The 55,362-nt window shown below is 46.4% G+C and overlaps 1 protein-coding gene across 1 annotated transcript; it reads left to right on the plus strand.

The window, feature by feature from the left end:
* Positions 1 to 3,749: 3,749 nt before the first annotated feature.
* On the plus strand, positions 3,750 to 46,235 carry PSMF1 (proteasome inhibitor subunit 1). The gene is made up of 8 exons (XM_019458924.2): positions 3,750 to 3,832; positions 3,940 to 4,083; positions 10,403 to 10,555; positions 11,954 to 12,036; positions 23,264 to 23,449; positions 43,923 to 43,976; positions 45,119 to 45,277; positions 45,808 to 46,235. Exons 2-8 carry the CDS (start codon positions 3,955 to 3,957, stop codon positions 45,857 to 45,859), a joined length of 816 nt encoding a protein of 271 aa, XP_019314469.1. The 5' UTR covers positions 3,750 to 3,832; positions 3,940 to 3,954; the 3' UTR covers positions 45,860 to 46,235.
* Positions 46,236 to 55,362: the final 9,127 nt, after the last annotated feature.

The following is a 55,362-nucleotide window of genomic DNA, read 5'->3' on the forward strand; positions in this document are numbered from 1 at the left end:
GCCGTGGTATCCAACTCACTCCTTAGCAGTCACCTCTAAGCACCAAAGGCTACTTCCTCTAAACTCTGCAGTTCTCTACCTGAAGGCTTTTCATGCCCCCAGAAGCAGCCCTCAACCGCAGGGAGTGAGTGAAAAAAAATCAACTTAATTCTCTCACCCTCCGTTGGGACAAGTCTAGGATGTGTGTCTCCCAGAGTGGCTGGACGGGACGGAGCTCAGGTGCCCAGAGGTAAAGGGCTCCAACACCTAACACCTCCTGGCCACTTCCCAGTCTCTTGTCCCCACCCTTTTGCTGCTATTTCCTGGAAGCAGCTCCCAAATAAGCCATTCAAATCCCTGTCTCAGGTTGGCTTCTGAGGGAACCCAGACTGGCACAGGGAGGATGATTTATTACAGGGAAACAAAGTTCTGCAAAACTCGCGTTATACCTAATTGTATGCAAAGCAGTGGCCGACCCAAGGGATGGGTAGGGGAGCTGTCTGCCCGGGTACAAGCAATGAGGGGGGCTGTTGTCTGTAAAAAAGTTAAAAGCAGTAATTTAGCTGACCAAACGCCTGTCTGCTTTTTATTATCACTATAAACCGGCCATTATAATAAGCTTCAATGATAAAATTCTCCTCCCCCGTGAGACTGATGGCTCTTGCTGTCCCATGTTCCCTCCTTGGCACCCCACTGATGCCAACTGCACTGAGGACAGAGAAATTGATTGTGGGCAGAGGAGATGGGGGAAGGCCTCATGCAGGAGGCAGCATCGATGCCCTAAACACACAGCACTACCTGCATTTCACACCTCCACGCTTTGCATATGCTATTCCCTTTTACTGGGACGCCTTTTGTGCCTCAGTTCTCTCCCAATCGTCCATTATGATGCAGTGCAGTTGGGTATCTCCTCCTCCAAGAAGCCCTCCCTGACCCCCAGCCTGAATTAGATTGCCTCCTCTGGGCTTGCACAGACCTCCAAGTGCCCCTATGTCATGGCAGTCTTCACACTGGGTTACCTTTGTGACTTTCTTGTTTGTTTTTTTTTTTTTAATCACCAGACCGTGGGCTCCAAAGTGTCAGGAACTACAGCCTGTTCATCTGGGGCCTGGCTCACAGTTGACACTTAGGAATGGGTCTGCCCCTGGGGCACCTCTGTGCAGTCCGCGGTCTGTACCCCCATCCATGGCAACACAGCCTATGGAGGTTTAGTGAACGAATGAATGGGTGCATGGGTGGAATTTTCAATAACCGGGGAAGACATTTATTTATTTTTTTTTTTATTTAAAAAAAATTTTTTTAACGTTTATTTATTTTTGAGACAGAGAGAGACACAGCATGAACGGGGGAGGGGCAGAGAGAGAGGGAGACACAGAATCGGAAGCAGGTTCCAGGCTCTGAGCCATCAGCCCAGAGCCCGACGCGGGGCTCGAACTCGCGGACCGCGAGATCGTGACCTGAGCTGAAGTCGGACGCTTAACCGACTGAGCCACCCAGGCGCCCCCTGGGGAAGACATTTAAAGCAGAAGAGACAGAGCAAGTAAAAGCAGGGAGGCTTGAAAAGTGCAGAGCTTCTCAGTGGAAGGGGTAAACGGTTTTAGGCCGCAGGCAGCATAGCTCAGGAGTCCATCAGCTTTAGCACCACCCACGGTGCGGTCAACATACCTGCAATCTACCTCAGACACTTAGCTGGAATCTCTGCCGATGGGGTTCGAGAATCTGGGTGTCCCTGAGAAATCCTGGGAACAAAAACATGTGGAGTGGCATGGGGCCAGCTAACAAAGTGAGGGGTGAACTGCAAAAAGGTGAGACCGGCCCGATTAAGTTGAGCCCACACCAGTAATTCATTCACGTAGCATTCATTCATGCATTCATTCATTCAATTCGTGTGTATTGAGCCAGGAAGGCACTCAGATATACCTGTGCACAAGACAGATATGATCTCTGCTCCCTTTTCACGGTCTAGTGGGAGCAGAGTCATGAAATTAACAAGCAAGCAAATAAATACCTGATATAAGGTCAGGTTATGATTAACGCTTTGCAGGAAAGAAAGCAGGGTAAGGAAGGGATTAAAGAACAGAAGACATGGGGTGCCTGGGTGGTTCAGTCTGTGAAGTGTCTGACTCTAGATTTTGGCTCAGGTCATGATCTCATGGTTCGTGGGATTGAGCCCTGCGTGGGGCCCGGCACGGACAATGCGCAGCCTGCTTGGGGTTCTCTGTCTCCCTCTCTCTCTGCCCCTCCCTCACTCGCACACACACGTGCACCCTCCTGCTGTCTCTCTCAAAATAAATAAACAAACATAAAAAAAAAAAAATAGAAGAGGTTATCTTGGATGTAGCGTCAGGGAAGCCAGGGAAGTGAGAGAAAGAGTCACTTAAAATGAAGGAGCAAACCACGCAGATGTTTGAGGAAAGAACATTCCGGGCAGAGAGAGCAGCACATGCAAAGACCTGGAGAACAGAACGTGTGGGAGAGGAAACCTTGGTTAGGTAGCTACTGCAGTAGTCCAAGTATGGGATGCTAGATGATCAGATCGGGGTGGAGACCGTGGAGGCGGTAGGAAGTGGTCAGATTCAGAATACATTTTGAGGGTAAAGTTGACTAGCTTTGCATTTGAATCAGATGTGGGTGTGAGAGGATGGAAGTCAACGTTATTGCAGCCAAGGGTGCAGGGGATGAGAAGAGGGTTGGAGGGGATGATGTCAGAGAGAGGTAAGGGGTGTGGGGGGCGGGGCGCAGACCATATGCAGGTTTCCAGAGACCATAAGGAGGACATGACTCTCCCTGAGTGTGTTAGGAGCCCTGGGAGAGTTTTAAGCAGAGGAGGAATGTGACTTGGCGTGTGTCCTAACAGAATCTCCAGCTGCAGAGTATAGAACAGACTTTGGGAGGCAAGAGATGAACTCGGGCAGTTCAGAGGTTGGTGCAGACATCCAAGTCAGAGGTGATGGTGGCTTGCTATAGGGTGCTGACTGGAATGGGAAAACTGAATTTACTTGAGCAAAAACAGTAAGCGGATTTCGAGAATCTTGTTGAAGAAATAGCAGGTGGCAAAAATCATAGAGGCGCAACTGCATCTTCTTGGAGGAAGCGGCTTCAATTCTCTGGGCTGGTTTTGTCATCTGCAAAACGGGGACGATAATGGAACACACCTCGCAGAGTTGTCGATAGGGTGATGTAGAGGTTTGGGCACAGGATCCAGCACACAATAAACATTTAATAAACTTTATCCTGGGAGCCAGACTGCTGGGTTCCGGTACCATCTCTGCCCCTCATTGTCTGGCTGAGTCATCTCGGGTCAAAATCACCCCTCTGTAAAACGGGGCTACCGTTAACGCTAACTGTATAGGGTTGGGTCGTGACGCTTAAATTAATGAATACACGTAAGGCATTTAGAATAATGGGGCATGGAGCAAGCATTGCATAAGTGCCAACTATTATTATTAATATATTTTAGTCATATTTCATAAACTCTTCCTCCACCAGCATATGCCCACCCTATTCTGAGGATGGGAAGTCTGTGGCTCAGAGCAAGGTAGCCTCTCCTCGAGGACCTAACCTAGGATCCCGCGTGTGTGGCGATCTCTCCAACTCCCTGGAAAAAGGAGATTCCTGTTTTAAAGGGCCCCGCCCCGCCCCGCCCCGCCCCGCCCCGCCCCGCCCCGCCCCGCCCCGCCCCGCCCCGCCCCGCCCCGCCCCGCCCCGCCCCGCCCCGCCTGCGAGCTGCGTGGCGGAACGTTTAAGCGCTGCGCTCGGGTTTCCAGTCGGCGCGCTGGCGCAACGGGTCAGGCGCTTGGAGCTACTTCCGGCGGCCGTGTTCGGCCCTCGGGCGTCTCCATTTTGGCCGCAGGTGGGGCTAGGCCTGGGCGGGCGGAGCAGCGGAGCGGAGCCCTCCGCGCTCTCAGGGCCGAGTCGTCTCACAGCACTCCCTCCCTTCCTTCCTCCCTCCGCCTGCAGAAACCGGGGGAGCGCATGGCGGGCTTGGAGGTACTGTTCGCGTCGGCGGCGCCGGCCATCACTTGCGCGCAGGACGCTCTCGTCTGTTTCCTGCACTGGGAGGTGGTGACGCACGGCTACTACGGCTTGGGAGTCGGCGACCAGGTACTCCAGAGAGGCAGCCTGGGGTCAGGGTGGTGGTGGTATGGTGGTGGATCCAAGGTCCGGAGTACTGGTCCAGAGCGCCTGGCCCTCCCCCCGCCGGAGTCCGGGCCTTGGGGCTCCTGGAACCTTCGGTATAGACAGCGGGTCGAGGAGGTCCTCTGCTATCCCACCCCAGCGCCCCTCAACACAGCTGGGACAACATGATTTTGGAACCCAAGGACCAGAAGCTCGCTTCAGCATAGCCTGGCAGTCTCCCAGGCCAGGATCGTGTGGACCTGACGCCGAGACAGGGGCGTAGCTCCCCTGAGCACTCCTCACCTGCCTGAACTCCGCCAAGCTCCTTCCCGCATAGCGGCGGGATTGGGGGGGGGGGGTGCTGTTCCCAATATTGCACTCGAACCTCCACCAGATATCTGAGTCCGAGCACGTTTATGGGGGCCCAGAGAACATACACACCCTTATCGTTTTACTGAAGGGTCCCGTGCAGTCTGCTCACCGCTGTCATCCCCAGCTCAGGTTCTGGGAAACAGCCCCCCCACACAAGTACACACCTGCACCCTGCATGTGAGGGCCAGGTAAGGTTACCTCCTCAACAGCTGCCCTACAGGGTCAGCCCCTCCTGCTCGCAGGTCCTCTGACTGCCTCTCCGAGCTGGGGGCCTTGCCCTCACACCCAAAGAGCCCCGGGATTGCTGGGCCCAAGCTCCTGCATAATTCTTTGCTGGAGCCTTTGTTCATCTTCTCTGCCCCTGCTTTGTGGCTTTCACCCTCCACATCATCTTCCTGGTGAGAACTGGGCTTGGCCCCCTTCCTGCCCCTTCAGTTCTCTTCTACTTCGGCAGAGAAAATATCCTCCCAGCCTCACTCCCCACATACACGTAGGATTCCAAGCCTGCCCCTTCCTGTCACCGTTCTTCTCACCCTCGGAACCTGCATCAGCTCTGGGGAGCGGGGCACCTCACCCTTTGCATCTCTTAGGGTGAGATTTTTAACCTTCTTCTCATTTTTCACTGCTTCAGTTCTCAAACTCCCTAATCCTGAGTGTCTCAGGTATACACTTAGCATCTCGGGTTTTCCTGTCCTGACACAGAGCTTCAGGGATCCCTCCTTAAATGCAGTTTGCACATCCTGAGCACCGAGAGGCAGGCACTCCCTTCCACTCCCTGCTGCCCCATTCCACCGTCCTGAGCAGTGAGCCAGACCGCTGCCCCATCTCACACTTCACCAGGAGTCAGATTAGAAGTACAAGAACTGTCATGGATGTCTGGCTTTTCTTATCCTCCTAGACTTCAAGTATCCCACGGGGACCCCAGATACACACTTAGCAGCTCCATCCCTGCCCCATTCCAGGCTCACACATACTTCGTCCCTCATGTGGCATCTAGGACTGGAGATACGGCTGGAAAAGAAGGGGCAGCCTCACACACACACACTTGGAAGCAGAAACCATGTTTTCCTCCCAGGTAGTTCAGTTTTGGGGTTTTCGGTCCATCTTGCACTTCACTTCCCTTGCCTTTCAGCATTCAGGCCTTGGGACGGGGTAGAGATGGCGCCCCGAAGTGTCAGTCTCCCCCCTTCTGGTGCATAGCGGCCCCAAGAGAAGCTGTTGCCTCACTTGCCTCACGTCACCTTTCTGATCTTGAATGGCTCTTCCACTTGCCCAGTCATGTCACCTCAGCGTGGCCTGGGAAGTCCAGGCAGCTGCTGTACAGGACGGTGCCGAATGCAGTGGGATTGGAGGGAGAGCAGAGGGGGAAGAACACTTATTTGGTCTGGTCCTGTCCTTGGGGCTCCTCTGTGGGCTTTCTGTTTCCCTGACCCCTTGCCCTGTCCTTCAGCTCTAACACTTCTGCCCTACTCTCTGCCCCTCCTCATGGACCTCACCTGGTTTACCTCCCAGCTAGCTATTTCTGGGCTGACAGTCAGAATCTGTCCCCCCAGAACAGGAACTTGTTACAGAGGGCCTGAAATGGCCCTTCTCCCCATTTCACAGGGACGTATCAACACAGCAGATCTGCTCCCAGCATCGTCCCTTCACACACCCGTCCACAGCTCTGAGTTGCTTTGACAGCTTAGGGACACCAGTTCCTATAGGTCATTGCCTCCTTCAGCATCATCCCCTTGCCGAATTTTCAGGTGAACTGTGCAGAAAGAATGCGATCTCATTCTAATACTGGTTTAAAGAACAGAAAAGGTCCTTCACTGATTCCTAAAGGTCCATCTAATTCCACTGTGTTCATGGTGCCACGTGTTGAGTTCATACAGGCCAGAAAAAGCTGCCAGCCCCAGATGTCTTACAGGAGGCCAGGGAGGGTGGGGATGAAGGTTGTGAGAGGCACTGCCCACTGTCCATGTGTCCCCCTCCCCAGTGCTAAGTCGTGCGTGCCCTCTGGGGATGGGTGTTTGTATTGCACACTGGTGTGTCTGCATCTGTGCCCTTTCTCACAAGTAATGCTAAAGCTCACATTGCACTTCCCCTTCTCTAACCGCTGCTGAGTCAGCGTCCCCTGGAGCAGAAGGCCTGTAGAGAGGCATCTTTCCTATCAGTTTATTTAAAAGAGGGTTTAATTGTCAGCCTTGAAACCAGCAGACTCAGCTGAGACCAACAGTGTTTGCCATGCCTGGAGGATGTTCATGTTGCCTCTCCAGCCACCTCCTGCTCCCCACCCTTCTAAGGGTGATAAGAGAGAGGAAGGTCCCAAAAGTATGTGCCTGATCATACAGCATATTGACAGTTAAATACAAAGTTGTTGCTTTTCTCTTTGGTTTTATCTCCTCTTGTTCAGGGAAATTGCATATGTAAAACTTGGTTAGAGGAGCAGTGAGGCCATTGGCTTCAATAAAAATTGACTGAATTTGGAGCACTTCCTCGAAGTGAGTGCCGCTCCTCCTAAGAGCTTTACAGAGGTGTCAGGTGGGTCAGGTAGCAAGGGGTTAGAGATGGCCATAGGTAGAGGTCAGAGAATCTTGTTTCCTGTTGGAGGAATCTAAAGATTTTGACAAAAGAGAGAAAATGCCCAAGATGATGTTTGGGTTTCTTTGGGTGGATTTTAGCCCAGAGACCCTGGGATGAACTCATGGTCACTGAAGAATGCTTAGGATTTTGCCTAAGTGGACAACTATCTTTACTTTTTAGGGGCCAGTGTGGTGGACCTGGCTGGGAAAAATCTCCAGCCATAGACCAAGCAACCAGGAGCACTGAAGCCCAAACCCAGCTGTGCACCTGACTTACCGTGACCTTGGGCCCTTCCCAGCCCCTCTCAGCCCTTGAATTTTTCACCTGAGGGTGTTAAACTGTATAACCATATACTTTGGCTACTTTCCAGCTGCAGCTTTCTGGGGGGCCCGATACTGATGTCAGTGCCTAGAAGACAGTTGAATGCCGTGTTTGGCCTGATTATCACCAGGGCCAGTCCCTCTTGGTCCCACCTGTTTTTCCCATTATCAGGGCAGCCCTTGGGCTGGTACCATCAGTTACCCGGCAGTGAGAGACATAGGAGAGTGAGCCTCATGAATTATCTATACTCCGAGGAAGAATTCTGGTGTGTTAAACGCTGTATGTGGTGGATATAAACATAAATTCAGAGGCCTCTGACAGAACAAAAACGAGGCATGTTGTCAAATTCTTGGCTTCCAAAGTAAACCTTAAATCCACGGCACTAGATCTATTAACAGGAAATCTACCCGGTTGGATGTGGGGGATTGTTTCTCTTCATCACTTAGTGGACTGTTTTGATTGGTTTCACTTGCGGTTTTTGTCACTCTCGTTTCTTTGCTTCAGGCCTGTGAGTTTCCTTGTCATCCAGCCAGCTTTTAAACCATGCCAGTTGCAACATCTTAAATTGTATTGGGGACCACTTCCCCCTTTGGATTCCTGAGCACTAAGGGTGACCAAAGAGGAGAGGCCCACAATTCTCTGCCTTTGACCTCCCATCGTCCTTGGTGTGTGTAAGGGCTGCGGTGCCCATTTTTGTGTTTTGCTGTTGTTTTTCATCTTTGGTCCAGCTTCTCCCAACACACTCTCCTGAGTACAGAGCTTCCCAGTCAGTCCACTTGCTTGTGTTTAGCCACATAAGTAGGTATCCGTGAAAAAAGTATATAGAGTGTTTTTGTGTGTTTTAAAAATTTTTTACATGAGTGATACCTAGCTATAAATCACATTTTTTCTTAATTTTAAGAAAAGTTTAAGTTGTATTTTTGATCAATATCTGTATGATGCTACAATTTGATCTAGTCTGTTTCTTGTAACTCCTATATAGTATTCCACTGTGAGCATATCTTTTCATTTCACCTCCACTTTGGTGCTCATGACAAGGTTGTGACGAAGATCCCTTGTCATGACCCCTGTGCTTTTGTGCACAGGGTTTCTTCCAGGAAGAGAGGTTTGGGGTCATAGGGTGTCAGCTTACCTAATCGCACCAAATACTGCCAGATTGCTTTCCAGAGGGGTTGTAGGAATGTAAAGGGCCACCAGTGGTGTCTGAAGGTTCACATTCTCCCCACACCCACATGAACACCTGGCAAAAAAAAAAAAAAAAAAGAAAAATGGATAATACCCGTCTGATGGTTGTAACCTGGAATCTCATTATTTCCACCTGTCCTTCTCTGGATGCTAGTCAAGTTTTTAACAGCCCTTATGTACTGTTATCTGCCGTTATCTTTTGCTTGTTCATATCTTTTGTCAAGTTTTCAAGTGGGTTCCTAATTTTTATTGTTCATTTTCCAGGCATTCCCTTAACGTGCTAGTTACTAATCCTTTTTCATTTGTAGCCATGGCAGAGTGGCTGCCTGTTAGTGTTGCAGTGTCTGTTGTTGAGCAGAAGCTTTAAATTTGGAACAGTCTCAAAGACAGTACTTTTTCTCATTTATGGATCTCAAGAAATCTTTCCCCACCTGTAAATCACTCTATTACTGTAGAAATAGTTTAGGGGTGCCTGAGTGGCTCAGTTTGGTTAAGTGTCTGGCTTTTGATTTTGGCTCAGGTCCTGATTTCACAGTTTCTGAGATTGAGCCCCGGGTCAGGCTCTGCACTGACGGTATGGAGCCTGCTTGGGATTCTCTGTCTCTCAGCCCCTTCCCACTGCTCACCATGTGCATATGAGTGAGCACTCTCTTTCTCTCGAAATAAACTTAAGAAAAAAGAAAGCTTGGGGACACCTGGGTGGTTCAGTAGGTTAGGCATCCAACTCATGATTTCAGCTCGGGTCAAGATCTCACAACTCACAAGCTCGAGCCCCATGTTGGGCTCTGTGCTGACAGCGCAGGGCCTACTGGGGGTTCTCTGTCTCCCTCTCTCTGTCTGCCCCTCCCCTGCTTGTGCTGTCTTTGTCTCAAAAATAAATAAACTTGAAAAAAAAGAAAAACTTGATCTTTAAAAAAATAGTGTAGAAACTGCTTCTCAAACTTTAATGTGTAAAAGGAAAGTCCTAGAGTTATTTAAATAGAAAAAGAAGACATCATAACTCACAGTGATGCATTTTTACACACACCAGCTTGGCAAAAATTTTTAAATTGGACAGTGACGGGGTTGCTGACCATGTGGAATACAAGAACTCCTATGTTGTTGGTGGAAGTGTAAATCAGTACCTCTTTGGAAAACAGTTTGACTTTATGTCATGAATTAAAAGTTCTTTCCTCGTACGCACTCTATGGAAGTTCACTACGTGCGTGCCAGGACGTGTGTACACAGATGTTCATAGCAGCCTCATTTATAACAGCCAACCTGTACACAGTCCAAATATGCATCCCCACCGAATGCGTACCTTGCGGCGTGTTCATGCAGCACCACACTGTATGTAGCTGTGAACTTCACGGCAGCGGGGTGCTGTATAATGGATCGTATGTGGTTAAACACTCTGACACAGATGAATCTCAACAGTATCAAACGACCACCACAGTAGCCTGGACGAGAGTGCACTAGAATCTTTATTTTTAGGTAACGTTTTGGTGCTCCTGTTACAGATGGTCCAGGTTCTGAGCTTTGAAAACTGCTGCCTTAGAATTTCGTAGTATCCCTTCAGGAGATTGGCCTGATTCTTGGGGAGGGAGGTGGAGAGGACATTATTAGTAAACCCGAGGCTACGGATTCTGGACAGGTTCCAGTACTGTGTCACAAAGGCAGGCAGCTACAAGGCAGAAAGCTCTAGAGCAGGAGTCCAGAGATAGATCCCAGACCTCTGACTTGGGCCTTTTGTTTCTGTTGACCTCCATGTCCTTAATCTGTGAAATGAGGGAGTGGGATTAGATTATCTGTGAAGTCCTTCCTCGCTCTGTGCTCTGAGGTCGTCATCTTCCTCCTCTCAACCCTGGTGTCTTCTCAGCCGGGTCCCAATGATAAGAAATCAGAACTGCTCCCAGCCGAATGGAACAGCAATAAAGACCTGTATGTCCTCCGGTATGAGTCTAAGGATGGGTCCAGAAAGCTCCTTGTGAAGGCTGTCACCGTGGAGAACAGCGTGATCATCAATGTGCTGGTGAGTCTCGGGGACATGTTGGTATCTGCTGGTGGGAGCACACGTTGTGATCACCTTTGTGTAGCTCATTTAGCAGTACAGATCAAAGGCCTTAAATGTTTGTGAGGCCTTTATCCAAGGGATCCTACTTTTGGAACTGAGGCGAGGCAAGAATCCTCAATATAAAAAAGCTTTCTGTTCAAAGATATTCACCTTCCGGTTTTATCAAGGGAGGGACTTTTCCATCACTGGGGAATGATTATGTAAATTAGGATAAATCCTTTCACTGACAACAGAGGAGGAAAAATGCTTATTGTAGGCCCAGAGGACTACTTTTCTTTGGATAAGCCTAGCTCTCTGCTATCCTGGAGCCCTTACGTTTCTTATTTCCGGGGATGGAAAAAACTTCCCCTCCACTGTGGGCCACCTCACCCGCACCCTCCTCTCTGCCTTTAGCCCCTGCTAACTCCCTCCCGTTTTTCACTTCCTCAAAAAGTGCAGTCCTGACTACCTACTCTCACCTGCCAGAAAAATCTAAATTATGCCTCTCTACTTCATCATTTTATTTCCTTGCCTGGTACCTACCACAGTTTGTAATTAGGTATTTAGTGTTTGAATTCTGCCACTGGACTGTGCACCACAGGGGCAGCGAACTCTTGTTAAGTATGTCCTGGTTGTCTCTGCGTGCTCATAGAAAAGTACCATGCAGTCTACATACGTTCCCATGTAAAGATATACTTTATTTGTTTTAACTACGAGGTAGTGTCTAATAACCATAACGTATTTATCCCTTTCTGTTTTGATGAACATTTAGATCTTGTATCAGACAGAGTTCTTAGTAAAAAATAACAAAATTGCCTTAGGTTAGTTTAAACAGATTGGGTTTATTACAAGAGGTGAAATAGCTCACTGAATTATTGGAAAGGCTAGAGAAACAGGTTCAAGGCTGGGCTTTCAAGACAGTCCCTCAAAACCAGGCCGTAGAAACCACTGCTGCTGCTGCCGCCCCAGGCATTAGGTGCCGGCTGATGCTACAGGCCCTCGGCACCTTCTCGTGAGCCACTGGTGTCTCTGTGCCTCCCCTCTTTAGCAAGATGTCTGCCCCTGGCTTTTCCACGTTGCTGCCTCCAAGTCAGAGACGTGCATCCATTTGGTACCTCAATTACATGCCTGTGCCCAAGCTACAAAAGAGCCTGGGAAGTAGGTTTATTGGGCTCTGCCTAGAAAGGCAATATTCCTAAATCAGAGAAGCCCCCTCTGCATTGGAGGTATTTCGCGTATTACAGACATTCCTGGTATCTTTCTTTGCTCATGTATATTTCCTTAAACTGAGTATTTAATTGTTGTTCTCCACCCACCCACCCACCCATTAGCCCAGAAATCTTCCCAATCTTTTGTTTTCTGTTTTCATTTTTCTAGGAATGTGGCTCACAGCAGGTATCAGATTTGACACTGAACTTGGATGATTATGTCGATTCAGAACACCTGGGTGACTTCCACAGGTACTTCTAAGTGATGGCTTTTCCCTGGGAAAAAGAGGAGAGAAACAATGGAATAGGGCAGAGAAGTCGAGAGAGTCAAGAAAGGTTAATAGAATGGTCTTTGTCTCCTGGGCACAGTCACTTCTCAGTTCTCTTTTCTGTTTTTAATTTATTTTAAGAGAAGATTCACATGGGAAGTGCCACGTGAAGTAAAGTGATGTAATCAAGCGTCCACAAGTGCTACAGTGGCCTCAGGGGAGTGGGTCAGTCAGAAGAGGCTCCTGGAGAAAAGGTGTACCTGATTGGATCTCCGCTTCCAACTTTGTTTTCTTTTGAATGGACTTTATTTTTTAGCGCAGTTTTAGGCTCACAGTGAACGAGCGCAAAGAGTTGCCATGAACACCTCCCCCTCCAACCACCCCCACACGGCCTCCTTCACTGTCAGCGTCCTGCACCAAAGTGCTCCATTTGTTATAGTGGAAGAACCTCCATCAATACACATCCTCACCCGGACTCCATAGTTGACCTGCAGGTTCACTACGGGGAATGTTGGAGTATGTTTGCTTCTCTAAGAAACTGCCGTGCTGTCTTCCATGGTGGCAGTACCATTTCGCATTCCCACCAGCAACGTATGAGAATCCCTGTTGCTCCACAGCCTTGTAAGCGTTTGGTGGTGTCGGTTTTGCAGATTTGGCCATTCTGATAAGTGTATGGTGGTACCTTCTTGTAATTTACAGTTCCCAAGTGACACATGATGCCGAGCATCTTTCCATATGCTTTCTTGCCATCTGCACATCTTCTTTGGTGAGGTGTTCATTTGGGTCTTTGGCCCATTTTTTCATTGGTCTGTTCTCTTACTGTTGAGTTGTAGGAGTGCTTTGTATATTTGGCGTACAGTCTTTTATCATATGTGAGTTTTGCAAATATCTTCTCCCGGTCTGGCTTATTTTCTCATTCTCCTAACGTTTTATTTTGAAATTTGCTACCCCACAGAAAGGATGGTTTGTAAAAATATTACAGTGAACGCTCGCATACCTGTCATCTCTGTTGACCAGTTTTTAACGTGTTGCCACATTTGCTTAGTTTTGCTGTGTGCTGTTCTGTCCTTGAACCACCTGAGAATTATTTCCACACTTTGTGAACCTTCACCCCTAAGCTCAAGCAGTATCTCCGTATTCATCAAGGGCACCTCCTATATAACCTTAACATAGTTATCACGCTCAGGAAATGAAACGTAGATAGTCCTTTAATACACAGTCTGTTGATATTTCTGCGGTCATCCTGGCGGTATCCTTTTTAACTAGTCTTTTGGCTCTTTGGGGTTTTTTCTTACCCAACCAAACATCACATATTGCATTTATTTTCCTGGCTCTTTAATTACTTTTAATCCAGAACAGTTTCCTAGATGTTTATTTTCCATGGTTTTGGTATTTTTGAAAAAGACTTGAGGTCAGTTGTTGTGTAGGAGGTTCAGATTGTTTCCTCGTGATCAGGTTTATTAGGTTATTTCCTCCTCATTTGATTCCGGTTGAACATTTTTGCCAAGAGCACCACATAGGTGAGGCTGTGCTCTCAGGGTGTTTGCATCAGGCATAGACATCTGTCTTGTTGACTTGGTTCATTTTGATGACTTGGTTAGGACAGTGTCTGCCAGCTCTTTCTATAGTGAAGGCATCTGTTTTCCTTTGTGTTTCATAAGCGATCTGCGGGATTGTGCTAGCAGACCATACTGTTCTGCCTCCTAACGGTCTTTTACCCGGTAGTTTTGGCATCTGTGGATGATTCTCGCCTGAGTCAGTTACTACAGTGATGTTTGTAAGGCAGTAATTTTCTACTCTAATCATTCTAACTACATTTATCAGCATTTTTATAAAAAAGAGTTTTCTATTCTCCCTGTCCCCTTTATTTTTATTTCTTTTAAATACCAGTGTAGACAATGGATTCTTTTTTATTCTAAGTTATGGTCCATTTCTATCATGCTTTGGATGCTTCAGTTGTTCCAGAGTTGGCCAGTGGGAACCCTTTCAAGCTGCCTCTTTGTCCTTTTGACATGTCCCCATCATTCTTAGAGCGTTTCACACTTTCTGGCACAATAAAATATTCCCGCCTTCCCTTGTAATTTCCTTGCCCCTGCCTTGTAATCAGCCGGTTTTCTAGGGAGCCATGATGTCTGTTAGTGGGGAATCATATTTAACAACCAAAATCTGGGCCCTGAATGTGCTCATTAATACAAGGATACTATTGCTCCCATGCCCTGTAGATGAATAGAGCTTGAAAGCTTTTTCCTTAAAGTCTTTTCTTAAATTTTAAACTGATGCTTTCATTTTTAATCTAACACCAAGGGATTCTTAACTCTCTTATTCCGTATTTGTATCCTTCTGTGGCGTGGACCCTGATTTCCAACAGCATCAGCATATTTACTCATTTGTTTGATCCTGAAGTACACACAGTTTCTGAACTGCGACGTCAGTGCCAACGAAGAACAAATCAACCCAGTAAAGTTCCAAGTATAATTTCTTTCCAATTCTTTTGTTCTTCAACTGTGTCCCACTGAGGATGTTATAGTCAGAGTATTGTGTTCAAAATGTACTTAGATTAATGCTGCTTTCTCCATAGGTGTAATGACATTGTCTGTTACATAGTCAGGCCCAATTATTTCCACTTTATTCCATTTTAGGGACTTTGTTGCCATCCTCATCAGCCTCCTTGATTAGAGGAAGCCCGGCATCACCGTAAATTCAGTCACCAGAACTGCCTAGAAACCCTGTTGTGGGGTTTTTTTTAGTGTTTGTTTATTTTTGAGACACACACACACACACACACACACACACACACACACATTGACCAGGGGAGGGGCAGAGAGACAGAGGGAGACACAGAATCAGAAGCAGGGCTCCAGGCCCTGAGCTGTCAGCATAGAGCCCGACACGAGCTGTCACGAACTGTGAGGTCATGACCTGAGCCGAAGTCGGACGCTTAACCAAGCCACCCAGGCATTCCTGTGTTGTATTTTATTATATCTAACCCCCTCCACTCCTCTCAGACTTCCAAATCACCTGCCTCCATCATTGTCTCTGCCCCCTTCCATGTGGCCTTTACGTGAGGAGATGCCTACTTCTGTTCCTGCTTACCACCTTTCAGTCGATTTCCCACCCAGTAGTCGGACCAGCCTTTTAAAACAGATAATAAGATTGTGGCTAAAACGCTTGCTTGAAATCCTTCAGTGGTGCCATTTCACTCATGTTAGGATGGCTACTGTCAAAAAAAAAAAAAAAAAAAACACAAGTGTTGGCCAGGATGTGGAGCAGTTGGAATGCTTGTGCACCATTGGTGGAAACATAAAATGGTGCAGCCACTATGGAAAACAGTGTTGTGGTTCCTCACAAAATTAAGTTACCATGGGGTCCAGCAATTCAACTTCTGGGTATAACCGGTAACATTGAAAGCAGGGTCCAGAATAGATATTTGCACACACATGTTCATAGAAGCATTTATCATACCAGCAGAAGTTGGAAGCCATGTAGGTATCCGTGAATACCTAGAACAGATGCGGGGGTAAACAAAATGTAGTGTATACATACAATGTGGTCGGTGACTACATTTGTTCAGCTTTAAGAAGGAAGGAGAAGCTGACACATGCTGCAACGTGGAATAACCTCGAGGGCCTTACGCGGAGCAAAATAAGCCACCCACAAGCAGACAGACACTTAGTATGATTCCGCTTAGATGAGGTGCCTATAGTAGTCAAATTCATAGAGACAGAAAGTCAAATCGTGGCTGCCAGGGGCTAGGAACGTGGAGAATGGGGAGTTACTGTTTAATGGGGACAGAGTTTCAGTTTTGCAAGATTTCTGAAGACGGACAGTGGAGGCGATGGCACAGTAACGTGAATACATCACTGAACTGTATGCTTAAAGATGGTTACGAGGGTAAATTTTGTATGTATTTTCTTGCAGTTAAAAATTCTTGTTAATCTGAAAGATACCTGAAACCCTTCAGCGAATGTCGGTTGCTCTTAGAATAAAGAACAAACGCCTTGAGGAGGCCTAAAGCGTAACCCTGTCCTGGACCACTTCGCCCCTAGTTCCTGTGTCTCGGCCTCCGTGCCCTGCTTCCTCTCCCTTCTGCAGAGCTCTTCCCTGTGCCTAGAATACTCTCCCCAGCTCCCCATGCAGCCAACTCCTGTTCTCCCTTCAGTTCCCATTGAAGAGTTCTTCAGAGAAACCTCTCCTGCTCCCCACCACGTTTGAGCTTTCGAAACACCCTTTTCAGCATTTACTAAGTGGGTGTTCTATGATCAGGGTCGGTCGCTCTCCCCCACCGGCTGTGATCCCCTTGAGGGCAGGGCCTGGGTCTGTTTCGCGTATAGTGGACTGTGGCATGGAAGAGAGAGGCGAGGCCAGCCCAGAGCTGCTGTTGTGGGCGCTGCCCGCTCCGTGACTCCCACGCTCCTAAAGTGGGTAAGGGAAGGACTGGGAGTCTTTCTCTTGATTCTTCGTTCTGGAATTCTATTGTGGGAGAAGGTGGAAGAACCCAGGTACCGTACGAGGCTGCTCATGCTCATTGCAGCTTTTAGCCCTGAGCGGTGCTGAGAGAAAAAGTGACTGTGTCTCCATTTCTTTTTTGTGAATACATTTTTGTTGTTGGGGCTTTGTGTTGGGGGAGTATTTTGGTTTTTGTTTACTGTGAAATGAGGGACCAACAGTACTACCTCGTGGCATTATGAGAACAAAACAAGATGTCGGCACAGAGTGTTCGGTGCTGGGTGCAGCAGCTCTTAGACATGCAAAGGGGAAAAATCTGATCACCGGGAATCATCTCCATGGAAACTGAGGCTCTGTGAGCTGGCGTGTGGATCTGCCTCTTAATCATAAGGCTCTCTCCCTCTCTGCTCTGTCTTATTGCCGGCGACACTGAAGTGCCTGCTTCTAGTCACCTTCCCCCACCGGGCCCTCCTCTTTCGGTCTTCATGGCATGTCTTGTCCCCTCTGGGTGGGGACTTGTGCCCCTTGGTGAGCAATCTCGGATTTGCTAAGGGGTCCGATCCTGTTCCTTACTGCCAAGCCTCTTCTCTTTCCAGTCCTTCAGGATGACAGGCCACAGGCTGTCTTTTGCTGCTACCAAAATGGCAGTGCTACTGAGGCTTAGAAATTGTGCAGAACTTCTTCAGTACTTGGCAGTTTTTAAATCAGACCTGCCTGAGCTCTACAGGTAAACACACACCCTCCAGAGGGAGATCGTAGGCCTTCCGGCCGGCCGTATCACACACAACCTCATCTGATTGAAAGGAAAGGGGACTTAGATTTATCCCTTCCACCCAGCTTGCTCAGGGAAGCAGCAAGGTCCCCATAATTCTAGGTTCTGAGCAAAACCCTGATCTTTATAGGGATGTAGAGACCACAGGCCCATAGATCTCCCAAGGCCTTGTAGGTGTTAGACTTTTGAACCACGGAACTCTTTTTCAAGCACAGTGTTCTTTAGGATTGACATATTAAACTAGTTAAAGTAAAATTGCTCCGATGGAAAGGGTAGGGGCAGGAAATGAAGATCCCTGGGTCCCATCCACTTGGCTTTCTCTCTTGTTCTCCTTGGGCCCCCTTCTGTGCAAGAGAAAACTCGAAATTGCTGGTCTAGTTTAATATTCTCTGTTCTTCTTATGGTTATAAATATTAAACCTTTTATTTTGAGATAATTATAGTCTTCTTGTAAGAAATAATACAGACATTTTTTCGTATCCTTTATACGTTTTACCTCAGTGATAACATTGTACAAAACCTTACTGGATACTACAGCCAGGATGTTGACATTGATATAATGATACAAAGCCTTTCTATCACCGTAATGATCCCTTTTGATGCCCTTATGTGGCCACCCCACTCCCTCCCCATCCCTAACTCCCTGGCAACTGCCATTTATTCTCCGTTTCTAAAATTTTCTCATTTTCAAAAATGTCCTATACATGGAATCATACAGTATGCAAGCTTATGGGATTGGCTGTTCTCAGCGTAGTGCTCTTGTCATCCCTCTGAGTTGTTGCATGCATTGATAGTGTGTTCCTGTGTAAAGCTGAGTGGCACTTCGCTGCATGGGCGTGCAACAGTTTGTGTAACTATTCACTCCTTGAAGGATATCTCATTGTTTCCATTGTTGCACCGTTACAAATGAAGGTACTCAGGATGTTCCCGTGCAGGCTTCTGTGTGGACGTGATTCTCCCTTCTCTGTGATAAATGCTCAAGAGCACGATAGTAGTTGCATGTTTAGTTTTTTAAGAAACTGCCAAATGATTTTCTACGGTGTCTGTACCATTTTATGTGTCCACTGCCGGTGTGTGAGTAACATGGTTTCCCCGCACCTTCACCAGCATCTGGTGTGGTCACTCTTTCATTTTAGTTATTCTGACACGTAGTGATATCTCATCGTGGTTTTACTTTATATTAACCTAATGGTTAACAATGAGCGTCTTTCCGTGTGTATCTGCCGTCCGTGTGTCTTCTTTGGCAAAATGTCTGTTCGTGTCTTTTGCCCATTTTGTTTGGATTGGTTGGGTGGGTTTTTTTGTTTTGATTTTTTTTTAACTGTTGCTCATTTGAGAGTTTTTATATTTTTTAGATGCAAGTCCTTTCTGAGATGGTAGCTTATAAATGTTTTCTACCAGCCTGTAGTTTGTTTCTTCATTCTCTTAATAGGGCCTTTCACAAAGCGGACCTTTTTAATTTTGCTAATATTTATTTTATCAATTTTATGGGTTATGCTTTTGGTGTCAAGAACACTTTGCAAACTACCTCTAGCTCCCCAAGATTTTCTATGGTTTTTTTTTTTTAATGATTTTATAACAAGCAACATCTTTTATTTGTTTTTTAATTTTTTTTTCATGTTTTATTTATTTATTTATTTATTGAGAGACAGAGGGAGGCAGATCGTGAGTCAGGGAGAAGCAGAGAGAGAGAGGGAGACACAGAATCCGAAGCAGGCTCCAGGCTCTGAGCTGTCAGCACAGAGCCCGACGCGGGCCTCGAACTCACGAACCATGAGATCATGACCTGAGCCGAAGTCGGACGCTCAACCGACTGAGCCACCCAGGCATCCCTCCTATGTTTTTTTCTAAACATTTTATAGTTTCATGTTTTAGAATTAAGTCTGCGGTCGGTTTTAAGTTAATTTCTGTATCAGGTATGAAGTTCAGACAGGGGCTCATTGTCTTGCCTGTGGGTGTCCAGTTACTCCAGCACCATTTGTTCTTCCTTCACTGGATTTGCTTTTACAGCTTTTTCGAGAAGCGATCGTCTCTGTTTATGTGGGTCTATTTGGGGGTTTTCTATTTTTTCCCATTGATCTTTGTGTGTGTCCCTCTGCCAGTATCAAACAGTTTGGATTAATGTAGCTACATAGTAGACCTTAACATTGAGTAGAAATGATTTCTGTCACCGACTTTTTCTTGTCAAGATAGTCTTAGCTATTCTGGGGTCTGCGCCTTTCTGTACAGACTTTAGAATAAGCTTGTTTATGTCTATAGAAACCTTGCTGGGATTTTGATAGGGGTGGCATTAAACCTGTAGTGAGGAAAATCGACATTTTTACCATGAACATGGTGTATCTCCATTTATTAGGTCCTACTTGATTTCTTTCATCATCATTTTGTAATTTTCAGCAGATCTTATTAAACATGCTTTTGCTATTTCTTCTCTGCAGGAGAGGAGTGATTGTAAATGGCGTTCTGCTCTTAGTTTGATTTTCAAATATTTATTATTGGTGTATAGAAATGCAGTTTTTTTTGTTTTTTTTTTTTTTTTTTTTAATTTTTTTTTTAAGTTTATTTATTTTTGAGACAGAGAGAGACAGAACATGAACGGGGGAGGGGCAGAGAGAGAGGGAGACACAGAATCCGAAACAGGCTCCAGGCTCTGAGCTGTCAGCACAGAGCCCGACGCGGGGCTCGAACTCACGGACCGCGAGATCATGACCTGAGCCGAAGCCGGACGTTTAACCGACTGAGCCACCCAGGCGCCCCGAAATGCAGTTTATTTTTGTAGATCATTTATATGCAGTCACCTTGGTGAACTCAGTGTTCTTGGAGTTTTTTTGAGGATTTCTTGGTAACGTCAAGATAGACTATCATGTCATGTGCAAATAGGGGCAGTTTTATTCTTTGCTTTATTCTGTGCTTTTTCTTTCCTTTTTCTTATTTATTTATTGCCTTATTGCAATATGTTATTTAAGAGTGGTGAGGGAGAACATCCTTGCCATATTCCCAGTCTCGGAGGCAAAGTGTTCAGTCTTTCATTATTATTATTATTATTATTATTTTTAATTCTACCTTTATTTACTAGATCTGTAATAAATACTTCTGAAAACTCATGTAGTTAATGTATATAAAGGACTTAGAACAGTACCTGCCACATAGTAAATGATCGGTAAATATTAGTTGTTACGTCATTATTACTCCACTCATATGACCAGCCTTCTTCCAAAACTCAGTATTTAAGGTCCAGAGAACATACTGCCTAGGGATATATACCTATAGGTGTATATCCGTATAGGAATTGAATCCATATCTGCCTATTCAGTGGCTTCCCAGTAAAAGAGAAACTTAATTTGTAAGACTTTTTTTTTTTTTTACCTCTATTCCCATTCCAGTAAGCCAAAAGGGGATAGAAAGCCATAGTGTAGCTTTTCTTCCCTCCTTCCCTAAGTCTCTCCCTCCCACTTAGCTTCAGAAATACCCTCCAATCAACTCAAGTCTAGTATGTTGTTAACTGTAGGTTTTTGTAGGTATTTAAAAAAAATTTTTTTAATGTTTATTTATTTTTGAGAGAGAGAGCGTGAGCAGGGAAGATGCAGAGAGAGAGACAAAATGTGAGGGTGGGGGGGCAGAGAGAGAGAGGGAGACACAGAAACCAATGTAGGCTCCCGGCTCAGAGCTGTCAGCACAGTGCCCAGCGTGGGGCTTAAACTCACGAACCATGACATGAAGACCTGAGCCAAAGTCGGATGTTTAACCGACTGAGCCACCCAGGCGCCCCGTAGGTATTTTTTATGAAGCTCAAGAAGTTCCTCTCTTTTCCTAGTTTGTTGAAAGTTTTTATCATGAGTGGATTTACATGTTGGATTTTGTCCGATGCATTTTCTGCTTCAATTGATAGGATCGTGCGATTTGTCTTAGCTTACTGATATGGTAGGGATTCGTGAATACTGAACCATCCTTGCATACCAACAGTAAATCCTTGGCATATGATTCTTTTTATATATTTGTAATTCAACTTGTTAGTGTTTTCTTGAGCATTTGTGCATCCCAGTTCATGGGAAACACGGGTCTGTAGTTTTTGTTTTTTGTACTGTCTTTGGTTTTGACATGAGGCAACACTGGCCTCATAAAATGAGTTGGGAAATATTTCTTCATCTTATGTTTTCTGGAAATAACTGTAAATTGGTGTTAACTCTTCTTTAAACGTTTGGTGGCGTTCTCTACTGAAATCATCTGGGTCTGGAGATTTGTTTTGGGTGCTTAAGTATGAATTTTGTTACTAGAATAGAACTATTTAGATTATCTATTTTATTTTGGTGGAGTGGTTGGATTGTGGTTTTTGAAGACTTGGTCTGCTCTGAGTTGTCGAAGTAAGTTGTTTTTAGTTCTCTTATGACCCTTTCAGTGGCAACAGATGTGTTTTAATAGCCCATGTCGCTCTCGATATTGGTGATTTGTGTCTTCTTTCTTTTTGTGTTTGCCAATTTTGCTAGAAGTTTGTCAATTTTATTCATTCTTTGGATGAACTAGTTTTTTTATTGATTTTTCTCTATCATTTTCCTGTTTTCTCTTTCATTGATTTTTATTCTTTATTACTTCCTTACTTTGGCTTGCTTCAGGCTTAATTTGCCCTTTTTCTGTGTTCTTGAGGTCAGAATTCTGATTATCGATTTCTTTCCTCTTTTCCAGTGTTAAGTTTTTAGTGCTAAGAAGTTTTTTTTTTTAATTTTTTGTTAATGTTTATTTACTTTTTGAGAGAGACACACACACACACACACACACACACACACAGACACACACACAGATCGTGAGCAGGGGAGGGGCAGAGAGAGAGGGAGACACAGAATCTGAAGCAGGCTCCAGGCTCCAAGCTGGGGCTCAAATTCACAAACCGTGAGCTCGTGACCTGAGCCGAAGTTGGATGCTTAACCGACTGAGCCACCCAGGCGCCCCCTTTTTTTTTTTTTTAAGTTTATTTTTTTATTTTGAGAGAGAGCAAGAACACACGTGAGCAGAAGAGGGTCAGAGAGAGAGGGGAAGAGAGAAAATCCCTAGCAGCCTCTATGCTGTCAGTGTGGAGCCCAACATGAGGGGCTCGATCTCACGAACCCTGAGTTCATGACCAGAGCAAAATCAAGAGTAGGACACTTAACCAGTTGAGCCACCCAACTGCCCCTAATAGGTTGTATTTTTATTTTTATTAAGTGCTTTATAGTTTTTTTTTTCATGTCTTCCTCTTTGATCTGTGGATTATCTAGAATCATATTGCTTAATTTCCATGTATTACAGGTTTCTTTGCGTTTTGATGTTTAGTGTGAATCTGTATGGTCAAAGAACATACTCTTTATGACTTTAGTTTTTTAAAGTTTGTAAGATTTGTTTTTTGATCCAGGATATGGCTCATTTTAAAACATCGAATTTTTAGAAACTCTGGAGCACTGCCCACTTGTCACTACCTCTGTCTGCCTCAGCACCTCAGCTACAACTTACAATTCTTGTCTATCACAGGCAGAGAAAAGAGACCCAGAGCAGTCTTCCAAGAACCCCTGAGTTAATGACAGGACTGGACCTTGAGCCCTCAGAGCCCTCCCTACCTGGACCAGGAGCCTGGTTCATACTCCCCGAGGAGGCTTGGTCGTCCGTGACCCTTCCCATGACACATGATGAACACACAATGAGGCTGAGGGTGGGGTTGGGCAGGTAAAGAGGAGTAGCCAGTCCAGGCCCTGCGCCCTTACACCCTCACCTTTCTAATGGGGTGGTAAACGAGGAGGGGCAACTCAGATGCCTGAGAAGCTTAGGCCCAAACCTCGGAAACAACACCGGGCTGTTGCCCCCCTCACACAGGTCCGCCGGGCGGCCCGTTCCCCCCCTTATAAACAGTCCAAGCGCAAAGCTAAGAGCCGTCGGGGCCGCCATTGCCGCCGACGTCGCCGCTGCCAGAATAGTGTGTGTGGGGTTGCCGGCCAGGTGCAAGCAGCTGATAGCTCGTCTCCTTCCTGCAGGACCTACAAGAACAGCGAGGAACTTCGGTCTCGCATCGTGTCTGGGATCATCACACCTATCCATGAGCACTGGGACAAGGCTAGTGTGAGCAGTCCCCACCGGGAGTTTCCCCCTGCCACTGCCAGAGAGGTGGACCCCCTTCGGATTCAGCCACAGCACCCACACACGAGCCGGCAGCCTCCCTGGTAAGTACAGAGCCCCCATCGGGCAGCGCGTGCTTCTGCAGGGCTCTGGCCATTAACCCTCCTGCCACCTGACTCCCTCTCTGCTGCCCTCCATGCATCTTCAACAAATTGTCAGAGTCTTGGTGGATGGAGAAAGAAAATGAAGACGTCAATGGAGCGGTGACTTCTTGTACTGCTCCTAGTCACCCTAACTCCTCAGGTTCTCCAGGCTGCAGTGACCTGGGCCAGGCGTTTCAGGGAATGTAGGGATGCAGAAGTACTTGCCCAGAGGGGATGTAAGCCCAGTGTCTTGCTTGTTTCATTTCATCCATTGTAGTTGCCTAAACCTCTTTGACAACTTCAGAAGTTTTCCAAAATGGCATGGGGTATGAGCATGTCACATCCAAGATCTCAGCAGGTTAGGGTGGCAGCATTTAGGACAGACTTGTTGGGCACCTGGGTGACTCGGTTAAGTGTCCAACTTCAGCTCAGGTCATGATCTCACGGTTCATGGGTTTGGGCCCTTTGTCAGACTCTGTGCTGACAGCTCGAAGCCTGGAGCCTGCTTTGGATTCTGTGTCTCCCTCTCTCTCTGCCCCTCCCCTGCTCACAGTCTGCCTCAAGATACCTCTCTCTCTCTCTCTCTCTCTCTCAAAAATAAATAAACTTAAAAAAAAAAAAAAAAAAGGAGACTTGTGCTCTGAGGAAGGAGACAGGAACCAGGGGAGACCTTAGTCTCTTGGCTGAGACAGCACTTGCCAATTTAGAGTCCACAGTGTAGTAGTAATGGGGGGTTGGGGAGTTCACTGTGGAGCCCATAGTAAGCACTCAGTAAGTGTTAACTGCCATTGATATTTTATCCTATTTTGCAGTTCTATGTCTTTCATTAATTAAAAACTGGGAAAGTGAATCGTTAGGGTAAGTAACAATTGGCACATCCCTTAGGCACTCTTCGGAAATCCTGGGGAAGGGTGAATAATAAAAAGTAGTTGAAGGGTTTGGCAGCTTGTCTGATCTAACCTCCTTATTTTATAGATAGGAACAGAGATAAGATGGCCTGCCTAAGGTCACCAGCCACTAATAAAGAGGCAGGGCCAGGGCTACGGCTCAGATATCATCCCAGTGCAGTGCTCTGTCTGTGATGCTCCCAGAAAACAGTGACAAGATTTCAGAACAAGCCCTGGACAACAATCAAGGGCAGAGAGAGCAGGAATTTTTACAACTTAAGTAGGTAGTAATTCTCAGCTCTCTCAGACTCACTGCCCATTTCAAACAAATATTCTGTGAAATCTCCTTTACTTCTCTTGAACTGAAATTCATAGGTAAAAATGGCACCTGGGCAGCTCAGTTGGTTAAGCATCTGACTCTTACTCTTGGCTCAGGTCATGATCTCACGGTTTGTGGGTTTGAGCTCCATGTTGAGCTCTGCCCTGACATCGTGGAGCCTGCTTGGGATTCTGTTTCTCCTCTCTGCCACTCCCCTGCTCGTTCTCTCTCTCTCTCTCTCTTTCCCTCTCTCTCCAAATAAATTAAAAAAAAAAAAAAAAAAAGATTCTGGGGGCATGCGGTTAAGCATCCGACTCTTGCTTTCAGTTCAGGTCATGATCTCTTAGTTCGTGAGTTCAAGCCCTGCATCGGGCTCTGTGCTGACAGTGCAGAGCCTACTTGGGGTTCTCTCTCCCTCTCTCTCTGCCCCTTCCCTGCTCATGAGTGCTCGCTCTCTCGCTCTCTCTGTTTCAAAAATAAACTTAAAAAAAAGATTCTAAAATAAAAAAATTCATAGCTAATCTAACTGAATGCATACTTCAAAAGGAATCAGTATAAAGTTCTAACTGTAATATAAATGAGAAGCAAAAAGAAAGTAATTAATAATAAGGTAATGTATATTTGATCATGTAGATGCCTGAACACCATTACAGTGGAAAATGTCGTCAGACATTTGCACTTGTGTGTAGAGTTATCTTGAATTTGACAGTAACAGAAGCTGACATATACAGATGCGTTGTAGCAAAACTCAGACTGTATTGCTGTATTGCTATTACAAACTATTGCTGCTACATGATTTTTCTGAAATGCTGCACAGCTCTTAGGAGAATGGCAAACAGAATAGTAGATGGACAGTGTCTCCTATATAAAATGGTCTCAGACTCCGGTGATTTGTAACAAGACTTTCAAAAGTTGTGTGGGATGCAGGTGATTCTTACAGTGTAGAATTCGTTATGTAGAATGCGCAGTCTGCCTTAAGTACCATAAGGCCCCTCCAACCACTACGGCAAACAGAAATTCTCCCAAGGCTTCCGCAACAGCACCTGGAGGCTCCCCCATTCTAACTGGGAGTCAGACCTCGAATTTACAATTGTGAAGATAAAATTTCCTAGCCTTGGAAGAACTGAAGGAATCCAAAATCACCATGTTGCAACTTCTCCTGAAATAATGTACGTAGGCACAAATGGTCAGTGTTTGCTAAAACCCTCAGTAAAAGGTTGATGGGGAACTTTACAATGAATAGATCAGGCTGGGGGCACCTGAGCCCGTAGATGAGTCTTAACACTAAAAGTGGGATAGCCAGACATGAAGTGTCTTCTAATGGGATGCGGTAGTAAGTGCATCGCAGCCTGTACCCGGATCCAACTCCCAGTTTAATTGAAGCATGATGGATAGAAGAACAAGTTAAACAGGCCAGACACATGAGGATACGTGTGTTGCAGCCCAAACTGGAACATGAAAATTTTTTACAAGATAAAAAATTGTCAAATAAATGAATAGCATGGAAAAGGGAGAGTGAGGCTGTTACTAAAAGAGTTATATTAACTAAATACAGTGTTGGACCTTGTTTGGATCTTGATTCAGACAAACTAATTCTGTGAGGCCCTGATACCAAAACCAAAGACCACAAGAAAACTACAAACCAGTATCCCTTTTGAATATAGATTTTAAAATCCACCACAAAATACTAGCAAAACAAATCTAGCAACATAAAAGGAGGATTATATACCGTGACCAAATGAAATTTATCCCAGAAATGGTTGGTTTAACATATGAAAATAAGTTCGTGTAATATACCATATTAATAGAACAAAGGCTAAAAACCACATGTTCATCTCAATAGACAGAAAAAAGCATTTGACAAAATCCAACAGCCTTTCATGATAAAAGCATTGAGCAATTGAAGGAGTTTCTTAACTCAATAAATGGCATCTGCAAAAAGCCCACGGCTAACATATTACTTAATGGAGAAAGATTGCATGCTTTTCCCCTAAGATTAGGAACAAGACAAGAATGTCTACTCTTGTTACTTTTATACCCTTGTTACTTTTATATAACATCATATTTGAGATTCTAGCCAGGACAGTCACTCGATAAAAAGAAAAAGTATCTAGATTAAAAAGGAAGAGGTGAAGCAAACTTTGTTTGCCAATGACATGAGATCTCATATATAGAAAATTCTAAGGAATTGTCTAAAAAACTTTTTTTTGAGAGAAAGTGTACAAGCGAGTGGGGGAGGGGCAGAGGGAGAGAGAGAATCCTAAGCAGTTTCCATGCCTAGCACAGAGCTCGCTCTCAGGACTGTGAGATCGTGACCTGAGCTGAAATCAAGAGTTGGATGCTTAACCGTCTGAGCCACCCAGGCACCCCTAAAAACACTTTTAAAATAAGCAAGTTCAGCAGTGTGACAGGATACACAGTCAAAAAACAAAATCAGTTGTATTTCTGTATATTAGCAATGAAAAATCTGAAAATTAAGGAAATCCCATTTATAATAGCCCCCCAAAGAAAAAATACTTAATAAATTTAACGGGGGTGCTTGGGTGGCTCCGTCATTTAAGCGTCCAACTTTGGCTCAGGTCATGATCTCATGGTCTGTGGGTTGGAGCCCCGCGTTGGGCTCTGTGCTGACAGCTCAGAACCTGGAGCCTGCTTTGGATTCTGTGTCTCCCTCTCTCTCTGCTCCTCCCCTGCTTGTGCTCTCTCTCTGTCTCAAAAACAAATGAATGAATGAATGAATGAATGAATGAATAAATAAATAAAATAAGATAAAATATAAAATAAAAAATAAAATTAGCTGCCAAGTGCTTTCCCCCTTAGAAACAAGGCAAAGAGACCCTGTCTCACCACTCTTACTCAGCATAGTACTGAAAGTTTTGCCACCACATTAAGAATTAAAAGGGATGCAGATAAGACAGGAAGAAATAAAACAGTTTATATTTGCAGATGACATAATAGTCTACATGGAAAAATCCTACAGAATCTACCTAATCATAATCATAATAATAGTGTTCAGCAACGATACCAGCTCAGGGCTCAGAATGAATGTGAGCTGGTAATTCCAATTGGATCACAGATTTAAATGTGAAGCTTAATACTACAACACTTTTAGAAGAACGCACAGGAGAAAATCTTTAGGATCTGGGGCTTGTTGAAGAGTTCTTAGGGCACTAAAAGCATAGTCTGTAACAGAAAGAAATCGACAAATTGGACTTCATCAACATTAAAAACTTTTGCTCTGGGAAAGACCCTGTTAATGAGAACGTAAACTACAGGCTGGGGGAAAATGTTTGCAAACCACACATGTGACAGAGCAGTCCTATCTCTAAGGATCCAGAACACTCAAGACTCGACAGGTTAAAAAACCGTCCAATTAGAAAATGGGACGAGGATATGAAAACATACCACACTGAGAAGGATAAACAGATAGATGGCAGATAGCACATGAAAAGGTGTTCGCCATCATTAGCCACTAGGGAAATGCAAATTAAACAACATGATCCTTCACACCTAGAATAGCTAAAATTAGAAATAGCAGTGATACCAAATGCTGGAGAGGGTGCAGAGAAACTGAATCTCTTCTGCATTGCTGGTGGGAATGTAAAATGGTACGGCCACTCGAGAACATTGTTTGGCAGTTTCTTTAAGAACTAAACAAACACTAGTAAGATCTAGGAATCGCATTCCTGGGTGTTTATCTTAGAGGACCAAAAATTATGCCCACACAAAAGCCTGTACGCAGATGTTCATAGCAGCTTTGTTTGTAATAGCCAAAAACAGAAACAGCCCAAATGTCCCTCCGTTGGTGAGTGGTTAAGCACCCTGTGGCACTGCTCGTGGAATACTATCTGCAATATAAAGGAGCGAACTGTTGATGCACAAAATATTTAGGATGGAGCTCAGGGTCATTGTGCTGGGTGAAAAAAAAAATTCCAAAAGGTCACACACTGTATGATTCCATTTATAGAACATTTTCGAAATGATAGTATTCTAGACATTCTAAACAGATTAGTGGTTGCCAGAGATTAGGAATGGGGGCTGAGGCAGGCTGTTGGGTATGATTAGAAAGGCAGGGGAGGTAGCATGAGGGAGCTTTGTGGTGGTATAACTTGGAGAAAACCGGGTGAAGGTACCCAGGATTCCTCCGCACTATTTTTCCAACTTCCTGTGACTCTTTAATTATTTAAAGATAAAAGGTATTTAAAAATTTACAGCGTGCCTAGGTGGCTCCGTCAGTTAAGCATCTGACTTTGGCTCAGGTCATGATCTTGCAGCTCGCGTGTTCGAGCCCTGCGTTGGGCTCTGTGCTGACAGCTCAGAGCCTGGAGCTGGCTTCGGATTCTCCATCTCTCTGCCCCTCCCCTGCTTACGTTCTGTCTGTCTTTCTGTCTCTTTCAAAAACTAAACATTTAAAAGAAATTTGTAAAATTTTTACCTTTAGGGGTGCCTGGGTGGCTCAGTCAGTTAAGCATCTGATTTTGGCTCAGGTCATGATTTCATGGTTCGTGGGTTCGAGCCCTGCGTCGGACTCTGTGCTGACAGCTCAGAGCCTAGAGCTTGCTCCAGATTCTGTGTCTCCCTCTCTCTGCCCCTCCCCTGCTCATGCTCTGTCTCAAATAAGTAAATGTTTTAAAAAATGTTTTTAATTAAGAAGTATTTAAAACTTTAGATGCTGAGGGGCCACTTAGGTTCTTCAATTCCGGTATTTCTTGAGCTCACTAGGTGGGAAGCTCTAGATCTAGCCCCAGGTGCTTCACGAAGACCAGTGATGCCATCTGCGCCTGCTGTCATCACAGGGAGGGACAGGGTGCTAGGGAGCACATAGGTAGAGGAGCCGGAACCACTCTTGGTGTTCAGGGAAGGCTTCCCCTAAGGCAGGTTCCTAAAGAATGAGGAGGGTAGGAAGGTGTTCCAGCATGAAGGCTTGTCCTGTGCAGAGCCCTGGAAGGTTCGGAAGTGATTAGAGTCAGGTGCGATGGGGGTGGAGGTGACAGGGCAGAAGGCTGACCCTCATTGTTCCTGCATACCACTCTTAGCGCCTGCCACTTTTTCCACCCCCCCACCCACCCCCCATGTCAAGGAGAGAGTATTAAATGGCAGGCAGGAGCAGAGGCCTTGGAGGTGGGTCTAACTCTGCTTCTGCTTTCCCCACTACACCCTTCGGTTTCAGTGCACGTAATCAGTTTGTACAAATTCAGTGTAGTCAGCGCACACTGAGTATGGAGGAAAACCCATCGCCTTGCCCTCCCTCCATTAGGTCTTTCTCAAGCAAACCTGTCTCCCAGGACTAGCACACTGAACTGGGTGAGATGGTTGGAGAGGAGGTGGAGTGTTTAGGGAGGCTTTTTGCCGGCCACGCACCCCCCTCTGCCTCCGCTCCTCACCAGCCCCCTTCCTCTATCAGCACAGATGTCTGTAATGACACCGATTCCTTCGTTGAGCCCCCGTCGACTCCAGGTTGCCGGGCAACCAGCACTCACACTTTCACCTTTTTGTTTTTCCCTCAGATGCTGGATTTGGGGGTGGGGCCTTAGGGCAGGAAGGCCTGAAAGAGCCCCGGAGCCTCCCATCTGGCTGCTGCGGGGTGTTAATTAGCCCATCAGTGAACAGCGCAGCTCCTGCTCTGAGCAGGAAATGGCAGCCTCTGCCCCCTTCCCACAGGACACAGTCCTGTGTCTCACTGCTTGCCTTCCACACCCCCATCTAAGTCTGTCCCATCCCTGGAAACTTCTAAACCAAACCAAAATAGGGTGTCTGTCCTAGCGTGGAAGGAGATTTGAGTGTGTGGGGACGTGTAGCTAGCGCTTGTCAAAGGATGCTGAGTCTGCCAGTTTGGTGCTGGCTGCTTCTAGGCCAGGGATGTACGTGGCGAGGACATTCCCTTGTGATGGAGACTCAATAGCAGAAAGTAGGTCTGTCCTACTCCTGACATCTCTAGGGAAGAGTTACTGAAAACAGCCCATCTGTAAGGGAAGGGTTGTGTGTGTGTGTGTGCGTGTGTGTGTGTATCTAAGCCTAACTTTTGTTGTTGTTGTCTTACAATTCTAACCCATTTCCCTTTGCCCCATCTGTCCTCAGTCAGACCGTATGCCCCAGATCCTACTCGCTGTTTTGAAAAACCAGTTTTTCCTATGCTTATCTGGCTTCACTAAAAATAAATCCTCAGATCTAAAGCTCTTGTCTTTCAAAATTCATTTTCAGTCCCAGTCTGTGTCTTTGCATATTTTTAATGTTTCTGATATTTTGTGTCGTGCATTTCCTTTTTAAAGTTTCATAATCTGTTTACTAAAGTGCCAAACATCTCTTTTTTAGTATCTGATATTTTATTTTGCTGATATGCTGTAGTCTTGCCTAACCTCCATGGAGTATTTTAAGCATGTTCAGTTTTTCATCTTAAATAGTAAAGTTCTGTGCATCTGCATAGAGTTTTTTCCTTTTACTTCATTGAGTTATATTTTCAATGCTGGCAGAGCTCAACATTTTTTAGTCTCAGAAACCCTCTTGAACTCTGAATTACTGAGAAAGAATTATTAAATTCTGAATTATTAAAGAGTTCTTATTTATCAATCAATATTTACCATATTAGAAATTACAACTGAAATTTTACAAATACATATTTATTCATTCACTTAAAAAATAACAATGGACGCCTAGGTGGCTCAGTCAGTTGAGCATCCAACTTCGGCTTGGGTCATGATCTCATGGGTTCGAGCCCCACGTCGGGCTCTGTGCTGACTGACATCTCAGAGCCTGGAGCCTGCTTTGGATTCTGTGTCACTATCTCTCTCTCTCTCTTAAATATAAAAAATTAAAAAGTTTTTAAAAAACAATAATAAACCCATTGTATATTAACACAAATAACACATTTTTACAAAAATACTATTTTCCCCCAAACACAGAAATTGCACGAGAAGAATGATTTGTTTCACTTTGCTGCAGACCTGTTTATCATTAGGTATGGAAGATAACTAGGTTCTCACTTCTGCTTCTGCATTTAGTCTGCAGGCGGTAATGTTTTTGTTGAGCCTTACCCTAATAGTTATAAGAAAAGAGAAGACTGGCTTAATAATGTTTTCAAATAATTGTGGATATTCTTATTTGCATTACACCAAAACTGGACAAGTGATAGTTTCTTGAAGGGTTAATTGTAGTGTGGAATCTGAATACCTAACAGCGAAGGTACATTCTTGTACATTATTACGTAAAAATCCACTGGTCTGTCATGTCCTTTGGGTGGATCTTTTACCCATGTATGATATTGGAAGATCATGTATCGATCATTTGGAAAATATTGGTTCACTGAGTTAATGCAGATCCGCTAAATGCTGACTCATTATCCAGTAGCAAAAAAGTCCCATTCATCAATATTACTATTCTCATCACCATCAGGACTGGGAAGCCGTCAAGCTACTGATGAATACAAATTTTCAAATCGTTAATTTTCACCCAAAAGCTTCAGTTTTATCATTGGCAACAGTGTCAGTTGTTTGTCTTGTAGTAACAGGCCCGCATTGTTTTGAGAAAATGTCTACTATGTAGCCCAAGTCTGAATAATCATGGTTTGTCTGTCAGTCATTCTTTCAAGTTAAAATGGTTTTCCATGAAAAAATGGCTAGTTGAGCTAGCAACTTAACTGTGAAAGTATTGGTAAGTGCCATTGTACTTCTTTATGCAGAAGTGCTCTATGCCTGTTTCCCATTTCGTCACAAAGAATACCAAGAAGAGGTGTATTCAAAGATGGGAATTTTAGAACACTGGGTAATTTTTTACTGCTTCATCAAGGACATTCTAAAGTGACACGAGAGTTATGCAGCAAGTGACTGGTGAGGGAGGGTACACCCGACTGCTAGTTTAGTGTCCCTGCTTTGATTCATGCTAAGGAATCAGTGATTTCTCTCACCGCTGCTTTTGTACCATCAGTGCAAATGTCAACACGGTGAAGAAAGCAAATAGCTTCTAAGATGAAATAGCTTTGATCTCATGGACCCCCTGAAATGAAAGAGTTTCAGGGACCCCTAGAGTTCTCTGGAGAACATTTTGAATCCTTTCTTTTTCTTTTTTTAAAATGTTTACAAGCCCTTTTAGATATTCCCTTTTGTTGAAGAGTCTTTCAGATCTCTTACCCATTTTTATATTCGGTTGTCTTATCTTTTTATGATTTGTAGGCATTGTTTGTATATTCTGGATTTAAGTCCTTGGTCAGATACATGTATTGCAAATATTTTCCCTCTGTGGTTTGCCTTTGCACTCTATCAGCGGTGTTTTTTAAATTAAAATATTCTTAATTTTTATGTAATCTAGCTTATCAGTGCTTTCCCTTTATGTTTGGTGTTCTTTTTGACGTTTGAGAAATCTTTGCCCTACCCCACAGTCATGGAAGATTTCTCAGATATTTTTTCTAGGAGCTCTGTTGTTTTACCTTTTATATTTAGATCTATAACCCATTTGAAATTAATTTTATGTGTGGTACAAGATAGATTGATGTCTTACTATATTGAATCCAGTTGGTACAGCACCATATTCCAAAACGATTTATCCTCTACCTATGTCACAGTAATAATTAAATTTTCAATTTCTACTCGTCATGAAACTATTTCCTTTTTTGTGTGTGTGTGTGTGTACATATTTAGTTTGAGAGAGAGAGAGCACAAGCAGGAGAGGGGCAGAGAAAGAGGGAGAGAGAATCCCAATGCAGGGCTCAAACTCACCCACTATGAGATGATGACCTGAGCTGAAATCAAGAGTCAGGTGCTTAATCGACTGAGCCACCCAGGTGGCGCCCCTGTTATTCCGTATTCTTAAAATTTGCCCTCATTGTCTTTCCTCTTAGAGGCAAATAATCTTGATCTCTTTGTCTTTCTCATGTATGGCAAAGCTAGTTCAATAATAATTATTCAGTCACTGCTGTTGAGTGCCAATTATCGTAAGCCACAAGCTAGGCGTTTCATCCATATGCGCGTATTTTATTCTCTCAACCCCATGAGATGGGCAAGGGCTCTCCTCATTTTACAAGTAAGGAGACTGAGGTTCGTGTATAAGTAATTTGATCACAACCAGTAAAAAGCAGTTGTGATATAATAATAGAATATTGGATACCATCTCTTGAACTTTTTATTATGTACCAGGTGTTACACTCTTGTAAACATCCTCGTGTGATACCTACAACAACCTCGAGAAATACTGTTGTCGTACTTTACAGGAGAGAAAGCTAAGGTGTGGGGATTTCACGACCTACCCCAAGTCACACAGCCATTAGATGGTGAAGCCAGAATTTGAACGTGGGTCTAACTCTAAAGCCTTTGCTTTTGCCTTCTTACGATTTCTCGTTCCCAAGTAAGTCGTTTAAGTGTTGCTTATGTGTCAGGCACTGTACTGGACACTGGGAATACATGATGAGGTGTGGACCCAGCCTTGAAGGAGTTCACAGTTGATCCCCCACTGATTGCCCTGTTCATTCCAGATCATAAGTCCTTTAAAAACAATGACAAGTATTTTCTGAGGTCTGCTAAAGCACAGAGAAGGGTGATTATTCTGAATAATATTCTGAAGGATTGAGTGGTACAAGATAGAAGGAAAGGCTTCACAGAGATAATGCCTGATGAGCTAAATTCTATAGGACTAATAAAAATTCTGTGATATTGAAAGTAATTGGCATGTATGGCTGAGGGGACAGTGGGTTTAAATGAGGCTCTGAAATCGTCTCATGCGTGTGTATGTTGGGGCAAGGGAGGGAGTGAGGGCATTATATTTGTACTGGCATGTGAAAGGAGAGTAGGTGAATGTGAGGACCACATCACAAGGGGCCCCATGTGCTAAGGAGCTAGATTTGATCCTGGGTAATGGGAACCATCAAAACATTTGGGACAGAAAGCAGTCTGGTTGGGACCCCATGAACCACTGACTTTTTTCTGTGGAGGAATCCCGGTTAGGTTCTGACAACTAACGTGGTTAATATTTAGCAAGTCTTTACTGTGTGCCAAGCAGTTACATTAAGTGTAAAATATAATCTCTTAATCCTCCTAATGAGAATGAGATAGATGCTTCTATTCCCATTTTATAGAAAAGAAAACTGAGGCACAGAGAGGTTAATTAACTTAGCCAAACCAACATAGCTCATAAACATTGGAGCAAGATTCAGCCTTTAGTATTTCCTCCTTTTTTTTTTTAAATTTTTTTTAATGTTTATTCATTATTGAGAGATAGAGACTGAGCATGAGCAGGGGAGCGGCAGAGAGAGGGGGAAACACAGAATCCGAAGCAGGCCGAGCTGTGAGCACAGAGCCCGACGCAGGGCTCGAACTCACAGACCGTGAGATCACGACCCGAGCCGAAGTTGGATGCCCGACTGACTGAGCCACCCAGGCACGCCTAGTATTTCCTCCTTGTAACACATGTATCAGCAATCATTTCAAAAGAAATGATCGTTTTGGATTGTTCCGAGAATAAAGAGAAAGTGGTGTGGTTGGAACTCAGTAAACTTGGGGGTGGAGAATAGAGAGATCGGTGATGACACTGTGGGGGTGAGCAAAGGCCAGGGCATGCGGAGTCTTGGGGGCAAGATCAAAAGCAGTAGGGATCCCTGGGAGGGACTTCATACTGTTTATGTTTTATTTTTGAATCACTCTGGCTCCTTTGTGGAGAATGGAGTATGAAGGTCCAAGAGCAGAAACAGGAAGATGGCGCCAGGAGCTGACATGGGCACCCAGGGAACAAACAACGGCGGTGGGGGGGTGAATGGTGGCAGAGACGAGGCAGATGATCTGGGGTATGTTTGGAAGTATACCTGATAGGACTTGCTGATGGGTTGGTTTAATGAAGGAGAGACAGATCCAGGATGATGCAAGGCTTTTGTGTTTCTTAGCCTAAGTCATCCCTAACTTGGGGCTACCATAGCTAACACCTCAGTGAACATACTTTGAAACTTAGAGCACATCTCTGAATGTTTCCTTAGCATCTGTCACTGGAAGTAGAACCAAACAATTGTATTTGTTGGCATTCCCACGGTATTTTGATGCTGTGTCCCTATCCTTGCCATGTTGCTGGAGTTGGTCTCCTTTTTCTTTTAAATTGTTTAGAAAAGCATCACCCCCGTAACATTTGTGAGCTAACTGAACCCAAATTTAGTTCCTTGTTTTTGTAGGACTTGAGCTCCCCATTCCTCATTGGCTGTGGGCTGAGGGCCTCTCAGCCCCTTAAGATTCCCTACGTCTCTTCTCACACGGCCCCCTCCGTCTTCAAAGCCAGCGATAGTATGTCAAGTCCTTCTCATGTTTTGACTCTCCCCTTCCACCTTCTCTTCTGCTGCCAGCTAGAGAAAGTTTTCTGCTTTTTAGGGCCCATGTAAGTAGATTAGCCCATTCATATAATCTCCCCTTTTTGAAGTCAACTGTGCAGTATTACCTAAAACAATCGCAGGAGTGATTTGTCATCATATCACAGGTTCTGGGGATTAGACAGTGTGGAATATTGAGAGGGGGCCATTTCTAGAAATGTTACCTACCATAGCCTACCGTCTGGCTTCCCAAATGCAAAATACATTTCCCCTCCCCTCCCCATCACCTTCGGGGTAACGTGTACCCATGACTACATCAGCTGAGTGTAAAATCTTACCTGAATTTCATCAGCTTGCAGAACTCCAATCTCACCTTCTGAATCCTCCAAGTCAGGTGCAGTTGAGGCTTCTGAGCACAACTCCTGTCTGTTGATCAGAGAAGCAGGTTGTCCCCATCATACAGTGGTAGGACAGGCAGAGGGTAACATTTACCGATTTCTTTCTTTTTTTTTAAGTTTATTATTTTTTGAGAGCGCGCATGCAGGAGTGGGGGAGGGGCAGAGAGAGAGGGAAAGAGAGAATCCCAAGCAGGCTCCGCGCTGTTAGTGAACCGTGAGCTCACGACCTGAACGGAAATCAAGAGTAGAATGCTTAACCAAGTGAGCCCCCGGGCGCCCCCCCAGTTAACTGATTTCTGACAGAAAAAAAACATGTGCACAAAAGTCACCAATTACATCATCATTTATAGTTACACCTACCAGAAGCAATACCAATACATACAGTAGAAGGTCAAGTAAATGTTAAAAATTTGCTTCACTTGAGTGATTATTACTTGGTCATTAAAAATGTCAATAGCAAAGACAGACAACTTGGGAAATACAGGACATAAGTGGAGGAAAACAGTGGGATCTAAAATGATAGCATTATAATTTTATAAAAGCATGCTTATGAAAATAGACTAGAAAAGACTAGCAAAAAGAATCATGTTAGATTATGGTGACATCTTTCTTACAATTTTTAAATTTATGCATATCTGTTTCTTTTTTTCTTCTAAAAATATTTGTCTTCCTAGCCCAAATGCGATACTTCCCACCCATCCTCCATTCCCAGTTCACCTTTGAACTCACAGGATATCCTCAGCAGGGGGAAAAGAGAAGGTTTAGTGCTCTGCTTGCTCAGAGCACTGTAACTGCTGCCATACGTGTATATGCACGCACACTCTTGTCTACTGTCCTCAGCATCTCCATGTCCCCAGTCCTAAATTTCTACGCTTAGCAGAACAGAGTAAATAATCCTAGGCTACCAGAATTTTCCAGCTGAACTTGTACCCTGGCAGTCTTAGTCATTGGTGTTCCCCAGACTAGCAAAGTCCAGTCACGTTTCACTCAGCTTGTGAAACATACAGAATCTCAAGTCCCACTCGTGATCTTCTGGATTAAAACCTGCCCTTTTCTTGCACTGCTGGTGGGAATGCAAGCTGGTGCAGCCACTCCAGAAAACAACGTGGAGGTTCCTCAAAAAATTAAAAATAGAACTGCTCTACGACCCAGTAATAGCACTACTAGGAATTCATCCAAAAGGTACAGGAGTGCTGATTCATAGGGGCACATGTACCCCAGTGTTTATAGCAGCACTTTCAACAATAGCCAAATTATGGAAAGAGCCTAAATGCCCACCCACTGATGAATGATAAAGATGTGTTTATATATACAATGGAATACTACTTGACAATGAGAAAGAATGAAATCTTGCCATTTGCAACAACGTGGATGGAACTGGAGAGTATTATGCTGAGTGAAAGAAGTCAGTCAGAGAAAGACAGATATCATATGTTTTCACTCATATGTGGAATTTAAGAAACTTAACAGAAGACCATGGGGGAAGGGAAGGGAAAAGAATAGTTTCAAACAGAGAGGGAGGCAAACCATAAGACGCTCTTAAATACAGAGAACAAACTGAGGGTTGATGGGGGAGCACGAGAGAGGGGAAAATGGGTGATGGGCATTGAGGAGGGCACTTGCTGGGATGAACATTGGGTGTTGTATGTCAGTGATGAATCACGGGAATCTACTCCCGAAACCAAGAGTACACTGTATATGCTGTATGTTAGCTAACTTGACAATAAAGTATATTTAAAAAAAAAAAAGAAAAGAAAAGAAAACTGCCCTTAGCCAGATCCCCCACTGATGCATCTGCACATTACAGTTTGAGTAGAACTGGGTGGTCCAAACAATGCTTGGCAGCACATACGTGGTACAGCACTGGACAGCACTGCAAAGGCTTTGAAAACAACTGACATTGAAACCAGAACTTGGATCCTGAAGCCAGCTATGTTGATTGCCTGCTAAAACAGAAATATCAGGATTCTTCAGAGCCTCCAGGATACAATTCTAAATTACTGGGCATACAAAGAACCAAGAAAACTTCAACTCACACAACTCACAAAAAGGTAACAGGTGCCAGCACCGAGGTGACCCAGATGTTGGGATTATCTGGCAAAGACAGAAAGCAGCTATTATAAAAATACTGCAAGAAGTGAGGGCAGACTGTCCTGAACTGAATAGAGCAGCAGGTCTCAGCAAAGAAATAGCAGGTATGAAGAAGAACCAAATGGAAATTTTAGAATTGAAAAGTAAAATAATCAAAATAAGCTCACTGGATGAAGGCATATCAGAATGGAAATAACAGAAGAAAGAATAAACTTGAAGACCGAGCAGTAGAAATTATCTTGTCTGAACACAGATTGAAAAATAAAGCTTCAGGGATTTGTGGGACAGTTATAAAAGGTCTAACATAGGGGCAATCAGAGTCTTAAAAGAGGAGAAAGAGGACAGTACAGAAAAATTATCCCAAGAAAATAAGGGCTGAAAACTCCCCAGATTTGGCAAAAGACATTTTGGGCAAAAAACCCACAAATTGAAAAAGCTCAGCAAACCCTAAATGGATAAACCCAAGAAAGTCCATGTGCAGACATATAATCAAGCTGCCAAGAACTAAAAATGAAGAAAAAAAAAATCATGAAAGCAGCTAGGGAAAAACAGTGACTGGCCTATAGAAGAATAAGAACGTGAACAATTGTGGATTTCTCATTAGAAATCATGGAGACCAGGAAGAGGTAGACAGATGTTCTCAAAGTATGGAGAAAAAAGAATTGTCAACCCAGAATTCTGTATCCAGCAAATATTTCACTTTATTTCTGAAGGATATTAAGAGTTCTTAGTGAAAGGAAACTAAGAATTCACAGTCAACAGCTCTTCTCAAAAGGAATTGCTAAAGGAAGTTCTTCAGACAGAAGGGAAATGAGACCAGATGGAAACTTGGAACGTCAGGAATGCAGGAAGAGCAATAGAAATGGTAAATGTCTAGGTAAATAGAACTGTTCTCTTGAATTCTCTAAAATGTGTTTTACAGTTGAAAGCAAAAATTACACATTTCACTTTATGTCAGTATAATAGGGAGCAACTGTAACATAGAGGAGAATGAATGGACCTGTATATGCCTTCTACGGTCTCTGCCTCCTACTTGAAATGGTAAAATACTGTTTCAAAGTAGACTGAAGAGGTTCAGTCTGTATATTTGATCCCTCAAGCAACCACTTGGAAAAACTCTGAGATCGAGTAAAAAACACTAAAATTGAATAAAAAGAAAGAGGAAACAGAGGAATGAAAAACAGAGGGAACATTTGGAAAACGAATAATAAATGGTAGTAGCTATAAATCTAAACCTATCACATAAAATCACACTAAATGTAAATGGTCTCAACACATCAGTTTGAGCATGGATGGGTTTTGATGTTGGGCAGACCCAGGATGAATACTGTATTGGCCACTTACTACCTATGTGGCTTTGTTTAAGAAACCTTGCTTCTGAGCCTGTTTCCTCATCTGTAAAATAAGAATAAAAATCATACGTACTCAGAGGGCTGCTGCAAAGGTGAAATATGATAATGTATATAAGGCGCTCAGTGCATCCAGCTGTTAAAAAAGGAGAGATACATATTTGCTCTCTATGCATAGTATTTTTGGAAGGACATACAAGAAGCTGGTATCTTAGTTGTCTGTAGGAAGACCTGGTAGGCTGGGGAACAAGGGTGAAAGGGAGAATTTTTGCTTTTGTGGGCCCACAATCTTTTATGTACAATTCTGATATCAAAGGAGCTCTGAGGGGCACCTGGGTGGCTCAGTCCGTTGAGCGTCCAGCTCTTGATTTCGGCTCAGATCATGATCCCAGGGATCGAGTGGGATTGAGTCCCATGTTGGACTCTGCGCTGAGCATGGACCTTGAGATATATTCTCTCTCCCTCTTCCTCTCCCTCTCCCTCTCCCTCTCCCTCTCCCTCTCCCTCTCCCTCTCTTTCCCCTCTCTCTCCCTCTCTCTCCGTCCTTCCCTCCCTCCCCCTCCCTCCCTCTCCCTTCCTCTCCCCCTTTCTCTCCCCCTTCCTCTCCCTTCCTCTCCCCCCCTCCCCCTTCCTCTCCCATAAGATTGGTGCCAAACCCTGTCCTGAAGTGGCATGAAGCTCCTCATACATTCATTTATCCCACTTACATATGAATAGGCATTCGTTTTGCAGAAACATTAGGGTATTTGTTACAGCCTGGGTGCTGCTTGGGAGTGTTACACAATGTAAGTTAGGTACACCCATCTGACCTTTCTAAACCTGAAGAATTCTGAATTCCAGAACACATCTAGCCTAAGATTATGGACCTGTGGGTCTTTTATCAGTCTTGAATTTTGAAACGGGTAGATGCATTACCTGTTGAGAAGATTACATTTTCAAAATTAGTTTTTTTAAAACTAAATTAGTACAGGGCAGGCTCTTGGTAAATAGCAGTGGTGGCTGTTACCCACTTCTTCCAGGCCTTGCCTGGCAGCATGTCTGTCTGAGCCTGCTGCGGCTGTGTCATTGTCAACAGCAGGCCCTGTGAGTGTTACTTCTTAGACTTCAGTCTTCTAAATTTCTTTTTTTTTTTTTAATTTTTTTTTTTTTTTTACGTTTATTTATTTTTGAGACAGAGAGAGACAGAGCATGAACAGGGGAGGGGCAAAGAGAGAGGGAGACACAGAATCGGAAGCAGGCTCCAGAGCCCGACGCAGGGCTCGAACTCACAGACCGCGAGATCGTGACCTGAGCCGAAGTCGGACGCTCAACCGACTGAGCCACCCAGGCGCCCCTAGACTTCAGTCTTCTTAAAAGACTCAGGTGCAGAGGTTTGTGACAGACCCCTGCCAACCACCTAGATCATCCTCCACCCAGAGCACAGGGCCCGTCTTCTGACCTCCAGTCCCGAGGCCTTTCCACATCACCAGACCGTGTAGCTGTTAGAGTGGTGTCAGCGGGATTTGTGTGCCCAAGAGAGGAGTGGGTGTCGTTTTTATCTAAGAGGAGAGGGGAGCACAGAAGGAGGAAATCGTGTGTGTTTGGGATCACCTTCAAATCCCTTAGGGGGGCCCCCGTTGGAGCCAGGATCATATGGTCATGTGGAGCTGATTACCAGTTGAAGGAGGGGCTTGATTTCAGAGACCTTATACAAAAGTCAGCTTTATTTTAATCCCTGTAGCCTCATTCAACATATTCTGGACTGAGACTTTTTTTTTTTTTTTTTTTTTTTTGAGGCATTCCCCTCAAAAGAACGGTCAAGAAGAAATTATAGCCAGGGGGACTTGCTGGACTGAGACTAATTTTTTTTTTTTTTTTTTTTTTTTTAATGTTTAAGAGAGAGAAAGAGTGCAAGCAGAGGAGGGGCAGAGAGAGGGGGAGAGAACATCTTAAGCAGGCTCCACGCCTAGCATGGAGCCCAACATACGGCTCAATCCCACAACCCTGGGATCATGACCTCAGCTGAAATCAAGAGTCAGTCACTTAACCAACTGAGCCACCCAGGGGACCCAGGACTGAGACTATTTTAAAATGGGTTCTGAGCATGTGCATAATAAATTCACAGAAGTGTGCGTGCATGTGTTGCGGCAAGATTGTGGTAAGTGTTGAGTCAAGAGATAGGCTGTGACAATTTCAAGTACACAAATGGTTGCCACGGGCCTGGCAGCTGCCTTTTCCAGTTTCTCTTCTCTGTTCCTTCTCCCTGCCCCGTCCCGTGCTCTGTGGCCCAGGAGAGAAAAGGAGAAAAGGCTATGTGTTTCAGGAGCTATAAGGTGCTGTTCTCCTAGGCATTTTTATGGCCATTAGAAGCCCCTTCTGTTTGCTGACCTGTAGTGGACCATTTCATGGAGATACACTCGGTGCTCTCCAGCACTCCTGTCCATCCACAGTGTGGCATGATGTTAACAGAAGCCACCAGCAAATTTGAACTAGGACTTGGGAACAGTCATCTACATCAGGAAAAATTCCTTCCCTTGGAAACCTAGCCACATCCACCTAAATCACAGTATCCTTTCCAGCATAATAGGTAGAACTGACTGAAGAAGCATCTCCTTTTGGATTTTTTCCCAGTTCTTTAATTAATGGCTTCTTACCTGTAAGTGTATATTAGCTGCTATTTACAAGGCTCTCCTGAGGTCTGGCAGGAACCCCCACCCCCTCCAGAACTGCAAGGTTTGTATTGCTTGCTAGGTCTCCAAGCAGGTTCCAAAGCACACTTTTGCAAATTTTAAGTATTTTTGTTTTATAGGAAGAAACCAGAAAAGCATAAAGAAAATCATCCCAGGAGTAACTGTCACTCTGTGTTCCTTTCAATTTTTATTTAGACATACACGCCCCCGCACACATTTTTCACAGTTGATTCCCTGGGCTATTCCTAGGCTATCTCTTTTTCCCCCCCACAGTTAGCACTAGAGCATAAGCATTTTTTCACATCATTTTATTTTATTTTATTTTATTTTATTTTATTTTATTTTATTTTATTTATTTTATTGTAAACGTTTTATTTTAAACGTTTGTTTATTTTTGAGGGAGAGAGAGCAGAGAGAGAGGGGGACAGAGGATCCAAAGCGGGCTCTGCGCTGACAGCTGCAAGCCTGATGAGGGGCTCAAACCCATAAACCGTGAGATATGACCTGAGCTGAAGTCAGACTCTTAACCAACTGAGCCACCCAAGGCTCCCCTTTTCATATCATTTTGAAACCTCTGAGAACATTGTCTCCACAACTGCATTTAGGGATCCACCATAAAGTGCCTAACTGGTCCCTACTTAAGCCAATTCCAATTCCCTTGATTAAAGTCTTTATGGTGATATTTTAATTTGAATTACGTATTGTTTAAGATAAATGCCTAGATAAAGAACTATTGGATCAAAGAGTATAAAGATACGTTAAGACTTGTGAAAGACACAGGTGTTTTGTATATATTAGACAGTACAGAATTGCTTTCCAGAAAGGATGCTCTCATTTATGCTCCTAGGTCATGCATTCCCAGTGAGAACAAAAGTGGGTTCTTGGTGTAGAGGTGAAAAAAATCTTAGAGGTTACAGTGGTTTGTGGCCCTCCAGTGGGCAGCGCATGAACAGATACACGGTGTCTGTGGGATCGAAATGTCGTGGAGAGGCCATACTGTTCTGGCTGAGTGTGGACACCCATCTTATTTCATCCCTGGAAGCTTTTAAGTCTTAGTCTTGGAGTTTGGGTTTTGTTTTTACGATATTTTCTAATCTGAAAGTTCTTGGTTCGTGATACAAAGTTTAGAAACTTGAGAAAAGTGTAAATAAAATAAAATTTATCTTGAGGTTACTAACCACTGTCAGTACGTCTATTTTCTACAGTATCGAGGTCTCCTTGTTTTTAGCTTTGTGTTCAACTCTTTTCAATATTGCCCTTGTAATATATTAGTCTGTGCCAAAGACCACTTTGAAATATCCCTCGTGTTATGGTCTCGTGCGGGGATTTCCCCTGTCCTCCATACCTGGGAGTGCATTTGTGCCCCCACGGGCATTGGGTTCAAGCCCCCGGGAGCCCAGGCGCCCGGCTGCTATGGGACTTGTGGTAATTGTCCCTTGTTTGTTTCAGGTGTGATCCCCTGGGCCCGTTTGCTGTCGGGGGAGAGGATCTGGACCCCTTTGGGTGAGTCCTGCCAGGGAGGGGGCAGCAACACAACTTACTCTTGTGACTTTTCAGGCTCAGCTCACCTTCTAATCTTAGAGCTTTTCGTCAGCCTTGCTTTGGGGTGAAGGAGGCTGCTGGGGCTGAGCGGCTGAGAAGTCACCGCCGCTGTTCCGCTCTGCCGTGCCTGCAGCAGTGAGGGAGAGCTCTGCTGGCGGGGTGGGGGAGGCGCCGAGCAAGCCAGCAGACAACTCCCCTGTCATTAGCTGACCCCGCTGGCCCTGGCGGAGGACAGCAGCCTCCCTTGGATGGAAGGGTTTCTCAGGTGCAGGCTGAAGAGCACATGGTGGGCGACAGACTGAAGGGCAGCTCAGGGCTCCTCAGCAGTCACCTCACTTGCTCAGGGGAGTCTCTGATCCCCAGTAGACTGTGTGTGTGGTTTCTGTCGTGCACCCAACAAAGTCACTACAGCCTAGCCAGGCCCTGTCTTCTCTGAATGCTTCCGGGTAGATTTCAACCTGTGCTGCAAAGCGACCCCAACTTGAGCACCTCATTTTTAGACAGTGGGAAATCGCATGAGCCTGAAGTTAAGCTTGAACAGTGGCCGCAAAGTTTGGGGAACATCAGCTCACACATCCTGCTTTGAGCACAGGAGGTCAGGTGCGTGGAACTCCTTGAGGGACAGATGCTATCAGGAGCCAGATTTGGGCAGTCCACGTGCAGTCCTAGATCACCCTGAGGCGCTCTCAGGAAACTGCAAGAAAGCCATCATCCGGAATTGTCCCAATGCCATTACTAGTCCTTAGACCTAAAATAGTGCCCTACAGAACCTTATGATGGTTCTCCGTTGACCTTGGCAAGTTCTGGCACCTGTTCTTGATCAAGTTGTCCCCCTTGGATGTAGAACATGGCAGGGATCTCAGTTTTGTGGGTTTGGGCAGCCTGGAAAGCTGAAAGGGCAGGCCGTACATGCCGGGAAAGGTGTGCTCTTGGTGTTCCTATTCTTGCCCACTTCCTGCTGACTCCCGGGCAACCGTCCATCAGTGTCTGCTTGAGCTCTCCAGAGTACGTATCCCAGGCATTTTTAGTCCACTCACCTCCTTCGCCTCTTCTCCAGCAGCTCCTCGCCCCACCTGCTTACCCACCTTTTCTTCTTGCCTCAGGTGTCGGAGAGGTGGCATGATCGTGGATCCCCTGAGATCTGGCTTCCCGAGAGCACTCATTGACCCATCCTCGGGCCTCCCAAACCGTCTTCCTCCAGGCGCTGTGCCCCCAGGAGCACGCTTTGACCCCTTTGGACCCATTGGGACCAGCCCGTCTGGGTAGGTACTCACTCAGGCCCGCTGAGAAATAGGGCCTGATGGCAGCTCAGCTCAGCTCAGCGTTGCGGGAGCAAGCAGTCTGACTCTAGGTGCGGAGTCACCACTGGCTCCGTCATCCCCCACTGCCGAGGGAGTGGAGCCTCCTCCGGGCCCCATGCTTGAGGCCTCCCCAGAGCTCCCCAGCCCTTGGTGCTTCCCTTCCTCCAGCCCCCTCAGGGAGCACTCAGAGGAGGAGCTGCTCATACTCACTGAAGTTTAAGTCCGTGTCAGGACGCTGGATTCTAATAGCAACACTTAGGGGTACATATTACTGTGCATATTGCATAGATGCAGAAGTCAAGACCCTGGAAGATGAATTAACTTACCCAGGGTGGGAGAGTCAGGATCATGGCTGTAGAGCATGTGCATTTCAACCCCACAGAGCACCACGTTGTTCTGGAGGGCAGGCTCCCTCTGCTCAGGCCCCGTCTGCCTGTGCGCCCCTGACCCCGCCATCACTCCCAACTCACCAGCCCCTCTTTCCATTCCAGACCTAACCCAGACCATCTCCCCCCACCGGGCTACGATGATATGTACCTGTGAAGGCCTCAAGAATGTAACATCCCAGCCTTCCCTCCACTCTCCTGGAGCTGCCGCCGCTGGCCCCGTCAGCAGCCGTGTTCTTGCGGTCTGGGGGCGAGGGACTCTGCCCATGTGTTTGCAGGCTGGCTGGGATTGCCTCCCCACCCCCTGTCAGAGCCAAGACACCTGCTGCAGCTCTCCACCCGGCTGCATATAGGTCCCAAAGAGCAGTCTGTGTGTCTCTCTCACCACCAGCTCCCGCACACTTCTCAAGGGACACTTCGGCAACATATACCCTCGGCCCGATGCAGTCGCAGCTGCAGCACTATAAGAACAGAACGCATTTTGGATGTTATTATAAGAACCAAATGTCAATACAAAAATCATGTTGCCAGGCTCCCACTCTTCTTTTCTGCGCAGCTCTTTCCATTTCTGAGACTTTAGAGTTGAAATCTTTCTGGGGCCAAATGACTCTTTTCCTACCCAGGGCCTGTTCTTGCTTCTCAGGCACCTTCCCTTCATAAATTGCTTTTGCAGTGTGGCTACACAGACGAAAATGAGAGACTAGAAAGCCCCATAGGCCGCATAGGCCACAAGGAAGACTTTCACAGGGGCAGGCACATTGCAGAGAGACTGCGTCATGCGGAGAAGGGCAGAATCCTCCAGTTCTGCTTGCCCGCACAGACCTGAAGTCTGATCTCATTTTTGCCACTAACTTACCGAGTTGACCCTAAGCAGGGCTCTCCCTTCCCAGGGCTTTCCTGCTGCCCTGGGAGGTGCCCTTCCTACTCTACAACATTCTGATGCCTGCCTCTGTGTGTGGCCACCTCTCGGAACTGGGCAAAGGAAAAGAATGAATTTTTGACGCTTTGTGTGGTGCTTACCTACAGGGTAACTCCGTGTCCCTTGGGGCCCACGCAAGAAAAGCACAGGAGCACGGGCTCCATCTGAGTGTGGTATTGAACCCCCGTAGGAGCAGGGAGCCCAGCCTCTGGAAGCCAGTGGCTGGGGTGGATGGAGGAGCCAGTGAAGCAGGAAACAACCCAGGAGGGCCTTTCACCCCCAGGGAGCCCCAGCCTCCAGAAGCCTGTGTCCTCTGTCCAGGCCCACCTGACCTCTGGTGTTCTCCGGATTCTTTTCAGCCCGAGGCCTGACAGACACGGTCAGTGATGAGCCCCCCTGTGCTGGAGTGGAGAGAGCACCATAGAGCACCAGGCCCAGAGGCAAGAGATCAAGGCACTAGGCACTTTCCCTCCACAGCTAGCATTGCATCCATGGATGGGCCTTTCTGCTTCTCAGATCCTTGGGTTCTTTCTCCTAAATGAGGACACATTATTTATCTGTGGGCACAGGGTAGGCTACCAGAGCCTTCCTGAGGTGTCTGCTAATATGCTGTAGCCTGGAACTGCCTGAGAGGGGGTTAAGGGTACCCTCAACTGGGGCTTGGGTGGGGAGGCCAGCATGAGCAGGTGCCCTGGCCATATCTGGGAGACCCCATCTCAAGCACTGATTTAGTGAAGACCACCTTGAAGCCTTTAGCCTTCTTCCTTAAGGGCCTACAAATGGGTGGAGTGTTTTTGTTTTCGAATTGGGTCATGCTGGCTACGGGAAGGACTTGGGGCAGTTTGGTCACATAAGCATCCTTCATTGTAAAAGGAAGCATTAAAGGAACATCACACTAGAAACCATCAGACGAGCAGGGAAGCAGATCACTTTTAGATCTGTGATTTAAGGAAAAGAGGATTCAGACAATAAATTTGGCACTTGGTTTTTCTAGTAGCACAGGTTGAAAGGATAGTCCTATACATAATTGTTTTCTGAAAACAGAAACTTCAGTGATTCTCATCTGCAGAATCAGCCATTTTTTGCGTGGGTCTCCTTGTATCAAGGACACTGAGGAACATCGTGTCTTAGTTCTGTGGGGGGAAGTGAATGGGGCCTTCAGGAACTTCCATGTCATGCTGTCAGTGTTTGTTGTAGTCTAGGCCACTTCCTCCTTCCAGCCAGGAGTAATCACCAGGCCGAGCGGGAACAGTTCCAGGGTATGCCTTGTGGAAAGGTGGGATCCTTAACAATAAATATCAGCACTTAATAACCTGTTCCTTTTTTTTAAATTAAAAAAAAAAAAAACAGCTTTATTGAGATATACCCACATGTACCCATGAGGTTTACCTTTTTCTTTTTTTTAATCTTTATTTTTGAGAGAGAGAGAGACAGAGCATGAGCAGGGGAGGGGCAGGGAGTGAGGGAGACACAGAATCCGAAGCAGGCTCCAGGCTCTGAGCTGTCAGCACAGAAACGTGGGGCTCGAACCCGCGAACCGTGAGATCGTGACCTGAGCCGAAGTCGGCTGCTTAACCGACGGAGCCACCCGGGCGCCCCACAGTTTACCTTTTAAAAGTGTGCAATTCAGCGGTTTTTACTATATTCACAGTGTTGTGCATCCATCACCACATCTAACTCCTGAACATTTTCACCACCTCAAAAAAAAAAAAAAAAGGAACCCTGTACCTATTAACAGTCCCTCCCATTGCCCCGCTCCTAGCCTCAGGCAACCACTAGTCTGTTTTCTCTCTAAAGATTTGCCTGTTCTGGACACTTCTCACAGGGACAGTCACACGGCACGTGGCCTTTTGTGTCTGCCTTCTTTTCACTGACATCTTCAAGGTTCCTCCATGTTGTAGCGTGTGTCACTGCTGCATTCCTTTTTCTGGCTGAAGAATGCCGCTGTGTGGACAGAAACCCCCATTCTCTTTTTTTCTTTCTTTTTTTTTTTTTTAAGTATAGTTTATTGTCAAGTTCACACACATACAGTGCGTGAAGTGTGCTCTGGTTTGGGGGGTAGATTCCCATGGTTCATCGCTCCCATACAACACCCAGCGCGTATCCCAACAAGTGCCCTCCTCACTGCCCATCACCCGTTTTCCCCCCTCCCCCCACAAACCCTCGGTTTGTGCTCTATCGAAGAGTCTCTTATGTATATCCCTCTTTCCGTATCCACTTCTCAGTTACCGGACAGGTGTTGGGTTGTTGCCACTTTTTGTGCTGCCGTGGACGTTTGTGTACAGGTCTTTGCGTAGACCTAGGGTTTCATTCCTCCTGGGTATATGCTGGATCGCATCATAATCGTGTAACTTTTTGAAGGACTGCTAGACTTTTCCAAACTGGCCACACCACTTTACGTTCCCACCAGCAGGGTGCGAAGCTTCTCGTTTTTCCACATCCTCGCCAGTGCCTGTCAGCCTTCCTGCATGTGGCCATCCTAGTAGGTGTGAGGTGTTTTTGGCTTATCTTTAAGAAAAAGAACTTGACCTGGGCTGAGCGAGAGAGACCAGAACCAGTCACCTCAGGGGAGCAGACGACGGCTTTGGTCATCGCCACCTTGGGGTGACCATGGCTGGTGAGCCACAAAGGGATTGGGTTTGAGTTGGGAAGCTCTGGTCAGGATGCGGTACAGGATGGGTCCGGCCTATAGGGGAGTTTCCAAGTCTGGTGCAGTTCATGGCACCACTCTTGCTTGGTTTGAAATTTCTGTGTTTGCCCGATGGCTTACAAGGAGAATAAAAGCTGGATTCCAAATCCTCATCTTCTGGTGGCAGGCCATAGACCACTTGTACTGTCTTTCGCAACCCCCACAGCCCCATCTTCTCTCCCTTGCCTTGTTTCCTTCCCAGTTCCTGGAGCTGGCTGTGATTCCCTTTGCTTCTGTCTACTCCGTGTCCTGTGTCTGCGTTGTTGGCCAGGGTACAGAGGAGTACCACAGCCACCCTTCCCCAGCTTGCTCGAGCCTCACGGTCTCCTGAGGCTCAAAGTACCTCCTTGCTCAAAGTACACAGTATGTCCTGGCCCCAACCCACACCTTTATCCAGATCTCCAGGGTCGGGCTTTTAAATCTGTTGGTCATGGGTTCCTCAGATTCATATGATCACGTAAGTTTGAGAACTCTCCAGGAGGGAAGACTAGATCCTTGCTACTCAAACCAGCTGCACCAGCAGCATCACGTGGGAACTTGCGAGAAATGCAGAGTCCCGGGCCCTACCCCAGACTTGGTAAATGAGGATCTGCATTTTAGCAAATTCACCGGGTGATTCACGTGCACATTAAACGTTTGAGACGCTCTTTGTACGCTCTTTGTGTCTTTTCCTTTTACCTGGCCGTCAGGTGCAAAGAATTCAGCCAGTCTTCTTGGTTCGTGACACACTATGACTAAGGCACGCAAGAATTCCCTCGTTTTGTTTGTCAGGTTTTACCCCCGATACCCACTCCGTTCCCTTGCTCCCATGGGTCACTCACATGTGTTTCACGTATGTTTTAAAACTGCATGTACCCTTGTAAAATGGCATATATCTTCAAGTCATAATAACCACAATAAGGTAGTATCCTCATTCTCTAGGCCAGAAAAAGAGGGTTTGGAAAGGTTCAGTAAGCTTGGCTTCCTCAAAGCCAAGCAGGAGTCTAAGAATCAGGCTGGCATGGATGTGAGTCACAGACTTCCCTCTGCTGGTGCGTGGCTTTATCTGCAAAATGCACATTACCTGCACCTCCAGGACTGTTACAAGGTCCGACCAAATAGTGTGTCTTAACACACAGTTGGAGCTCAGGAGGCCATATGGATAGATAAGGCCTCATGAGGGCTCAAGGATGAGGCTGTCCTCCAGTGCACGCAACAAGCACTTATCTGGTGCCCATGGCGTGCTTGGCTTTTCCTAGCCACCACTCTAGCCACCCCCAAGGTAAACACTGTTAGCACTGGTTGAGGTGCTAGGCTTGCCCCTCTAGGGATGGCAGAACCATGATGGGAACCTGGGTCGGCCTGGTTCTAAAGCCAGTGCTCTTCTCGTAGAACTGCCTTCCCCAGATCCCCATGCCCTCTCCAGGGAAAGAGCATGGGTCTCTGTGCAAAACCCATTCCTGAAGCTGGAAAATCAAGTCAGGACTTGTATGAGAAAGGAACAATGCAGCACAATCCCGGGGATGTTCTAAGACTCCCAAGTCTGCAATGTGTATCTCGTGTTCCTGAGCACGTCCACCTACAGGCCACAGGGCCCAGAGCGCCCAGGTTAAGAGCGTCAGAAGTTACCCAACCCGACCCCCATTTCAGAGGAAGAAACAAGCCTGTGAAGCCCCTCTGTGAGCATGAGCTCCTAAGAGGCCTCACCAGGCCCCAGAGATGGGCTTGGAGTCTACACAGGGCTGTCACCTGGCCCCAAGTGATGCTCACCTCTACCTTCCAAGTTGAGTAGGATAGAAGCTACTCTCCTCATTAAGCAGCTGAAAAAGCAGGTCTGGAGCAGTTGAGTGACTTTCCCAAGGCCTCACAGACCACAGAAATCATAGCGCCACTGAAAACTGCCCCAAACAGTCATGTTGGTCCCCGAGACAAAAGATGAATCTCCTTCCCTTTCACCCTCTCCCCTCAGCTGGTCTGAGCGATGGAGGGAGGTACGGTCCAGGTTCAGCACCCTGGTCAGCACCAACCTTCTCTGCCGCTGCCTTTGGGCCAGGGTAGCCCGCATCGTGTCTGCCACTCTCCAATCCAGGATGGCCCACTCTTGGGGCAGGCAGGCAGGCATCCCTAAGAGAAAAGGACCTGGACTTGGGTGTCCTGCCTCCAAGACACAGCCCCGCCCTGCCCCTCTTCTTCAGTTAGAATCACAGGACCGCAGTTTCATCCTGTAGGCTGCTTGGTTCCCAGGACATAAATTCAAGTGAGAAGCCTATGCCTATGAAGAAGAGAAAGACAAGCAGGGGCCCTGAGCCATGATGATCCTGGGCAAGTCCTACCCCCCTATGGCTTTCCCCACCTGTAATATGGGGCTGAAGGTGGAGCTGTCTCCAAGATCTTGTCCAGCTGTGAGATTCCATGATTCTAAGTGGGCCATGGGCCTGGCCGAGTTCAGTACTCCCCCACCTGCCCTCTGCCTCCTCCCCACAGAGCTCCCCAACACATTTAAACCACAGGCCTCAAAGTGGCAGCCCATGGCCCAGATCTGCCCCCACACAAGCTCTGGCTTGCATGTTATTAAACTTAATACAAGGCATGATGGCATATTACCAAATCTGAGTCTTGACTCTGCTGTGTACCAGCCTGTGTGACAGCGGACAAGTCACTTAACCTCAGCTTCCCCACCTGTAAAACGGAAGTAATGATAGCACCTACTCCGCAAGGTGTCGTGAGGTTTAAATAAGCTACTAGTTGTAAATGCTTAGAAGAGCACCTGGCAGAGAGACCATCATGAGATGTCACTTACAAACGGAATGACCCGTGTGTGTAACGTGTAACTGGTTCATTGACATGTACAGACACAAAGAGTTTTCTCTCATTCAGCGGACCTCTGTCAGTGCCCCCTTTCTCATCTGTGCGTCATGGCCCAAGCAAGAACTCATCCCTTTGATTCTCCAGCTTGGTCCAGTCCCAGCTAGAACTTTCCAACTCACATCCAGTTCCAGGAGGTCTCCGCTGACCTCTTTTGGACCTTTTCCTGCTCCTCTGTGGCAGGGCAAAGGAGAAGGAAAACAGCAAAGTATCTCTTCGCTGGCAGTGATGGGGATGGGGATGGGGTGGGGGGAGGTACTCTTGCTCTGATCCACACTGGCTGGCTTGGGCGGGCTTTTTGATGCCGGGGTCCCCAGTAGACAGCAGGTGTAATTTTGTGGGGTGCCAGGAGCTTTGTCCTGGACCCTCAGAGAGAGTGGGGGCTTATCTAGTCCACCAGAGGCTCACAGCCCAGTTGCTTCTTGAGTTACCGTTCGGGCCGCACAGCCACCTGTGCCCCAGAAGCTCCAGCCTCCTCTCACTTCCGTGCACCAACACTTGGGGCCCCTCGAGCCACGGGGTCCTCCATGTGCCTAGAGTTTCAGGGCCTCAGAACACCAGGAGGGAAGGCAGCACTGCCCTTCATCCTCCCTGATCCCCAGCACCACTGTCCCTTCAAGCCAGCACAGGCCACGTCTGTGGCCTCCCACATCAGAAATTCTCCAGTCAGAAACAGATCTCATCCCCTTGTTCACAAATAGCCCAGAGTTCCAGGGGACGCATTTCGAGCCCTCTGAAGAGTACTCTCCTTAGGTTTTTCATCTATTCGGTGCAGTATCTCCAAACCCTAGCAGAGAATTGGGGCGCAAATCTGTTGAAAGACTGAACGAAGGATCCTTGGATGGCCAGCACTCAGGTGGTCTGCAGGCCTTGCCCTTCAAACCTCCAGCCAAGAGGCAGAGGTCTGTCCACTTTTGGAGGACGCAGCCATCTGAGTGACTGGGCAGGGGCAAGGGGCGGATATCTGGGCCCCGCAGTCGGCATCTTACCAGACACTTTCGTGGCCTCAGTTTTGGCCTGTGACAGAAATGTGACATTTCCCAGGCCGTGGGATAATCCCCATCGGCATCCTTTTACCCACAATGTCCAGATGTCCAGCTGCTCGTGGAAAATCAGAAGCTCTGGCGAGCGTGAGCCCCTCCACCACAGGGCACTGGGCAGCCAGAGCTGAAGCAAGAACCCCTTTAATCCTGCCCTGGCTGTCCACAGCCACCTGCTTCCCTCGTGAACGTGACCTGCTGAACTCTGCAGGCATGTGCACCGGGCCCTGCGTTCATGTTTGATGGGAGAGGGTGGGGACTCTCAGGAGGAAGATCAGATGGCTAACAGGTGAGTTTGGAATTGTGACAACTCGCCTGTGGGCCCCTAACCCCCAGGAGTGGCTTCACTGAAAGGAGGTGTGGACACAGAGAAAGGAGTCAAAGAGGAGAACAGGGAGGTTGGAGGAAGAGAAGAGCTGGGAGTGGGAAGGACATGGCCCTTTCTGAATGCCCTTGACACTGAGTCAGTATTGGCCTCCAGGGAAGAGGTTGGCATGGCAGCCCCTCCTTCCCCTACCCTCCCTGCTCCCCCCGGGGCCGGCTCTGGCTTTCCTGCCAGAAGATCCTTCTACTCCTGAACCTCCCCTTAGGCCCAGGAGAGCAGCAGCCTCCACCTTGAGGTCATGTCCTCTGGCTACAGCCGGAGACCACAGTCCCACAGACTGGCCTCCCCAGTGCCAGTGTCGTCCCTATAATACATCTGCCATCAGAAGAGTCTTCCTGCCACACACATCTGATGGTTGGCAGTGAGCTCTCACCATGTCCCGGACCCCGTGCTATGCCCTATACCAGTGTGAACCCAGAGTCCTCTTAACGACCTTGTGAGTGGAGGACTGCGGTCATCCCCACGAAGACACACATGCCCGCCAGCGTGCCTCGTCTCAACACCCCAGCGTAGACCCTACAGACCCTCCCCCCACATCCCCCTCCCCGCTAAACCCTGGGCTTTCTATGCCACTGAGCCTCTGATCATGCTGTTCCCCTGCCCAGTATACCTTTCCTGCTCCCCGCATCAGATACCTGTCCTCATGTCAGACGCTGCCTCACTGTTTACGATTCCTACTAGTCATCCTCAAAAGGCTTCCAGGAAGGCCTTTCCTGACCCCCAACTCAGTCAGATACTTTCTCTGCACACTCACACGCATAGCCTGATGGGCACTGTCCTGTTGCCCCAGGCATTCTGTGACTAACTTAGGGGCAGGGGCTGTGTGTTCCTGCAGTGCCTTGCCCAGGGAAGAGTGCTGATTAGATGTGAGTGAATGAATGAATGAATGAATGGGTATAGCTAATAGTATTGAGTAATTATGGAGTGCCAGGCACCGGGCTAAGTACTTTACAGGTATCTCATTCACTGCTGACCATGCCTTCCCGGGGAAGGTGCTGTTATTAGCATCCCTGGTCTACAGAGGAAGAAACAGAGGCTCAGGGACATTAGGCATCTACCAGGCATCCAGGCAGTCAGACTCCAAAGCCAGTTCCCATTTGCTCTTACCTGATGGACCATCCTCAGTCGGCCCCCTCCAAGAGGGGCCCCCCTCTCAGACCTCTGAAATTTGAGTAGGGACAAAGCTCAGAAGTGCTTGGCCTCCTGGGAGAAGGAGGGCAGTAATCCTGCCACCTGGGGCACCATTCAGATATCCTGGGGTTTTCTCATTTGCTCGTGGATGACCTGACCCAGGAAGAGGAATGACCTGGGGAAGAGGATATTTGGGCCAAAGACCAGAAGATACAGAGGGCCAGGCTCTGGGGATTGGGACATTGGCTCTCCTTAAAGAATGGGGGTTGGAAGCTGGGGGAGTCTCTTGATTCAATCCTACCCAACTCTACTATGCTCCATCCCTAACGATACCCAACAACCTGACCAGTAACCTAACATACCTCCCCTAACAAGGAGCTCCCTACCACTCCAACCGGGACAAGGTCTCAGCAAGCGTCTCCTTCCCTCAGGTGAAACTTAACCTCCTTGGGGACATCAAGGGGAGTCTACTCTCTCCCAGAGAAACCAACAGGCCCCGATGGAAGGCATCTCGGTTTTACCAGTGCCGCCAACACCCTACTTTTCTCCCAGACAGAACGCCAGCTCCTGGGGCTTCTTCATAACGCCTCCCTTCTTCCTCCCTCCTCCTGCCCCTCCAAAGCTCTCCGGACATAGGGTAACATGCTCTTAA

This window comes from Panthera pardus, unplaced genomic scaffold (genome assembly GCF_024362965.1).
Source record: "Panthera pardus isolate Hobbes unplaced genomic scaffold, ASM2436296v1 HiC_scaffold_25, whole genome shotgun sequence".
Classification (NCBI taxonomy): Eukaryota; Metazoa; Chordata; class Mammalia; order Carnivora; family Felidae; genus Panthera; species Panthera pardus.

Bases quoted from the DNA above. Each gene is read 5' to 3' on its own strand.
- PSMF1 (XM_019458924.2), top strand. From the start codon at position 3,955: ATGGCGGGCTTGGAGGTACTGTTCGCGTCGGCGGCGCCGGCCATCACT. The intron at 10,556-11,953 runs GTGAGTCTCGGG...TCATTTTTCTAG, and splicing joins GCGTGATCATCAATGTGCTG to GAATGTGGCTCACAGCAGGT. The intron at 12,037-23,263 runs GTACTTCTAAGT...TCCTTCCTGCAG, and splicing joins CACCTGGGTGACTTCCACAG to GACCTACAAGAACAGCGAGG.